At 41.3% G+C, this 72089-nt stretch overlaps 3 protein-coding genes and 2 long non-coding RNA genes across 13 annotated transcripts in view; 2 read left to right on the top strand and 3 right to left on the bottom strand.

Moving 5' to 3' along the window:
* Positions 1-8995: 8995 nt before the first annotated feature.
* On the bottom strand, positions 8996-10511 carry LOC120556890. The gene is made up of 5 exons (XM_039796703.1): positions 10316-10511; positions 10018-10094; positions 9666-9846; positions 9300-9542; positions 8996-9186 (listed from the first exon to the last, which is right to left on the bottom strand). The coding sequence occupies exons 1-5, from the start codon at positions 10464-10466 to the stop codon at positions 9011-9013; spliced, it is 828 nt and encodes a 275-aa protein (XP_039652637.1). The 5' UTR covers positions 10467-10511; the 3' UTR covers positions 8996-9010.
* An 83-nt stretch (positions 10512-10594) lies between these two features.
* LOC120556889 lies at positions 10595-11765 on the bottom strand. Its single transcript, XR_005638908.1, has 3 exons — positions 11577-11765; positions 10975-11182; positions 10595-10853 (listed from the first exon to the last, which is right to left on the bottom strand). It is a non-coding gene; the product is annotated as an uncharacterized LOC120556889 (long non-coding RNA).
* Positions 11766-23498: 11733 nt separating this feature from the next.
* On the top strand, positions 23499-25092 carry LOC120558167. Its single transcript, XR_005639062.1, has 2 exons — positions 23499-23591; positions 24531-25092. It is a non-coding gene; the product is annotated as an uncharacterized LOC120558167 (long non-coding RNA).
* A 1954-nt stretch (positions 25093-27046) lies between these two features.
* On the top strand, positions 27047-43138 carry khk (ketohexokinase). Of its 8 annotated transcripts, none has more exons than XM_039796850.1 (9): positions 27047-27249; positions 28175-28291; positions 30427-30561; positions 30859-30993; positions 37180-37252; positions 37465-37611; positions 39306-39394; positions 39611-39768; positions 42124-43138. In XM_039796850.1, the coding sequence occupies exons 1-9, from the start codon at positions 27119-27121 to the stop codon at positions 42222-42224; spliced, it is 1086 nt and encodes a 361-aa protein (XP_039652784.1). In that variant the 5' UTR covers positions 27047-27118; the 3' UTR covers positions 42225-43138. The 8 variants fall into 8 exon arrangements, with proteins under 8 accessions (XP_039652784.1, XP_039652785.1, XP_039652791.1 ...); XM_039796851.1 differs by having other exon boundaries at positions 27047-27284; positions 30504-30561; XM_039796855.1 differs by having other exon boundaries at positions 27220-27319.
* Positions 43139-48473: 5335 nt separating this feature from the next.
* Positions 48474-72089, bottom strand: part of LOC120556948 (phospholipid transfer protein) — a 31450-nt gene continuing 7834 nt past the window's right edge. For both annotated transcript variants that reach the window (XM_039796848.1, XM_039796849.1), the window contains exons 5-15: positions 71901-72056; positions 71657-71720; positions 71402-71557; positions 69719-69895; positions 63326-63385; positions 63085-63249; positions 62872-62939; positions 62525-62567; positions 62310-62373; positions 49590-49666; positions 48474-48801 (exon numbers count right to left, since the gene is read on the bottom strand). In XM_039796848.1, coding sequence (XP_039652782.1) covers positions 48700-48801; positions 49590-49666; positions 62310-62373; positions 62525-62567; positions 62872-62939; positions 63085-63249; positions 63326-63385; positions 69719-69895; positions 71402-71557; positions 71657-71720; positions 71901-72056 — 1132 coding nt within the window. In that variant the 3' untranslated portion in view covers positions 48474-48699. The remainder of the gene's footprint in view (positions 48802-49589; positions 49667-62309; positions 62374-62524; positions 62568-62871; positions 62940-63084; positions 63250-63325; positions 63386-69718; positions 69896-71401; positions 71558-71656; positions 71721-71900; positions 72057-72089) is intronic.

The following is a 72089-nucleotide window of genomic DNA, read 5'->3' as shown; positions in this document are numbered from 1 at the left end:
GGTTAGATCTGGTGGGGCTTACCTCTACGCACAGTCTCGGTTCTGGAACCGTACTCCTGGATAGGGGTTGGACTCTTTTCTTCTCCGGAGTTGCTCAGGGTGTGCGGTGCCGGGCGGGTGTGGGGATACTAACAAGCCCCCGGCTGAGCGCCGCTACGTTGGAGTTTACCCCGGTGGACGAGAGGGTCGCCTCCCTACGCCTGCGGGTTGTGGGGGGGAAAACTCTGACTGTTGATTGTGCATATGCACCAAACAAGAGTTCGGAGTATTCGGCCTTCCTGGAGACCTTGAGTGGAGTCCTGCATGGGGCGCCAGTGGGGGACTCCATTGTTCTGCTGGGGGACTTCAACGCACACGTGGGCAATGATGGAGACACCTGGAGAGGCGTGATTGGGAGGAACGGCCTCCCTGATCTAAACCAGAGTGGTTGTTTGTTGTTGGACTTCTGTGCTAGTCATGGATTGTCTATTACGAACACCATGTTCGAACTCAGGGATGCTCATAAGTGTACCTGGTACCAGAGCACCCTAGGCCGAAGGTCAATGATCGATTTTATAATTGTTTCATCTGATCTGAGGCCGTATGTTTTGGACACTCGGGTGAAGAGAGGGGCAGAGCTGTCAACCGATCACCATCTGGTGGTGAGTTGGGTCAGGGGGTGGGGGAAGACTCTGGACAGACCTAGTAAGCCCAAACGTGTAGTGCGGGTAAATTGGGAACGTCTGGAGGAGGCCCCTGTCCAACGGACTTTCAACTCGCACCTTTTCGTGCATCCCTGTGGAGGCTGGGAGCATTGAACCAGAGTGGACAATGTTCAAAGTTTCCATTGCTGAAGCTGCGCGGGCGAGAGCTGTGGTCTTAGGGTCTTAGGTGCCTCAAGGGGCGGTAACCCACGAACACCGTGGTGGACACCGGTGGTCAGGGAAGCCGTCCGACTGAAGAAGGAGTCTTTCCGGGATATGTTATCCCAGAGGACTCCGGAGGCAGTTGCAGGGTACCGAAGGGCCCGAAGGGCTGCAGCCTCTGCCGTGAAAGAGGCAAAGCAGCGGGTGTGGGAGAAGTTTGGAGAAGACATGGAGAAGGACTTTCGTCGGCAGCAAAGTGCTTCTGGAAAACTGTTCGCCACCTCAGGAGGGGGAAGCGGGAACCATCAAGCTGTGTACAGTAAGGATGGGACACTGTTGACCTCAACTGAGGAGGTAATAGGGCGGTGGAAGGAGCATTTTGAGGAACTCCTGAATCCGACTAATCCGCCCTCTATGTTAGAGGCAGGGCTGGGGGATGACGGGGATTGTAATCAATTTAAGCAGTCAAATCAAATCCACTGTGCATCTCCCCAAAGATGAGATCCGGTCCAGTAAACTCGTAGGGGCTGTGTACACCGTCTCTTTGGCGAAGTCATTTAAAATTGCCAGATGACTTGCGTCGTGGTCGTTTGCAAGGGGGGGGGTGGTTCCCCTTAGGGGGGAGGGTGTGGGGTTCCCTTCTCTTTCTGGTGTCTACTCAGGAAAGGGGGGGTTGACTGTGGTGGCCCTGGTTTGGGGGTGCGTTCCACCAATGGTGTGTTCAATAAAGCTCGGTGTCAATCAGCTCTTGTAAAGTTACAATTCGTGTGTAATGTTCTGGACAAGAGGTCGGATAGTTACGTCGGAGGTGTGGGGGAAGGGGGGGGGGGGGGGGGGGGGGGGGGGAGGGGGGGGGGGGGGGGGGGGGGGGGGGGGGGAGAGGGGGGGGGGTTTACTTGAGGTAAGATCTTCAGGTTATTGGTTTCCGGTTTCAGGTGAGGGTTTATAAATTTTGTATTTGGACAGTGATATCAGGGGGAATTTTTTTGTGTGTGGTGTTTGTGGTGAAGGGGTGGATAGTTTATGGTAGCTTTTCTTCTCAGCGCGAAAGTCCGATAAGGAATGAGGTCAGTATAGGGTTTTTTATGGGTTTTGTTAGCGTGAGAGGGCTGGAGGCTGGGTTGGGTGGGTCTGAAGTGGATTTTCAATGAGGGTGGTGAGAATCGGCAGAGGTGTTATTAAGTCCGATCAGTAGTTCGTTCCTGGATTGGTCAGAAGGTCCGGGTTAGTCATCAAATTTTGGTTTACCGATTGTCCAGATGCTGTGACATGGTCAGATATGCGGTTTCGTGGAGGGGGGGGAAGGGGGGTGGTTAGGATCTGAACAGGTCATGGGTGGTGTTGGTGGGGTTTTGTTTGTGGTTGTTGTTGGGGGTTTGGTTGTGGGCCTATTTCCACTGGTCATCTGGTTGGTGTGTGTGGTGTGGTGTTGTGTTTGTGTGTAATGTATTGTTGGGGGTGGGTAGGGGGGGGGGGGGGGGTGGTGGGGGGGGGGGGGGGGGGGGGGGGGGGGGGGTTGGGGGGGGGGGGTGGGGGGGGGGGGTGGGGGGGGGGGGGGGGGGGGGGGGGGGGGGGGGGGGGGGGGTGGGGGGGGGGGGGGGGGGAGTGGTGGGTAAGCTAAATGAGGGTTTGGGTGGGTAAGGGAGATGCGGGATGAGGAGAGAGGAGAGAGAAAGTGAAAATGAGGATGTGGTAGTTTGTGTAATGGACAAGTGGAGTGTAATGGGAAAAATTTGAGTTGGTAGGTGTGGTGGGTTTTGTGTCCAATCACACTAGAATAGGAGTAAAATGTAGAAGGGCAGAAAAATCTTGGTTTTTGGGGAGTGGGATTTTAAGGTTGAGTGAGTGAGAAGGATGGAGGGTGGGGGGGTGGGGGGGGGGGGGGGGGTTGTGGGGGGGGGGGGGGGGGGGGTGGGGGAGAGGGAGAAATGGAAGGAGGGGAAGGGGTTGAAGGGAAAGAGGAGGGATGAGAGGGAGAGATGGAGGTGGAAGGGATAGGGGATAGAGGGAGGAGGAGAGATGAGGAGGAGGAGGAGAGGAGCAGGAGGAGAGGGAGAGAGAGGAGAGATGAAGAGGGAGAGGGGAGGAAGAAAGGAGAAAGGGAAGAGGAGGAGATGAGGGAGAGACGAAGATGAGGAGATAAGAAGGGGGAATGATAAGGAGAGTAAAGATCGCCCAGTAACACCACCATTGAAAAAGCACACCTAACACAAACACAGCAACACTCCATGACACATAAGCCATGCAACACTAGCAAGCACCTTAACCAAGCACTAACAAAAACCAGACAACCAAACGCAAACACAGCACACGAGACAAACACACTCCATGCATTTAAAAACAAGACACTCCACATAGCATACACTAGCATTAAAAAACATTAGAAAGAAAAAAAAATAAAAAGCATGTTCAAAGAAGATAAAGATTGTCAAAAAGATAAAAGAGATAAAGTCGAAGAAGAGGAAGATAAAGTAATCCATAAGGGGGGGGGGGGGGGGGGGGGGGGGGTGGGGGGGGGTGGGAAAGATACACAGCATTGACAGACACATGAATGCTTATTAAAGAGGAGGAGAGAGACATGGTGGAGGGAAGTTGAGTGGAGGAGAGGGAGGGGAGGAGATGAGGGAGAGGGAGATGAGAGGGAGGGGAGAGAAGAGTGAGAGATGGAGGAGGAGGAAGAGAGGGAGAGTTGAGGAGGAGGGAGAGATGAGGAGGAGGAGAGGGAGAGATGAGTAGAGGGAGAGATGAGGAGGAGTAGAGGGAGAGATGACGAGGAGGGAGAGATGACGAGGAGAGGGAGAGATATGACAAGAGGGAGAGATGAAGAGAAGTAGAGATGAGATGATGAGGAGAGAGAGAGAGATGATGATGAGGAGAGAGAGAGAGAGATGACAAGGAGCAGTTGATGTCATTAATAACCAGAAATATGAGCAGCATTACTGAGCAGCTGAGGTCTTCCTACCTGATGAGGGGATTAAAGGAGGACATCCTGTTGTCTGGTGAACTTCTTCTATCAGACAGGTTTAGTGTTCATCTTCTTCTGGAACTCCTCCTGTGGGATTCAACGACAAACACACACATTCAGATAGATAGATAGATATGTATAAAAAACTGCACACACACACACACACACACACACACATGCTAGGGCTGAACGATATTGTGTTTTAGCATCGACATCGCGATGTGCGCATGCGCGATAGTCACATCGCCGGAAAATTTGATGTGAAGAAGGGTAGCACCTATGGGTAGCACAGTAAACACGAGCCTGTAGTATGGCTTGTTGCTGGGTGACATGCACGTTCCGCGTGCCTGCACAGCGATTGGTTTGCTGCGATTGGTTCGCTGTGCCGCTGCTCTCCGCTCACAGCCAACATTCTCTGGCAGTCCTGTAGCTAAAAATGAGCGACGAAGAGGATCCCCCGCAAAAAAAAGGATGATTTCGTACCAAAAAGAAAGTCAAAATCAGCTATTTGGGCCTATTTTGGCAACAAAAAGGAGGATGTTAACCAAAAACAGGTACTTTGTCTGGAGACGAATACATAGTCAAATCTAGATGTCAACCAAAACAAAAAACTAATTTGCGATTCCTTTGCCAGTGTGACACCTTACCAGAAAGGCTCTCAATGACAAAGAAATAACAGATGCAATAATGTTTCATATCGCTAAAGATATGTTGCCATTAAACACAGTCGACAAAGAGGGATTTAAGAACATGATCTGAACGCTTGACAATCTGTATGTTATACCATCCCGCACATATTTTTCCCAAGTTGCGACAAAAGAGCTGTATGAAAAATGCTAATCCAAGATTGAGGCAGAGCTGTCACACGAGGAATACTATGCAGCTACAACAGACTTGTGGTCCAGCAGGACAACGGAGCCCTACATAAGTCTGACAGCAAGTCGCTGTTTGCAGACGGCATTTTTCCCAGAGAGTCATACAGCCGAGAATATCGCGGAGGCCCTGAGAGAAACGTTGACCGCTTGGGGCTTAGATGAGACATGTCAAGTCTGTTTAACAACAGATAATACAGCGAACATGGTGAAAGCTGCCGCTCTGAACAAGTGGACCAGACTGCAGTGCTTTGGCCACAGACTGCATCTTGCAGTTGGTGAGTAATAAACATGATCCCTATCCTAAATATACATTTTTACTCAGCTGTTTTACTTAATAAACTGTCTGAACCTGACAAAAAATTGAAAATGAATGTGTTGCATGTGTGTAGAGCTTTAAAACATAAGAAAAAAAAATACAGAAACTAAACATTTAATTTTAAACAACCTGTTATTTAATCAGTGCCAAAATATAGCACATTTATTGTTTAAAATAAAACCATGTGCTTCAATAATTAAAGTTCGCACCGTTTTGTTTGTTTTCTCCCCTTAGAAATCTCAGTGAAAAAGGATGGCCGCATTGATCGTGCTGTAGGAGTCTGCAAGAAGCTGGTGAGCCACTTCTCTCACAGCTGGAAGCCCAGAGATGCCCTGGCAAAAGTCCAGAAGGAACTCAATCTACCATCACATTGTCTCATCTCAGAATGCCAAACAAGATGGGGTTCCAGACAGATGATGATCAGCAGGATATTAGAGCAGCAGCAGGCTTTAACTCAGGTCCTGTCTGCAGACAAGAAGCTGCGGCATCTGATTCCAACCTGGCAAGATATAGATGTCCTGGAATCTGTAAGCAAGTCACTGGGCCCAATGCTGGATTTCACTGATGCACTTTCAGGGGATGAATACGTCAGTGTCTCCTTTGTAAAGCCAGTTCTTCAGCTCTTCAACACCACTACTGGAAATGCAAGAGGAAGACACAGACCTGACCAAAAACATAAAGAAGAAGATGGTGGACTACCTCAACGAGAAATATGAAGATGATGATACTCAGAAGCTGCTAGATATATGACCCTAAAGGATGCTGTTGAAGCAGAGTTAAACATATACATGCTAACACCTCCAACAGACAAAGAGGAGGATCCACTTGCATGGTGGAAAGTACACAAACTAAGCTTTCCTCGACCTCGCCAGACTTGCCCGCAAATACCTGTGTATTCCTGCGACAAGCTCACCGTCAGAGAGACTTTTCAGTACTAGTGGCAACATCGTCAGTTGCCAACGAACCTGTCTCAGGCCTGCAAAGGTTGATAGACTTGTGTTCTTAGCTAAAAACCTTGAGTAAGCAAAGCATACAGGATGCATCCTGCTAAGGAATACTCAGTTTAGGAGATTTAATACAAATTGTATTAAAAGTTTTATTTCATTTTGTTTATTTTCAGTTTGTTTTAGCCATGATGATGACCAACACAGTTTTACTTTGGCACTTTTGCTAAGAAAAGTTGACTTAAAAATAAAAGAATGTGAACCAAAATGCATACAAGTTGTTTTATAAAAAATATATTTATTTTAAGTTATATTTTTATAAACCAATCAGGGGGTTGGCGTAAAGCTGCTGTTTTATTTAAAAATGTGTTCTGCTTTTCTGTTTACAGAAATCTGTTCTAATTTTGGAATAAAATATTAAGTGACCTTTTTGTCACTTGTAATGAAGCTTGGTTTTTAGTGAAATTATTAATATCATTGAATGGTAATTATTGACTGTAGCCTGGATTGATGGCTCGCAATATCGCAATATATATCGTTGGGAAAAAAATATCACAATGTAATTTTTTTCCAATATCGTCCAGCCCTAACACACACAGAGACACACACACACACACACACACAGACAGACAGACACACACACACACATACAAAGACAGACACAGATACACATGCACACAGAGACACGCACACAGAGATACAAACACACAGAGAGACACACACACACACACACAAACAGAGACAGACACACATACACACACAGAGAGACTAAGACACAAAACACAGAGAAACACACAGAGACACAGTGAAAGACACACACACACACACACACACACACACACTAGGGTTGGGTACCGATGCCGATAAAGTGGTTTCAAGTGTGGTTACAGCTTTTCAAAACTTCACGCAGACACCTTTCACGAAGTCGTGACTTCAGCGGTCGCGGTGCTGTTGACATTACACTTCCTCTGATACGAGCAGGCACAACAGTGGTTTCTGTGCCCTGGGGACTGACTGACAGGCTGAGGTTGAAAGGCAAGGCAACTTTATTTCTACAGCAGCTTTCAGCAACAAGGCAATTCAAATGCCTTACATGAAACATTAAAGAGCAGTTAAAAAATGGTCATGATTAAAATAAAACAGATTAAAATATAATAATATGCAAATGCAACAATAAAAGTTACAGTGAGTAAGAAATGTATAATTATTCAATTTAATAGGTTGTGGGGACAGGTTCGGAGGAGAGAGGCAGGGGTTTTATTTTTGTTTATACCATGGTCTGGGTGAATACTCAATTCTGATTGGCTGCAGGGTGTCCATTAAAAAGTGATGTAGGACACCTACTAAAGGAGTTCTGGTGAAACTGACTGTTTACTGTTCTATATGAATGCGCTACATTAAATCAATAAGGAAATGTGGATTTATTATTTCCAACTCGTCCTCTGAACACCACAGGATGGCGCTAAAACACACAGGCTGCAAGAAGTAAGTTATACTGGCCCTCTGGACTGACTCAGTTTCACAGCGAATAACGAGAGAGAGAGAGAGAGACAGAGAAAGAAAGGAGAGAGAGAGAGAGAGAGAGAGAGAGAGAGGGGCATATAATAATGACATGAACTATAATAATAATGGGTGTCAGCAGGACCTCCAAAATCCTAATAAAGATGCTAGGTAACAGACATTCATGGAACAGATGAACAGCAACCACAATAGCAACTTAACATAACAACTAATGCAACAATAGAAATATTTATATTTAAAGCAGTGGGTATAATATAATGATATGAACTGTAGTAGAAATAGTCTAATAATAACAGTTGCAGCAAGCGCAACGATGATCAAAGAAAACCTGTGAAAGCAGAGAGAGAAAAAACAGATACTGTAGGACGTCACATCAAACCATCACGATTAATTATCACGATTATTTGTTGATTTTAGACAAAACAAATTTTATTATATAATTATAACCCTAACCCTTTACATCCATATTGTGCTACATTCCTACTAATACATCCATATTGTGCTACATTCCTCCTTTATTGAAGGATACTGTGAAGGAGTATGCCATTTCAGCTGTTGTGCGACCGCTTTCCACACATGCATGTTTGCCGTGAAAGATACAGGCAACGCAATTTTCTGTTCACGTTAACGGCGCATGTGGTGCCTGGTATCTACCAGACAAAATAGCTACGCGGATTTCTGTGGCTCATTACACTGCCACTTACATGTCTGCGTTGCGCTCTGATGCTCCGAAACCCACGTTAGAGGCAACATAAACATCGCTGAATGTCACGCTAGTAAACACTAATGACACATTATACAGCAGGTAGCGTTAGCCTACCGTTAGCCACAGTAGTAACTGGATTAAACACAGCTAAAATGCTGACTGCTAAACAGTGTAGTGTGTCTGTATTTCACTGTAGGATTCCAACAGCGGGACGTCCAACAGTCTGCTGCTAAAGCTATGAGCTAAAAGACACAAACTAGCACCGGTCACTGCTGTTGTCTGAAAAACAACACAGCCGGGACAAAACGTTGCGTTTACTGGTAAACTGGTAAACATTGTGACCAGCTTATGATGACCGACTGTTACCTGTTGTGGAATTTTCCTCACGTTACTCTGTCCTCTGTGACTGTCTACATCTAGAAACTAAGCTGCGCGGTGCAGGCAGGGAACAGCTCTGATTGGCTCATGGAGACATGTGATCAGACAGTGGTTTATGGAGCGCTAGATTGGCTTTGCAAAAACTGTTCTATGAAGGGAATGACGCATTTTAAATATCGCTCGATCACGCAAATTTGATCGTGGGAAGCCAAAATCGTGATCGTGATTAAAATTCGATTAATTGTGCAGCCCTAAATGGGTGTGTATTTTATTACTTCAATACATTGTACAAAGAAATAGAAGTCTACACACTTTGCTAAGCTACCTGAGGAAATGGCCCAGATCAAAACTTTTTGTATTTTAATAATCTGGTCAGACAGTAGGCCAGCAAAACTACTCTAACAGGGGTGGTTCTGTCATAATGACGCCTGGCTTTGCATAATCACTTGCATAATGTGCATTACCTGCAAAGCATCCCAATGAATGGGTACACCACACTCTTTGGTGCAAAGCGGATGACAACGCTGTGGAAGGCCTCAAGAGAGGATGTTTGGTGGTGAGGGCTTAGCTTCTCCACACCCTTGATGAACCTCTTGTTTGTAAGGACCTTCTCCAGTCTGTAGGAAGCCTTTGATCCTACGAAATTATTTTAAAACTGTTAAGAAAATGCCTTTGGATGCCAAATGTAATGGTTTTATATTACCATCATTCATATATTTCAAAGGAATAAAATAAGAATAAATGTATACCTGGCTTCAACCACCTCCTCTTATCTATGACATCACTGTGCTCACACTTTGGAAAAAGGGGGTCTTCATGTGTGTGTATGTTGTGGATGTGATTGATGACAGATGTCCACTTTGCCACCTTCTCTGGGCCTGTCTTGGATGATGATGCAGTCCAGTAGAGATGGTTCCTAATACTCTGTTGCCACTTTTTTACCACCTCACAATCCTTTTCCTTGGCAAGTTTGTCGATGTTCTTAGACATCCCTTGGATTAAACAATATAGTAAAAACTACTGAGTCATATTGAAATCCCATGTCAGAGCTAACAGTAAATTACAAATTCAGACAGAACAGTGTGTCAAAAGCATAATAGATTAATATGTCATACCCTTATCAATATGCCAGACGTCAAAGTACTGTGTGATGCCCTTTTCTCTCAGGTATTTTTTAATCTGGAGGTGGCGGTCTGTGACTATGCAGTCCAATGTGACACCACTTGCCTCCAGAAGAGCAAGGCTTCGCTTCAGACCTTCCTTCTCCATGTAGTAACTCCCTCCGACCTCATTGCTCTGTTGATAGAAATGAGATCGAGGGAAGAGGACACAATATGAAACAGCTGGAGCAAAAGTCCAATGTGCTGTCATAAAAGGTCATGTTAGATTACTATGTTGGGGAGGCTTTGCAATTGTATTTGCACTACTAAGTAGTGGTGGTTTAAATATCTTTGGTAATATACACACCTGCACAAGTTGGATATCGATGACTGTGCTGGTTTCAAGATTCATCACGGTATATCTTCCAAATTTGGCACAATGGCCTGCAACACAACGGTGCACACAAATTGCAGTAAAACAATGTAGTACAGTACACGTAATAAAGTAAAGCATTATTAAGGCAGTTTAAAAAGAAAACGGTGCAACTATATAACAGCTGTAGCACTACGGAGTGGCGCTCCGGTCCCACAATACAGGGTGATACAGTGAAAATGCAACCAGAAATTAGTTTTCAACTCAAAATGATGGCGTTTCTGCTACTGACCTGGAGAATCTGCCCGCATATCTCCTCCAATGATGACCTTGCTCTGCTGGCTTAAACGTTGAAGCTCAACCTGCTGGGCCCTTTTCCATTTCCAAACAATGGCAGGTTCAAGATAGGTTTTGGCATGTTTCCGGAAAGCTTGGTATCGCATGCTCTTCACACCAAACGCGTTGAAAACCTTTTTAAAAAATAATGAAAAAAATGTAAATTGCAAGTTGATATGCGTATAACAAAAAAATCATTTTGTACAAATTGGCACCTAAATACCTTGTTCATTTGGATGAAAGATGTCCCTGTAAAATATACAGCCGCAGAGAGATGAATGTTCCCTGCAGGTGTACTTCCAATGAACGGTTGACTCTTCCACTGTGTGTTGAACTCACAACGGTGGCATGTCTGATCAACAGCAAGGAAAGTCCCACGTATAGTTTTCCGGACATCACACATGGAGCTGCACACTGGACATAACTCAAACAACTCGAGGAGGCAGTTTTCGTATACAATATATTTAGGTACATCATATGGTGGTGAGGCTTGTCTGTGCAAGGGGAAAAAAAGAAGAAAAGAAGCACAACAGAAAAACATAAGAAATATTATTCACATCAGAATTGAGACACTTCAAAGATAAATAGCTATTGGAGCTTTCCTTGAGAACTTACGATACAGTCGATGACTCTGTTGTCATTGATACACTTTGAATGAAAGTGGAGTCATTAGGGTCAGTAGCCTCAATGGAGGCCTCCCATTCATCGTCGTCCTCCTCTAGTTCCAGTCGCGGCCTCTTTTTGGGTGGAAGGGACTTCAAGGGTGTTGAGGTGAGAAGTGGGGGAGACCACACATTCTCACAGACCACACTTGTCTGAGAAGCTATTTGGAAATTATGCATTTGTCAAACAATGTAGACTGTGGCTCATTTGAAATAGCAGTAATAACAAACATAAAATACTATCGTGATACATAAATACCTATCATGTAGTGCATAGGACAAGATATATGTATACAGTCTCTAAGATCAATGTTAAATGTCTGCCAACATTATGTACTATATGTCACTGATAAGGTTCCCATATTTGTTTTCTCTTTGATCCCCTCTTTCAACTGCAATGGGTATATATGGTCCATAGATATATAATTTGGGAATAACTATTACCAGTAATCATTCAAATGATTACTTTTGACTTATCAGCTTATAAACAAAAATGTAAACAAAAAAACAACTTTGCAGGTAAACTAACATTTACAAAAATTCAATTTCACAAACCTCTGCTTCTGACGTGAGTCTTAAGAGTGTCCTTGGATAGTTGGGTTCCAACAGATCTTTTAGGAAGGGGGTCAGTCTGGCAGCCAATACTCCGGGAGGTACTGGCCTGGGAAACGGGTCTAATGGCTCCCTAAGAATACATTCACATATATTAAGAAATGAAAAGGAGACAGCGTGATAATATTGCTAGTCATAAGACATTTCATTTTTCATTGTAGGCATACAACAAAAGGTGTAGTGACTCAGAGACCAGCAGCAATAAAACACAAGAAGGTAGCGTCCTCTATCTACTATAACATAAATGACAAATGGCACTTGGATGAGGCAAGTAACACCATACAGTGGCAGTGAAAACAGTGCAGTACAAGGTATTTAACAAGTTAGATGCAATACAGATATAGGTGTATATAATAAATAATAGGTAACTAGCTAGGTTAATCACATGTAGAGCTAATGACATATGCTGCTACATATATATACATATATATGTTTGTGTGTGTCTGTGTGTCTATCAGGGAAGACAGCAGGGCGAGAGAAAAGAAAATCAAAAGGGTTGGCAAGCAGGGGATGCATTTTTTATCATTTGACAGAATCGGTCATTTATATAAATAACGTAATCTTTTATTTATATTGTTTATAAAAGATTATCAGTGTACTTTCTTGCCATATTCGCTCGCCAGGAAAATACTGTATACGAGACGCTGCAAATAGCTAGCTGTGACGCAGCCAGCTAACCAACCATTAGGAAAAACGAAAAATTTGAATTAAAATCAGTTAGCTAGCTAGTTAGTAATCTACGTTATAAAATAGTTTTTACTCACCGTTTCAATGCTTGGGAGAGGGTGCCGAACAGTGGGAATGGATCCTTTCATCAACAGTAGTTTTGAAATGACTCCAGCATCATATAGCCCCTGATTCAATACGAACTGCGGTGAGAAATGTGCAGTACATAGCCGAAAAGCCTGACTCGGCACAGGTTGAGGAAAGTCTCAAAAATAAAATCCATCCACTTGTCAGCGACATCTTTGTCTTTTGGAAGGCAGTGCAGTGATGTATTTGATGCTCGGCACCCTGGAATGATGCATTTCTCATGGCCGGTTTTCAGGGATGACTTAACTCCAGACATGACTCCCGCTTCTTCTCGTATTCTTCTCAGCGGCATGAAGCGAACGTTAGAAAAGGGGGCGGGGCTAGCTCGATTTTGGAACACGACACCCATTGGTTACCCGGTTTCTACGTAGCAAATACATCAAATTCTAACTGGCCCGTTTAGCTGGGAGGTGGTCTAGTTTTGTGGGGGGTGGAGAAATGGCGGCAGTGAGCGATTTCACATTTTCACAGCTTTTAATTTACACCCCCGAGCCTGTATGACACACAGAATCCCCCAAAAACCCATTTTCACCATATGGGACAGTCGTACTTTCAAATCTGATCATGGGTTCCAAATTTAAATTTTTTTTCCGATTGCTAAACAACAGTGGGCACAACTGGAGTCACATGTGCAAAACTCAAACTACATTCTGCGCTATGTTGAATTTGTTAGAATTCACTAAATGACGTGTTCTTAGATTTCTGAGGACGAATAAGAATCTGGGGTTCGGATTGAAAGTTAAGCAAGATGGTTTAATAAAAACAACATGAAAACGACAGTCAAAACACAATTAAACATAAAACATAAAACACTACCAGCATCAGACTGCAAACATGCTTCCCCTGTCGGGACACAAGTTAGCAGCCATGCGACATGACAAACAATACACTGTAAACAGCGGACCTCAACTTGCTTCCCTTGCGGGTCACAGATTGAAGTCCTGAGATCGTCTCAGGAGCCCCCATTTATCCTGTCCCTCAGGATAAAGACACACCTGAATTTAGGTTTACTCCAGGTCACAGACAATAGTCGTTTCACATGGTAGTGCCGATTCGGTTCAAGTTTACATTTCCTTTGTTCTAATCACGTCTGGGGATGGCTCCCCTAAGGGAGACAAAAGTTACCTTTCCTGTGGGGACAATGAGTCTCCTACATTATGCTAAATAACAGCCATGACCTAATCAATTCTTTAGAAGCTACAAACGGTGTGAGCCAGACCAATGTTAATTAGTGTAGTTATTTGATTAGATCTAGCAAGTACATTGTGTTTAAACTTTTTAACTTCAACAGCTACCAACAGCTACCTGAGCTAAACAGTTCATATCACCTGCTAAACTCATTCAAAGCAACACAACTCTTAACACACATCTCAAACAGTATGCACAGGCCTCACTGAGATAACACACACTGTCACTCAGAACACACTGAGGATAAAAACACTAGCATCACACACCAATACACAAATTACAAACTTTCTCATCTTTACAGTTTGAACAATTTGAGTGACTTGACACTACTCAACAGTTTATTTAAGGAAAAAATATAGAGTGTATAACATACCAATTTTTACATAAGGTAAACAAGAAGGAATGAAAATCAGCAGTTTTCTTCAATAAAGTATTTTGTCTCTAATAATTTATGGAATTACTGGGGAAAAAAAACTAAAGGTACATAACAGTACCAGAGAATAGTGTGACTAATCCTGCCTCTCTCCAGCATCATGTGGCAAGTTCTCTTCATCACATTGGATGTCTGCATCATCTCTAAATACTAATGAATGTGATGTTTCTATGGCTTTCACCTCCATTACTTTCTGAAAAACAGTAAGAATGTAGTTTTACTATTGTAAAGATATAGGGTTTTTCACTTTTTTATAGCTGTGTACATAACCTCAGAAATCTTACCTGGACATATTGGTATCTTTGCTCTTTTACCTGTTTCTCTCAAACAGTACAGTGTATAATTGTTTCATTCTTATTTGGTGTTTGTATACAAAAAAAGGCTTTCTGAGCTTTCTCTGTATAAATACCGTATATGTTCACTAACTAGTCTAAAATAAGACACTTGCTTAGGCTTTCAGCTACAATTGCAATCAGCAGTGTTTGATAGGCACCAGACTGAAATCTATTCTGTTTTGAATGTGTGGTTAACAGTTGTGACAGCAGTGTGTTAGCATTTGAACAAAGTGCTGTAAATCTACAGTGTTGTGCACGTTGTGGTTAAAGTCATGGGATAAGTGTGTAGAGTTTTGAAAACTGTGTTCAAGCAATGAAAAACGAACTAGAGTTTGGTCCACATGAACTGCTGCTGTGGAGACTGGAGTTAGAGTTTTGCACATGTGACTCCAGTTGTGCCCACTGTCGTTTAGCAATCGAAAAAACCTGTAATATACAAACGAACTTCGAATATGATTTTTGGGCAAAAGTCAAAGCCCTACTCAGAACACACTGAGGGTAAAAACACTAGCGTCAAACACCAATACAGAAATTACAAACTTTTTCATCTTTACAGTTTGAACAATTTGAGTGACTTGACACTACTCAACAGTTTATTTAAGGAAAAAATATAGATTGTATAACATACCAGTTTTTACATAAGGTAAAGAAGAAGGAATGAAAATCAGCAGTTTTCTTCAATATAGTATTTTATCTCTAATAATTTATGGAATTACTGGGGAAAAAAACTAAAGGTACATAACAGTACCAACGAATAGTGTGACTAATCCTGCCTCTCTCCAGCATCATGTGGCAAGTTCTCTTCATCACATTGGATGTCTTCATCATCTCTAAATACAAATGAATGTGGTGTTTCTATTGCTTTCACCTCCATTACTTTCTGAAAAACAGTAAGAATGCAGTTTTACTATTGTAAAGATATAGTGTTTTTCACTTTTTTTTATAGCTGTGTACATAACCTGAGACATACCTGGACATATTGGTATCTTTGCTCTTTTACCTGTTTCTCTCAAACAGTACAGTGTAGAATTGTTTCATTCTTATTTGGTGTTTGTATACAAAAAAAGGCTTTCTGAGCTTTCTCTGTATAAATACCATATATGTTCACTAACTAGTCTAAAATAAGACACTTGCTTAGGCTTTCAGCTACAATTGCAATCAGCAGTGTTTGATAGGCACCAGACTGAAATCTATTCTGTTTTGAATGTGTGGTTAACAGTTGTGACAGCAGTGTGTTAGCATTTGAACAAAGTGCTGTAAATCTACAGTGTTGTGCACGTTGTGGTTAAAGTCATGGGATAAGTGTGTAGAGTTTTGAAAACTGTGTTCAAGCAATGAAAAACGAACTAGAGTCTGGTCCACATGAACTGCTGCTGTGGAGACTGGAGTTAGAGTTTTGCACATGTGACTCCAGTTGTGCCCACTGTCGTTTAGCAATCGAAAAAAAACTGTAACATGTGCAAGTTTGGGTTTCCGTAGCAGCCAGGCGCTTGTTGTGTTGCAGCCATGGAGCACAGTAAGCGGTGCTCTAGTGTGGCTTTATTTTACATTACAAAGCCCCGTCAAACTGCAACCCACCTTTGAATCAAAATAAAACGTTCCTCTTATTTGTGAAATAAGCATGTGACCCGTTTCAACTCCACCCCTCAAAGAATCGGAATCAAGAATCAATAAGAACCGGAATCGAAAGGAAGAATCTGAATTGGAATTGGAATCAGAATCGTTAAAATCTAAACAATGCCCAACCCTAACAAAGACACACACATACAGAGACACACACACACAGAGACACACACTGCACACATACACACACAGAGACACAGACACACACACACAGACACACAAACAGACAGAAACACAGACACAGACACTGCACACACACAAACCTAGACAGAAATATCAGAGACACATACAAGCTAAGTTTCCATCCACTTGTCAATCGAATTATCTGAAGTTCGGTAAAAAAAATCATGCGAATAAAGCTGGTGAAAGTGTTTCCATCCAACGGCTCTAAAGCGAATAAAAACCTGTGCGTAATGACGTCACATGCTGTTTTGCGATTAAATTGGTATATCGAATTGATTTGAGACATTTTATGGTGTTTCCATTCATTTTTGCACTGAATCGCACAAGATTCAAGCGAACTTTTGCGAACAAAGTTTTGCTAGACAAAAGTAGTTGTTAATATTAGAAGCCAAGCTATAGCCTAAGCTCCGATGGGCCTTTGGCTGAGGATATGATCCAGCTCATCAAAAAGGTGGAACTTGCCTTTTATTTCCCCTCCGGCACCGCTGCGAGACAACTCTCTTTTTTGAGCCGTGTATCGCTGTTTGAGCGCCTTCCATTTACTCCGCAGGACGTCCCACGGCTTGTCGTAAGGGACATTAAAAAGCTTAACGTGAAAAAGCTTAACATGGTTTAATATCTAAACAACGATCAATCATCACCAGATGTATCGTGGTCATATCTTGTCATGAACACTTAAGCCTGTCAAAAAAACTAAATCGAAATCCAACGATTATAGAAGTTATCTCACGTTAATGTTTTCGTCCATAATATTTGGACATTGGGTTAGATTTGACCGTTTTAAGTCGTTATGATGAGCAATATAGAAGAGGATGTTTTGATGATGATGGATCTTTGTTTAGATACATTAAACCACGTTAAGCTTTTTCACATTAGGACTTATAAAGCCAATGAGAACCTTGGAGAGTCAACCCCCTGCCGCTCTGCTGCCCTGAAGCAGAAACGCTTTATGTCAGATAACGTCCATAATAATTGGACATTGGATTCGAATTTTTGACAGTTTTCCGTGGTTATGATGGGTAATATGAGAGAGAAATTTGGTGATGATTGATCATTGTTTAGGTACATTAAACCACGTTAAGCTTTTTCACGTTAAGCGTTTTAGAAAGCCCCTGTCGTAACCTTTGTTGATCATTTCCTTCGCGAGCTCCTGATAAATGATGGCGTTTCTTAGATTTTTGCTATCTAAAATAGCCGTTATATTTTTCTGGTAAATTAAATTAAAAAAGTATCTCGTCTCCTCGTTTGTCCGCTTACATCTGTTTTTGTTGACACCTGTCATGTGTGCAAACAGAGCGGAAATACTGGGCGGAAATGAACTGAAACTTCTTCTTCTTCGTTTTATTGCGGGTTGCAACCATAAAATGACCTAAAACTTAATCGCAATTCATTATTTATTCGGCAAATAACGTTTCCATCAGCGTTTATCGCATAAGCCGTATATCGATCAAGAGAAAATCCGATGAGACCGAACCTATTTTCTTTGAGTCGATATTCATGAAATTCAGTCGGATTTTACTGTTTCCATGACGACATTTTTCATTCGATATCACTTAATTCAGATAAAAACGGGTCGATGGAAACATAGCTTCTGAGATCAATATGTTAACCAACTTCAGTCTTGATCATAACTACTAACAATTCAGGTTCAGAGTTTTTCCTCTTTTTTTTAATTCCAGTTTATTTGCAAAATGTCACTTTTTATGAAACAAAACAACCACAAAAAATAAATTCTATCATCTGTACAAAATTCTTGAATTCTTTTTCTGTTGTTCACACTGGTCATAACTGAGCACCCCAACTTCCCTTCTGTTTAATAAGATAAACTTGTGTCACAGAGAATAGTTTATATCTGATATATCGGTTTATTACCTTCTGTTTACTAAGATAACAGTTTATATCTGATATACAGTTTATTACATCATGTTTACTAAGATAAGAGTTTATATCGGATATATCAGTTTATTACCTCATGTTTGCCAAGATAACAGTTTATATCGGATATATCAGTTTATTACCTTATCTTTACTAAGAAACTTGTGTCACAGATAACACTAACTACAGATAACTTGTGTTGTTATACATGTTATACATGTTATACATGTGTTTAGGGTGATAGCTGGTTTTATGGAGAAGTGCATGGCAGTCGGTGTCTTTAAAATAAACTTTGGTGGCTAGTGATTTCGTCTGGTCGCTGGAGCTGCGGAAGAAGACCCGTGTGTCGAGGAACTCCACTGTGATAGGTTGTAGGGTATGAGTTTTATTTTAGGGCGATGTCAGTTGAGGATGTCCAGAAAAGTCAAAAAGGTCTGTTCGGTGTTGTCCCACAGGCCGAAGATGTCGTTATGGAATACGGTTTACTCCCAATGGGCCAGGTAGATGTCAGCGTATGACGGTGAATACTTCTGGCCCATTGCACAGCCGCAAAGCTGGAGATAGTGTTTATTGTTAAAAGTGAAGTCATTTCTGGTGAGTGTGATCTGGAGTAACTGTCAAATGTACACTGTGAAAAAGACCGTGGAATTTACATAAAAACTATGTAAAATCCCTACAGAAAGTATTGTAAACCCCAAAACATATATTGTTTGTTTAAATCACAGTGAACTTTTGTAAACTATTAAACAGAATGTTTTTGTTATATTTACAACTATATGTGATTATAATCAAATGTGTCAGTTAAAACTACAAATATTACCATAAAAAACAGAGAAATACTGTAATACTCATGACAAAACAAATTTGTTAATTTGACTTGCAAATATTGTAAAAACTATAGTTTTAGTCAGTTGTTTTTAAAAATACAAAAAAATATATGTAACTCACTTTACAAGTTTATGCTGTACTTTTAACGATGCAAATTGAGGTAATAAAAATGTTTTCACAAAAAATGTCATTGTGAACTTGATAGGTTGCCTATCTATTTATATATAAAAATATAGGCTACAATTATAATATTGTTTTTATATTTAGGCTATTTGCAGCATATTGTAGATATGTGTATAAGAAATTAAAATTATTGATATATGCAAAGTAATACTTCTGTTCAGTCCTAATCCTTGTATGCAGGGTTCGAAGTGATTTAGGACTCTTGGGGGGTCCCCTAAAATGTAATTATAAAAAATACTGACTACCTTGCTACACTATATACTGCAGGCAAAATTATATTGACATAATTTGAAGGTGGGATAATGGTCTTGGGATGTTTGGGCTAGTCCCAGTATTGTAGTGGTGTCTGGAGAAGTGGATTGGCTATAATCTAACAGGTAACCCTCTAATTCTGGAGCAACAAAGTTAAAGCACCTTATATAAATCCCTGACATGACAAAGTGGATAACAGGTCATTCTTTCCTTGAGCAAGGAAGTTAACTAAGTTACCTAAATCCACCAGGTGTACTCATTATGGCAGCACCATGCACCTTCAAAGGGTTTTATCAAATACAAATGGCATTTCTCATCCCTTATGTTAATGGGATTTGTAAAACAACTAGCCACTGGATTGAATAATAATGATGTCTATAAAGACTGTACCTACATTAGATGGTTTACTTTGTTTTAAAGTAGTCAATCTATAACCTGAACTAAAATCTTTAGGGACACGTTTAAATAAAAAAAAATAGTAAGATATTCTAACATGACTGAAAGCCATTAAAATGACAATAATCCAATAGTAACCACATTATTCAAAATCAACATGTTAAGTGACCAGGCACATATTTTATTCATTTGTTAACAACTTCATCAGGTTAGTGTTAACTGGGGTTGGAGAGAAGACCTACAGAACAGTAGCTCTCCAGGAGCAGGACTGGGCGGGCACCCCTGCTCTAGACCTTTAAAGGAGTATTGTCTAACATCAACACATAATGGACCACAGTGGTCTGTCTTCTCTCTTATTCTTTGCTTCCTTTCCTGCCTTATTTGCAGTAGATGGGCAGTGCCCTTCTTTAAGCCAGGACAGCACAAAAGGCTTAGGGTCGAACATCTCCAATGGGGGTGCATTAATGTCGACGAACAAGACAGCTGACAGACTTCTGACCCTCAGGCGATTTCTTGTCTTACTGGCTGTATCGTTCATGGCAGAAAACCCTCGTTCACACTCTGCTGAAGTTGCTAGATATGTTTGGCTTGCAACTATCAATCTTCTTAAGGTCTTCCCATTTTGATCCTCTTGCAGTTTCCAGGAACGGAAATCTTCAACAGCCTCTCTGGCTGGTTCACCCAGATCCTTTGCAAGTTCATATATCTCGTCCTCCCCATACAAGATCAGTTCATCTCTTGTTTTGGGCCAGTTGTGAGGGTCTAATGGTTTTAATGACTTTGTGAGTTCAGAATCTGGAAGACGACTTGACAGGTTGTCGATCACTGCCTGAAAGAACTGAAGCTGATTGACCTTCTCTGTGCTTTCCTTCAGGGCTACTCCCTTAAAGGTTCCCTCCATCAAAGATTCTTTTGCTTCTCATTGACATTCCCCCTTGTGTCTTCATGGCATCCAAAACCTCCATTGTCAGTCTAATGTCCCGGCTGGCATCTGTTAGGGAGGTACTCCTCTTCTGAAATGTATGTATAAAAGAGATAGTTAGATTTCTGTGGCATGAAGTATCAATCTAACCATAAATGCACGCTACAATTCTATAGCTTTTAGGGGTGTAACAATACCCTCATGTCACGATTCGATACATATCACGATACTGAACTCACGATAAGATATTATTGCGATACTCCCAAGACATATGATAAAAGGTTAACAGAAAATGTACTGTTGGGCTGTGCTTGGCTGCGCTGGTCTGTGCTTGGCTGGGCTGCACTGAGCTGGGCTGGGCTGGGCTGTGCTGTACTTGGCTGTGCTGAGCTCTGCTGTACTTGGCTGGACGGGGGATTGCTTGACTGGCCTAAGCTGAGCTTGATTTGGCTGGGCTGGGCTGGGCTGCTGTGAGCTGGCCTTTTTAACTGTATTCTATAGTGCAAAATATTGTTTTAATTAATATTATTATGGTAAAACATTTGGCTATATTAAATTAATTTTAATGAAGACACCTGTGGACAATTGACCAATATATCTACAATTTCACCCAACAACAGCCATGGTATAACAAAGGCACAATTTACCCTTGAAAAAAGTCGGTGATCTTTCTTTTTCCTCTTTCTCTCTCCATGATGCAGGATTCTAAATTAAGAAAAATAATATTAGCTTCCTAAATAGCTTACCAAGCGCTCATGTACACTCATTCATGCTCAAATTGCATTCACTTTAATCAACTCACAGACTTGAATTAAGTCCTCGCTATCTTTCGTAATCACTGACTGGACAATTAGGTTGTTATGCTAGCTTTGAATAACTAGTCTAACTGCTATATGTCTGCTGTTAGCTGGCAGATTATTTGGCTTCATACCTAGCTATGCTTCATACACATACAGCTAGCAAGAAACGTTGACAAACGCACTCTTCTAATCATTACGTTACACTGGGTATCTAAGTTAGTTAATGCAACTTTAATAAGCAATTATTATGGAGATATAAACATAATTGAAGCACTTACAGGATTTTCATTAGGGATTTCACTCTTTGTGAGGCTTCGTTTTTGCCGCGTTCAACAATAACATACTGCACTGTGTCTGCGCCATAGACTGTACTGTATGCGCCGGAGGACCACAACAACAATCTGTGATGCTATTAGCTGCCCTGATTGCTGCCCAATCGCGCTAGGAAATAAATTAATTATTGTTATAAATATAAAACGTCACTAAAGATCTATAATTTTCACAATCATTTTTAATGTTAAAAATATTTGTCGGGGACCCCCCAAAATCTAAAAATAAATTCTTATAGGGGGTCCCTAATGACTTATGGGGGGTCCGGGACCCCCCCAGACCCCTCTCATTTCGAACCCTGCTTGTATGCCTTGTGTTTTTTTTTACTCTTTAAATTTGAATGTAATACTTAGCCTACTGGTTTTCTACATATGCCTATTAATAAAATAATATTATTAATTTGAGAATTGTGTCATTATCACAGGCTAAACAATCAAACAGTGCATTCACTAACATTGCATGATTTATTTGTAGTTTATTGTATTTATAGAGTGTGTGTATAAGGAATTAACATTATTAACCATAATCCTTGTATGCTTTATGTTTCTTTTAGTCTTTACATTTTAATGTAATACTTAGACTACTGGTTTTCTATTTATATTTCTAAAAATATATAATAATTTGAGCATTGTATCACAGGCTAAACAACCTGACTGTTGCGAGCAGCCGCCAGCTGTTGATCCGTGCAGGACTTCACCGTGAGCGGACTGTTTAGAGACCATGTGACCGGCAGCCGGTAACGTTAACTGGTCCCTATACGCAAACAATGTCATATCATAAATGATAGGGAACCCAGCAACGGCGATTATGAGATTTTCCTCCATTTTCATAGAACTAATGTCTTGGTAGGAACGAAAGTTTACATCGTATGTTTCTCCGGGATCAGCCAGCGCGAAGGACGTCTATATTCCGATTGGTTGCTGCCTTTTGCCGCTGCTTGCCGCTGAACCGCGTCATAGCTCATTACCATAAAGTTGACCAAAGTTCAACTTTCTGATTGACGCTCTGGACGCTCAAAACGCCCAAAACGCGAAGCCGGAATGACTTCCGGTATCTTTAGAAGCTCAAGTTGGCGGCGGTGTGTACGTACGGTAACAGTGCCTCCTAACCACAGACTTGTACGCTCATTGTGCACCGAGTCCGCCTAATTTTGAATTTCATAGTGTGCAGCTGAAGCTTGTCTCTAATTGGATAATGACGTGAGGGCGGAAGGAGCGGGAGAAGCAGCTCCTTGTTCACGGCTGCGGCTGACGTAATTAACGAGTGAGCCAGAACGGCGCTTGCTGCAGAGAATACATGAGCGGAGCAGAAATCTTCGGACCGTTTTGTCATTTTAAAAGTTTTTAGGACAAATCTACGATTTTAACACAAGTATTTTTGGAACGTCTGTTGCTGTTCAATCAGAAAATTGAAAGTTTGCACGGTAAGTTTCACATTTAGCCTACTATTTTTTCCAAGACCAAACGAAAATGTGTGCTAAAAGCACATGGTGTAAGCTAGCACCAATCATAGATTGTTAATATTAATGGACAGAGCATGTGTGACGTCACCCATTTGATTGTGGAGATCAGCAATCCGTCGTTGAGTTTGTGTTTATGGGCGCAGCCATCGTGGTTGCGGATGTGACGTTTTTAGACTAGAGGGAGAAGTAAGGGAGGAGCCATAGACTGTTGGGCGGTATCTGGCTATGTATCTGACAGATTTTTTTTTTTTTGAGTTGGCAACGCTGCTTACACTCACACGTTCACTGGCAATCTGGACGCAACTTCTGCTGAAAGCTAGCATACATAATTCAAGGTAAGATTGAGTTTCGCTAGGTTTTAAATATATCTTTGTCCCATAGTTATATTACATATAAGAGGAGTCACATTGTAAAGTAAATGTATCTGACGTTACCATGTAAATTGTCTGTAACGTTAGCTAGCCACTTATGGTAAAACATGCTAACGTTAATTTTCTGCAAATTGAAGTTTAAGGCAAGGCAAGGCAAGGCAGCTTTATTTGTATAGCACATTTCAGCAACAGGGCAATTCAAAGTGCTTTACATAAAACATTAAAGAGCAGTTAGAAAACAATTTTAAACAATTTTAAAACCTTAATAAACAAATTAAAACAAGAATAAAATTGATAGTGCAGTATAAGAATAAAAGTTACAGTGCAGTATAAGAAATTAAAGTTAATAAAATAGATTATTTAAGGAAAAGCAACATCAAAAAGATAGGTCTTTAGCTTAGATTTCAAAGAACTGAGAGTTGCAGCAGACCTGCATGTTTCTGGGAGTTTGTTCCAGATATGTGGAGCATAAAAACTGAACGCTGCTTCCCCCTGTTTAGTTCTGCTACGTTTTCCTAATTTAAACGTAGTGTCAGCGAAATGCAAAACGGCGATTGTCAATGCTTATCATTATCTAACGCTAACTATTAGCAAATGTCTAACCAAGTTTCTTAGAACGTTTGGCTAACTGTAATAACAATAAAGCACCGATAATGACTTGCTACCGTTTGCGCCATCAGTCTATGGTTGGTGCATTTAGCCTTTACATGCTTTTAAAAGCTAACGTTAGCAGAAATAAGCTCATCTAACTAAGTTAAAGTTACACTAAAGAACAATACACTGTTGTTGATTCATCTGTATTCTCCTAGATAATTAATGAAGTAAAGTTACATGCTAGTGTGCATATATATTTAACTATGAGGGGCTCAAATGGAAATTGATGACTCTTTTTCTTTCTTTCAGAAATAGGAATGAAGGAGGACCTGCAGCACCTCCACCTGCAGTATCCAGGCATGAAGTTCATCTTCTCTGGCATCACCCAGAGACACAGGTGGAAGGCTTGCAGGTTTTTTTTTCTTTTTCCACTTTGCATTACAGACAACCAACAGACTGTCACACTATGCTCACTGTAATTGTAAAGGCAGCTTTTATTTCTTTACCCAGGCATTTGGACTTGACTGAACAGTGCAGCACAAGTGCTTTAAGCTTTATATGTTAAGCTATATTTTTATATTGTGGTGATTGTGGTCAACCATTTCTACTGTAATTAACAATGTGGCACTAGTGATTCAACTACCTCTTTTTATTATGCAGACTTCACTTGTGACAGTGAAGTGTGCCTTTACCTTGACCCACAGCAGTGATTTATGTGTGGAATTTACACTGGATTGTAAAAGGTGAACTACATTATTTAATTCATCAATTTAAACATAATGTTAAAAATATTGCCAGTGCTGTTTGTGGTTTATGTAGTTTTTGAAGTTAATGCCCATTTCAATGTGAAATAAAGGTCTTTCTAAAGCTACATTTGTTGTTTTTCTGAAGTAACTATAGGAACATACAGTATTGTAGTCATTGGTAATTTGATAGAATTTGTAATTGATTAAAATTGTATATTTTGGCTTTAATCAACATAAATGATTTCTTAAATGTTACCATACTTACTTGAATGTTGACAAAGAAGGATCAGCAAAATGTAGTTTGTGCTTTTCTTGTGTCTTTTAGATTAATTTATAGGAATATATTTAATTTTGAAATACAGTAGTCAAGTATTTAGTAGGTAATTGAAAATGCACTAGGTGTTGTTTAATATGGGGTTATTGTAAATTCATTATAACAAAAGTATGATCACAAATTGCAAAGAAAAAAATAAACAACTTTTTCAATGTAATAATTAAATCAATGTACCTTATATTTACTGCACTGCCATTTTTAAAGTATGAAAACTAAAAACTATACAAGGACATGCAATATCAATATCTAATTCTAACAGTTTAATCCTATACATAAAATATCTAAATTATATGCCTAATATATTTATAAAGTGCTAACTGTTAGGTTTGAATGGTGAACAGAACCCAAATGCAGACAGAACGCAGAGCCAGGAGCGTGAATTAACAGGTTTTATTTAAAGTACTCAAGTATCGAGTCCAGGTTTCTGAGGGGGAAAAGCATGTCCAAGTTTCCAGGATGGAGAACGGGTCCGGAGGTTTCTGGGATGGAGCGGGTCCGTCAGAGGAAGACAGTAGGCCGGCTAGTGGTGGGGGGGGTCCAGTGATGGTGGGTGTCTGGTCCGGTGGATGGCAGGAGTGAAGCGGTAGCAGGAGTCAGGTTCCAATGGCAGCTGAGGCACAAGAGAAAGGATCAGGACAGGCAAATACACAAATGACTCAACAGATAGCAAGGTTTGTCATGAGCAAGACTAACTGTGGTCGTCTGGACTACGATGTGTAATGTTAGCTTGCGGGTTAGGCATGCGCATCGATTAGCAATAACACCACATATGGTTAAAAATAGATTGCCGGCGAGACCGTTGTGCATACCTACTGTATACGACTGTAACGTTAAATATATATTTGAATCCGTTTATACGGTCTGCATAATGTTAGCCCGCTAGCTTTGTTAGCAAGGTGCAATCTAGCTAGCTAACTGATATTAATTGGGATGCTAACGTTGGCTAACGAAAAACAGTATTTAAAAAAAAATGTAACGTTACTTACCGGAAAAACTGAACTGCCGACTCCTTTGAGTGTCTTGTCGTCCAACCGAACGCTGAATAAGACATTATTAGGCGACCAAAGTGTCACAGTCACTACGAAGAAAGCGTGGTCAACCCCTAAAATGAAGTTTACGTGCCTCGGATAAGCTTTGCTAAACCTCTGTCATGATTGACAGGCCGTGAACTGTCAGTCACATCATAGCCACGCCCTAAAACACCCCCTGCTTTATCGCCGATTTTAAAATCAACGAGACCATAATTAAAAAAATTAACATCATTCTGTGTTGCAGAAGACTTAAAACTAGCGATTGAGACCATAAACTATTCATGAAGATGTTACTGAGGTAATAAAACAAGTGAGAAGTGGGTCATTTCGCCATAAACTTCTACAGAAACCGACCTCCTTTTGCAACCGCAGGTGTCACCCCCTGCTGGAATTCAGATAGAATGCAGGTTTAGGGCACTTCCGCATTTGCAGCACTTTGCCGAACCGGATGAGCTGTCCACTAATATATACAGTCTATGGTTTTACCTTTTGAGGTGACAATTAATTTGCTTGAGTTACTGTTTTTTGTTTGATACTTAAGAAGTTTTGCTTGAAATTAAAGTCACAAAACTAATCCCATAGGTACGTACCTTAAGTCTTATAAAAACACTGTTTTGTTTGTGTTTTTTATGATTGTAGAATTTTCTGTTTCATTTGCTAAGAGCAGCGACTGTCTCTGAGGCTCTTATTTTATTAACTCTGCTGACAGGAAGTGGTGTGCCTTATTGTTGTCACTTGACTTGATAATGAGTTGTTTGTGTGTCAAAGTCCAGAGTGCAGCTGTGTATGTGTGAGACACAGACTGAACAGTTTCTGTGGATCAACATGGAGGAAAAGAAGATTTTGTGTGTCGGTCTGGTGTGTCTCGACATCATCAACGTGGTCGACAAATACCCAGAAGAAGACACAGACAGCAGGTTAGCACACAGGCTAGTGCTAACACAGACAGCAGGTTAGCACACAGGCTAGTGCTAACACATACAGCAGGTTAGCACACAGGCTGATGCTAACACATACAGCAGGTTAGCACACAGGCTAGTGCTAACACAGACAGTAGGTTAGCACACAGGCTGATGCTAACACAGACAGCAGGTTAGCACACAGGCTGATGCTAACACAGACAGCAGGTTAGCACACAGGCTTGTGCTAACACAGACAGTAGGTTAGCACACAGGCTGATGCTAACACATACAGTAGGTTAGCACACAGGCTGATGCTAACACAGACAGCAGGTTAGCACACAGGCTGATGCTAACACATACAGCAGGTTAGCACACAGGCTGATGCTAACACAGACAGCAGGTTAGCACACAGGCTGATGCTAACACAGACAGCAGGTCAGAGGTGATCAGATGTTTGTGATGATTATCTTCCAGTAAATAATTGATAAAACCTTCTAAAGAAGTAATGTAGTACTCAAAGGTGGATCCTCTTCAAGGTTTAAACCTTTACTGATTATCTCGAACTCACTACTAGTACTTGTTGACAGTTTCCCCGTTTAATGACTGTTGTCTTTTTTTCTGTTTCATGTTCAGTTACAGACAATGTTTAGATTTTCTCAAGGTGAATCTATGATTTGTGATTTAGTGATTTATTTCTTTGAATGTGAGTGCAGAGATCTTAATGATTGAAGCACTGATCATAAATGCGGCCATGATAGTAAATATCCTCCTCCATAATGATATCCCAGCATGCACCTCTGCATTATCTCTGACACTGATCCTTGATATTGACTGAATGAGGGAATAAAACGTATCTTCTCATCGCTCCACACAGATGTGATATTTTTGTTTCTTCGGTGATATTGATAGATTGTGCCGTGATGTCATTACTCTCCTGCAGGTGTTTGTCGCAGCGTTGGCAGCGAGGAGGAAACGCTTCCAACTCCTGCACGGTGCTGTCGCTGCTCGGAGCCTCGTGCGCCTTCATGGGCTCACTGTCTGCTGGACCTGTGGCCGAGTGAGTACTGATCAATACGTACATCAGTAATATAATTAATATCAATAATAAATGGCTGAGGTCATCATTTAGATATGACACTCATCCATCTTATATATATATATATATATATATATATATATATATGTATGTATGTATGTATGTATGTATGTATATATATATATATGTATGTATATGTATATATATATATATATATATGTATGTATGTATGTATGTATGTATGTATGTATGTATGTATATATGTATATATATATGTATGTATGTATGTATGTATGTATACAGTGTGTATGTATATATGTGTATGTATATCCATATATATTTACTCAACATACAGTTCACACAGGTCTGTACTGAACCTTAAGGACAAATGACATTCACATCTTTGTTGTTTTGTGTGTATACACACACACACACACACACACACACACACACACACACACGTCTACAGGACATCCTGTATGTTCGGTTCTGTTTAAAACAACAGATAAAGTGAAGGTGACACTTCAGGTGTCTGATTACAGGATCAATCATTGATCGTATCCACGGAAACGGCTGAAGGTTGGACGTCTCACTGATCAAATTTAGATTTATAAACTTCTGAAACTCTACAAGTCCTTGTTTCCTCATCTCCTCCCTCCATATATGGATGATGGGGGTGGTGAGACACATGCCTTTGGTGTGGGATCTGGGTTTGAGGGCGTTTTCACACCTGTAGTTCGTTTGCTTTGGTCTTAATCAGTTGGTGAGTTTGTAAACTTGGAGCAATTTGCCTTCGGTTTGGTTTGGTTTCACACCTGGAAAAATCCAAGCGTACCAAAATGCATCATTACAAATCAAGCAAGAACGTCCAGCGCTCTTATTGATCGGATGTGTCTGTGGGAGGGAGCAAGAAAGTAAATACAGAAAGAAGGTCCTGTGTTCTGGTCTAGTGGTCAAACCAGCTCATTTCATTAAAATGATCAGACATTGTTAGGCGAGAGATGTTACTACGTCTGCTTTGGTCACTGAGACTTCGCTCTGCTCTGCCGGTGTCTGTCTCCAACTTTAGCGGCAGCTGGTTTGACCACGGAGATACGAGTGACGAACACCGAGCTTGACTGCAGACTATTTCTGTGATAGATACACAAGCTGCTACAGTTTACTGCTCTGCTGCATCTCAGACTGCTGGACACACCTGACTACAGGAGACACTATCTCAGACTGCTGGACACACCTGACTACAGGAGACACTAGCTCAGACTGCTGAACACACCTGACTACAGGAGACACTAGCTCAGACTGCTGAACACACCTGACTACAGGAGACACTAGCTCAGACTGCTGAACACACCTGACTACAGGAGACACTAGCTCAGACTGCTGAACACACCTGACTACAGGAGACACTAGCTCAGACTGCTGGACACACCTGACTACAGGAGACACTAGCTCAGACTGCTGGACACACCTGACTACAGGAGACACTAGCTCAGACTGCTGGACACACCTGACTACAGGAGACACTAGCTCAGACTGCTGGACACACCTGACTACAGGAGACACTAGCTCAGACTGCTGAACACACCTGACTACAGGAGACACTAGCTCAGACTGCTGAACACACCTGACTACAGGAGACACTAGCTCAGACTGGAGGAGTACGTATAGTTGGTGCGGTTCTAGTACAGATCACATTCTCACCACAAACGAGCCACTCCAGAGTTGGATTGAAAGCATACCGAGACCACCTCTTCAAGCAGGTCTCGGTCCGCTTTTGGTGCACACCCAAGTGCGAATGCTGCGTTCTCACCTGTCCTGACGAACCAGCAGGACAAACGAACTCTAGTTCGATTCAACCGAATTAAACAAGGCAGGTGTGAAACCGCCCTCATTCCCACTGCAATACATCAGCCAATACACATAACTCCTAGTTGCTCCAGAGGCGTACAGCCTCTGACATATATAACAATTGTATGTTGCTTTGGATTAAAGCCTCCGCTGAATGACATGTAATGTGTGAACATAAATATAAACAGTATGTATTTATAATAAATATATTATATAGAGATGTGACATATCCTCACCTCATCAGTGTAACGTACGGTTAAGACACACTTTCCTGTCTGTAGTTTTATTTGACAGTTTCCTGTGTGTAGTTTTATTTTGGAGGATTTTCAGAAGTTCCATATCGATGTGTCTCTGGTGTCTGAGCACGCTCAGTGTGTTCTTCCAGCCTCTGTGGTCGTCAGCAACATCAGCACAGGAAGCCGCACCATCTTGCACATGAACAGGTGTGTGTGTGTGTGTGTGTGTGTGTGTGTGTGTGTGTGTGTGTGTGTGTGTGTGTGTGTGTGTGTGTGTGTGTGTGTGTGTGTGTGTGTGTGTGTGTGTGTGTGTGTGTGTGTGTGTGTGTGTGTGTGTGTGTACGTGTGTTGTCATTAACTGCCTCTATTTCAGAAACATCACCTTCGTCGTCACAGAGCAGCTCCTTCCTCTTCCTCGAGAGACGAGTCAATGGTCTGTCGGTGCTTTTATTGTGAAAGACGGAGTTGATTTGAAGCAGTTTCCTGTGTCTCTTTGTCTGTCAGTTTCATCATGGCTGACTTCTCGCAGCGTGCGATTGATGTCTCGGCGGTGGTTTGGCAGACCGGGGGTCAAACTCCGTGTGCGTGTTGTGTTGTTTGTCCGTCCAGCGGATCTCGAACCGTCGTTCTCTCTGACACGTAAGACAACCTGACGACCGGCGCACAGCTTTCACTAAACACCTCTTTATCAATGTGACCTTGTTACCATAGAGACCGGCTGACATCACTCCTATACGTTTAATAAACCTTCACTTAACAAGGTCATTTTCATTGACATTAAAATTTTCTTTCTATGGCAGCAATACAGAATCGAGCTAGGGAAGCAATTACAAAGTCCAATTGACCGTTCGCAAAAGCCACGCCCCCTAGTTATTGTTACTACGCCCGTCAAACACTTGAGAACCAGACACATAGCCATGGCGGACCAAATTATGCCTGTTTCTTGTAAAGTAACTAGCGTTACAGAAGGCTGTAGTCATGCGCTTAAGTCCCGTGGGAATTCAGTTGTAGCAGGAAAAGGTAAACAGCAGTGTGCAGATCGGAGTATAGTGTGTGAAAAGTGAAGAGCGGAGGTGTTCACAAGGGAAGAAGCTTGGAGTAACTATGGAGCTAGAGCTAGCCTTCAGTGGCGCTGTTACTGTACGGGAAAGAGGCATGATTTGGCCCGTTGGTTTCCATGTAGTTACATAGTCACTGATATGATCATAACCACTACAGTGCTCAAATACCTATTTTTGAGGAGGGAATAAACTTCAAAATTTCGCCGCGAAAGCATGAACTGTCCTCTGGAGGACATCGCCGTGAAAGCATGAACTGTCCTCTGGAGGACATCCACCAGACCAGCGGCCGCCTGTGGATTGTTGTCGGCCACGGCAGGCGAAGGAGGAAGTAGAAGGATGCTCGGTCGGGGCTGCTAGCCTGGCTAAGGAAACTACCACACAATTCACCACTGCAGAGACTCATATTCACCAACGCCAGATGGATCGCACACAAAATGGATATATATATATATATATATATATATATATGTATGTATGTATGTATGTATATGTATGTATGTATGTATGTATGTATGTTGTATGTATGTATGTATGTATATATATATATATATATATATATATATATATATATATATATATATGCTACAAATACACATGGAACTGCTGCGTGATGATTATTACCAGAGCCTGGCTGAACACACTCACTCATCCCAGACGGCAGCTAGCAGCTAAGAGGTATAGGTGAATTTAAACAATGGCTAAGTTGCTAAACGCAGCTTGTTGTCATGTAAGGGCCCTGTTCATGTTGCACATTTTAATTGCATTTTGTGTCTGTTAAGAGGCACAAAGGCACTCTTTATCTTATGCCCCCAAAACTGCCGTTTGTGGCTGCCGCTGAGTGGGAGCTTAGCTTTAGCAGCTCCGTGTTGCTAGCACCGATTCGGCTAGTCTTTTTTGCTATCGACAGTACTCCTATACATATATCGGTCAAGATTAACGTAAAAATTGCCCGGAGTTCTCGTTTAATCAGTGTTCAAAAAGGACAACGTTGAGGTTGTTTGGGGTACGTTTGTACCATAGGCGCATCGTTTCACGATCTTGCTGAAATCGCAATGTTTGACGGGGGTCCTTCTCCTTAGTTCCAGTTGCTGAGCTAGGATTGGACGAGGACCGTTCGAGGGTGGGGTTTTGCGAACGGTCAATTAGCCTTCAAACCCTTCACTAAAGTTTGAAATGCTCTAAATGGGACTGACCTATGTAGCTGTAAAACTGTCTGAAAGTGGTTCTGCAGTGAACATAAAGGCCTGTTTGCCCGTTTTGAAAACCTGACAGTAAGAGGGAAACCACAGTTACTATTTTTTTAAATATACCCAATAATATAATCAATCAGTCAGCAATAGTGCTACATTTATACCTTCTAAACCTCATTGAAAAATGTCTACATGAATAAATGTAGACTCACACAGATAACCTTGTTCACTAACAACCTGAGCAGTAACTGGTTGAATACCGTTCTACTGCAGGTTTATCGAAAACAATACGTTTCTAATTATGTAGGATCCTGTGTCATCACTTGTCTGTTGTGGCAAACATATTTGTAGCTAACATTCATGTAGTTAATGTGAATGTACCTAATGTTAATGTATCTAATGTTGATGTGTTTCTATACTTTAACATGTCAACTGAATAAATTATAAATATGCTGGTGGGTTCAGTGTTCATTACCATTTAAAGTAAATATAGCTATTTTAATAGATGCTGTAAACACTTCAAAGGGCCGAACATAACACTTAACTTTAAAAGGTGTTCTCATTTTATTGCCATCCAATCAATAAAGATAATTTGTTTTAAGACGGTACTGACTGTACTCAAACTAATCTGACTTTGACATTTTACATCAAACTAAATATTAGAGTGGCTGTTTTAAATCAGTTTGTTTAAAGTTCATCTTGCTTTTTGTCTTCATCAGACTCAACGTTGCAGCATCAGTTAGAGTTGTACAAATTTTAAATGAGCTTCTGCATCATTTACAATCCCCAGAACAATTAAACCCGACAACACACATCACTGTGAACTCAGAGACATCAGCAATTATGGTGAGCCTGGTTTGGTCGCAATAGACCTTTTTCATGGCAGACATGTTGACATGTCATTGTAGGAAAAGCAAAGGTGTATTCAAAACCATTAATGATGGCTGCATTACACAGGCTGCAGGCCCTGGTATTGTGCATGCTGACTCACTGAAATATCTTACTGGGACACTTGATGGAACTGAGCCATCATTAAGGTTATCAATTTCAGCTGTGCTTTTCCTACTATGACAAGTCAACATGTCTTCTGGGGAAAAGGCCTATAGAAACTGAAAGAGCCCTTTACTCTAATAAGCAATTCCCCCCTCTGAATCTGATGTAAGCTCCACCCATCTGATGTAAGCTCCACCCATCTGATGTAAGCTCCACCCATCTGATGTAAGCCCCAACCATCTAATGTAAGCTCCATCCATCTGATATAAGCCCCACCCATCTGGTGTAAACCCCACCCATCTGATTAAAGCCCCACCCATCTGATGTACGCCCTGCCCACCTGATATAAACTCCACCCACCTGATGTAAACTCCACCCATCTGGTGGCGCAGGTAGATAAGACAAACGTACTGAGGTGTTTAGTGAACGCTGTTTGATCCGCCTGAAGGAAGCATGAACTCCTGATCCTGGTGTAATGAACCACTGCAGAGTGAGCTGAAACATTCTCATTTGCTACTCATCATATGGACGCCTGGTCTGGACTCCTCTGGAACCATTTTTTTAAAGAGCAGGCTCAGACTTTGTTAGGTTTATGCAACAAAACTACTTGGATAGGTTTAGGAACAGATGGTGGTTTGGGTTATGTTGTAAGTCATGTTGACTTTTAATTTCTTACAGGACAGGAACAGCGGTCACCTGCGTGAAAATCCTATGATATTTTGACCCACTCGTCCCCCTGACCTCTTCCTTACGCAGACTATGATGCTCTTTTTATGACGTCATCTTTCAGCGGCGTGGTGCAGAAGTTGATCAGAGTGTCTAATTTTGTCGTGGATATGTTTACTTAGATACTCAAAAAGCCTGGTGCATCTAATACAGAGGCGTACCTTTAGCGTTTGTATTAGATAGTGAGGGCAGCTGACCAAACTCGTATTATACGTATAGTTATTATTACATATAGTTGCGAGTGAGAACGGGTTGGAACCTGTATGGATCCACCAATCAGATGGGGCTGAGGTCAGCTGACTTGTAGCTTTGTCTTTGTGAAGAAAGGAAGTCACTAAAACTGAAGAAAAACTGAAAATTAGAAACGGTTTGCGAAGAGACGATAGGTTACACTAATGAAAGTACTGTTAAAAAGCATCTAGCCTACATCGTTAGTCCTCTCCCTTACTTTATACATTTAAAAAATCAACATACTTTGAGATGGATATCGATGTCATGGCCGTCAGGATGTGGTTAGCTTAGCACAAAGACAAAAAAGAGAGTGGGACAGATAGCCTGGCTCTGTCCAAAGTATAAAAATACCTATCAACACCTTTTAAAGCTTGCTGATATCTTTTATTATTCGTACCCTCTCTATGCTGGGCTTCATCCCAAACATCGGTTTAGTCAGTTTGAGCCTCTGCAGTGGTTTTGGATTAATTCATTAACACTGATTCATTTAATATCTCTGATTCACACTGAAATATGATGAAATATGTTCTATAATCAAACTGTTTCTAATCTGCTGTCCGTAAGGTGTTTTCTTCCAGAATGATCAAATTAAATGTGTTACCACCTTGGCCCTTTCACAGAAACTGGAGAAGATTAAAGACAAAATAAAAACCTTAAGGGCCCTATTTTAACGATCTGAAACGCAAGTATGAAATGCAAAACGCAAGTAGCTTTGTGGGCGGATCTCGGCGCTGTTGCTATTATAACGGCGGGATAAATGAGTCTTGCGCCCGACGCAAATCTAAAATGGGTTGGTCTGAAGTAGCTAGGTGTGGTTTGGGCGTAACGTGAAAATAACCAATCGGAGCGTCATCTCACATTCCCTTTAAGAGCAGGCGCTTGTTCCATGGCAGATTGCTATTATAACGGCGAATAAACGCACCACCTGCACCTGTTGTGCCCCTTCCTCCTCCCCCCACTCCATCTCCGTCCACCCACTCCACCAGGAGCGCATCGAGTGTCCAATCCCACCGTAGTTCAACATCACGTCTCCTTAAGTCCTCTAATATTTCCTCATTTATGTCATCAACACATCCATGATTCATGGAAATGTGTAAAACACAACAAGTCACGAAGAATGCTGCGACTTTTTGAGGACTGTACTGTAAAGTGCCTCCTGATCTATCCAAACACATGAAGCGCATTTTCAGTCATATTTTTCTTTGTAATTATGTATGGTTTGCAACAATGGGAACTGCTGTAGATGAGAGAAGTGTATGCGCGTTGTGCACACGCTACATTATGGCCAAGCATGCGCCCTTAAAATAGCATCTGAATAACGCGCTACTGACTTTAGACTAGCGTCACTGACTTTAGACTAGCACCATAGACTAGCACCACTGACTTTAGACTAGCACCACTGACTTTAGACTAGCACCATAGACTAGCACCACTGACTTTAGACTAGCACCACTGACTTTAGACTAGCACCATAGACTAGCACAACTGACTTTAGACTAGCGCCACTGACTTTAGACTAGCGCCACTGACTTTAGACTAGCACCATAGACTAGCACCACTGACTTTAGACTAGCACCACTGACTTTAGACTAGCACCATAGACTAGCACCACTGACTTTAGACTAGCACCATAGACTAGCACCACTGACTTTAGACTAGCACCACTGACTTTAGACTAGCACCACTGACTTTAGACTAGCACCATAGACTAGCACCACTGACTTTAGACTAGCACCACTGACTTTAGACCAGGTTTTTCCTGGTCAATGGCAGAACTGTTTTCTGAAACTGCAAAATAGCACCAGGGAACGTTTGCGCCACAACACACCAACTCTTTCCGCTGAACCGCCCCCGGGATCGCAAATTCATTCCCTAATTTACTGACGTGCGTCTGTGGAGGGAAAAGTCCGCTGTGCGTCGGGTGCAAAATAGGAATGATACATGCGTCGGTGTACAAAGGCAATTGCGCTGGGTGCAAGATAGGGCCCTTAATGTCTTCTGTAAATAGTGAAAGTTAATTTTTTCTGTTGATGACATTGGAAGTGAACTCTTCACATTGAAACTAAAATAACATTTAACTGTTTCATGGCGACTGTCGGACTTTAGAGATTATGACTTATTTTTAGTCTGAACTGATGATCAAACGTGTATACCAAAACCTCCAGATCCATAAACAGACTCAAAGGTCAGTCTGATACAAAGTTAATCGGCCTGATGGATCAGCAATAAACTAAACTTCTTCAGAGAAGAAAGTGACACAAAATGAAATAGGACATCCAACGATTCTGTTAAAAGTAAAAAAACAGGACATCCTGTTTCTGCCAGACATTTATCACATGACATGAATTCCATATTTCAATGTTTAAACGTCTTCACTTCCACAAAGTCCTGACAGACTCAAGAATCAATCACGTTTAATTAGAAATCGTTAAAATTTTTAAATTCTGAAAATGGTAAACTGATTGTTGAAGTTTTTATTAAAATGATCCTAAGGTAACAGTCCTCAGCCTGAGGAAAGTCTAATATAGCCTGCTCATGTCATAGTGATATCATAAAGCTAAGACTTTTATAACTTTGAGTCTGAGTGACGGACTGATGAAGTGACCTCACTTCCTGTCCATCAGGAACCTTCCTGATGTCACAGTGGAGGATTTCTCCAAAGTCGACCTCCGTCAGTTCAGCTGGATCCACTGGGAGGTGAGCTGAACTAAACCAGACTAACCCAGACTAACCCTTCCGTGAACATTCTTTGTTTTAAAACCGAGTAAACGTTGACCCAGATTAATTAACAAACTTGCATTACTTTATTTTCAACATAAAAGAACACATAGAATAATAAAGTAACAGAATAATAAAGTTTAGCAGTGTTACCTGGTGTTTCAGTCTGTAAATGTGTTTAACTCGTGCAGGGCAGAAATGCAGAGGAGCAGGTGAAGATGATCCAGCAGGTCATGATGTACAACAGCACGTTGCCACAGCAACAGAGAATCACCGTCTCCGTGGAGATAGAGAAGACCAGAGAGCCGCTGTATCAGCTCTTTCCTCACGGTGACGTGGTGCGAGTCTTTCAGACGCTGAGTCATCTGTCCATCCAACAGATTCTCACTCCCATCGCGTAAAATACGGACGCTTGGTCAGGTGCCTTTGGCGTTGTTATTGACGCTAAAAGTCTCCTTTAGCGTCAGATCTAAATATGCTTTATCTAAACGCACTTGGTCGGGACTGTTGTCGTCACTTTTGATGCTGTTAGGTTAAGGAAAAGGTCGTGGGTGGGCTTTTAAAAAGGTATGTTTCCATGACACGCGGGACAACAACGAGACAGTTGGGTTTAGGAAAAGAAGAACGGGACAGTTGGGTTTAGGAAAAGAACGTGACAGAACGGGACAGTTGGGGACAGGAAAATAAGAACGGGACAGCTGGGTTTAGGAAAATAAGAACGGGACAGTTGGGTTTAGTAAAAGAAGAACGGGACGATTGGGTTTAGGAAAAGAAGAACGGGACAGTTGGGTTTAGGAAAAGAACGGGACAGAACGGGACAGTTGGGTTTAGGAAAAGAACGGGACAGAACGGGACAGTTGAGTTTAGGTAAAGAAGAACGGGACAGTTGGGTTTAGGTAAAGAAGAACGGGACAGTTGGGTTTAGTAAAATAAGAACGGGACAGTTGGGTTTAGGAAAAGAAGAACGGGACAGTTGAGTTTAGTAAAATAAGAACGGGACAGTTGGGTTTAGGTAAATAAGAACGGGACAGTTGGGTTTAGGTAAAGAAGAACCGGACAGTTGGGTTTAGGAAAAGAAGAACGGGACAGTTGGGTTTAGGTAAAGAAGAACGGGACAGTTGGGTTTAGGTAAAGAAGAACGGGACAGTTGAGTTTAGGAAAATAAGAACGGGACAGTTGGGTTTAGGAAAATAAGAACGGGACAGTTGGGTTTAGGAAAAAAGAACGGGACAGTTGGGTTTAGGAAAAGAAGAACGGGACAGTTGGGTTTAGGAAAAGAAGAACGGGACAGTTGGGTTTAGTAAAATAAGAACGGTACAGTTGGGTTTAGGAAAATAAGAACGGGACAGTTGGGTTTAGGATATGAAGAACGGGACAGTTGGGTTTAGGAAAATAAGAACGGGACAGTTGGGTTTAGGAAAATAAGAACGGGACGGTTGGGTTTAGGTAAAGAAGAACGGGACGGTTGGGTTTAGGTAAAGAAGAACGGGACAGTTGGGTTCAGGAAAATAAGAACGGGACAGTTGGGTTCAGGAAAATAAGAACGGGACAGTTGGGTTTAGGAAAAGAAGAACGGGACAGTTGGGTTTAGGAAAAGAAGAACGGGACAGTTGGGTTTAGTAAAATAAGAACGGTACAGTTGGGTTTAGTAAAATAAGAACGGTACAGTTGGGTTTAGGTAAAGAAGAACGGGACTGTTGGGTTTAGGTAAAGAAGAATGGGACAGTTGGGTTTAGGAAAAGAAGAACGGGACAGTTGGGTTTAGGAAAAGAAGAACGGGACAGTTGGGTTTAGGAAAAGAAGAACGGGACGGTTGGGTTTAGGAAAAGAAGAACGGGACAGTTGGGTTTAGGTAAAGAAGAACGGGACAGTTGGGTTTAGGAAAATAAGAACGGGACAGTTGGGTTTAGGAAAAGAAGAACGGGACGTTTGGGTTCAGGAAGGGTTAAATCTAGGGTTACATCTTGTCATGAGTCTTTGGTCTGAACTGGACTAGTTTTCCCATCTTCAGGTTTTTTCATGTCTTCTTCAGGTGTTTGTCAGTAAAGACGTGGCTCGTCACTTCGGCTTCCTGTCGGCTGAAGCTGCTCTGAAAGGACTCTACAGTCGGGTCAAACCGGGGTGAGTGGAGGTCAAAGGTCAGCAGGTACAACATATGAGAGCAGGAAGTTTATTCTCTCTCTCTCTCTCTCTCTTTCTATGTTTCTCTATCTTTCTCTCTCTTTCTCTCTGTCCTGTCTCTGCCGCTTTCTCTCTCTCTGACATGTCTCTCTTTCTGATCTGTTTGTCTATCTGACCTGTCTCTCTTTCTCTGTCTCTGACCTGTCTGTCTCTTAGGGCTGTCCTGGTCTGTGCCTGGGCAGAAAAAGGAGCAGATGCTTTGGGTCCTGACGGTTTGCTCTTACATTCAGATGCTTTTCCTCCTAAAACTCTCGTCGACACTCTCGGAGCAGGAGACACTTTCAACTCTGCCGTCATCTTCACCCTGTCCAATGGTGAGACATTTCACTGTCCTACGCTGAAACATTTCACTGTCCAACACTGAGACATTTCACTGTCCAACACTGAAACATTTCACTGTCCAACACTAAAACATTTCACTGTCCAACACTGAGACATTTCACTGTCCTACTCTGAAACATTTCACTGTCCAACACTGAAACATTTCACTGTCCAACACTGAGACATTTCACTGTCCTACGCTGAGACATTTCACTGTCTCACACATGAAACATTTCACTGTTCATACCCACTGAGACATTTCACTGTCCTACTCTGAGAACATTTCACTGTCCAACACTGAAACATTTCACTGTCCAACACTGAGACATTTCACTGTCCAACGCTGAGACATTTCACTGTCCTACGCTGAAACATTTCACTGTCCTACGCTGAAACATTTCACTGTCCAACACTGAGACATTTCACTGTCCAACACTGAGACATTTCACTGTCAACACTGAAACATTTCACTGTCCAACACTGAAACATTTCACTATCTCACGTGAAATTTCCTGCCACCGCAAACATTTCACTGTCCAACACTGAAACATTTCACTGTCCAACACGGAATATTTCACTGTCCCCAACACTGAGTACATTTCACTGTCCCATCGCTGAAACATTTCACTTTCCAACACTGAGAACAATTTCACAGTGTCCAACACTGGGACATTTCACTGTCGTCACGCTGGAAACATTTCACTGTCCAACACGGAGACATTTCACTGTCCAACACTGAGACATTTCACTGTCCAAACACTGAAACATTTCACTGTCCAACACTGAAACATTTCACTGTCCCACTGAGACATTTTCATTTCTGTCCAACACTGAGACATTTCACTGTCCAAGACTGAGACATTTTCTGTCTCTCACGCCGAAACGAAACATTTCACTGTCCAACACTGAAACATTTCACTTTCAAACACAGACATTTCACTGTCCAACGCTGAAACATTTCACTGTCCATCACTGAGACATTTCACTGTCCAACACTGAGACATTTCACTGTCCAACACTGAGACATTTCACTGTCCAACACTGAGACATTTCACTGTCCTACGCTGAAACATTTCACTGTCCAACACTGAGACATTTCACTGTCCAAGACTGAAACATTTCACTGTCCAAGACTGAAACATTTCACTGTCCTACGCTGAAACATTTCACTGTCCAACACTGAGACATTTCACTGTCCAACACTGAGACATTTCACTTTCGTCAACACTGAGACATTTCACTGTCCAAGACTGGAAAACATTTCACTGTCCTCACTGAAACATTTCACTGTCCTCCACACGCTTCAAATTGTCCGACACACTGAGACATTTCACTGTCCAACACTGAGACATTTCACTGTCCTACGCTGAAACATTTCACTGTCCAACACTGAGACATTTCACTGTCCAACACTGAGACATTTCACTGTCCTACGTTGAAACATTTCACTGTCCAACACTGACACATTTCACTGTCCAACACTGACACATTTCACTGTCCAACACTGAAACATTTCACTGTCCAACACTGAGACATTTCACTGTCCAAGACTGAAACATTTCACTGTCCTACGCTGAAACATTTCACTTTCCTACGCTGAAACATTTCACTGTCCAACACTGAGACATTTCACTGTCCAACACTGAGACATTTCACTGTCCAAGACTGAAACATTTCACTGTCCAACACTAAAACATTTCACTGTCCAACACTGAGACATTTCACTGTCCAACACAGAGACATTTCACTGTCCTACGCTGAAACATTTCACTGTCCTACGCTGAGACATTTCACTGTCCTACGCTGAAACATTTCACTGTCCAACACTGAGACATTTCACTGTCCAACACTGAGACATTTCACTGTCCTACGCTGAAACATTTCACTGTCCAACACTAAAACATTTCACTGTCCAACACTGAAACATTTCACTGTCCAACACTGAGACATTTCACTGTCCTACGCTGAAACATTTCACTGTCCAACATGAGACCTTTCATTTGCCAGCATATTGAATGGGATTTTAGTCTTTTAGTTTTCAAAGATTTAGATATTTTGGGCATTTTGACTGTATTATGTAGAGCTGCAATAAAGCATCAATCGATGAAATACTAAGGTTTATGATTTTTTTTTTATTAATACAGACATCAAATATTATCAGTCCCATGTTAAAAAAGGGCCACTTACATGACTTTTATTTTGAAAGAATAAAGTAGACCCTTTACTTCCAGGTCAAAGTGAAGGCGTCTCAGATCTGATGTTGACCTACAGACTGAACTCACATCTGATTTATTATGTTTTGTGTTACTTCTACATATTACTGAAATAAATCAATTTGTCACCCATAGGTGGAAGTTTGCAGGAGGCTCTGACTTTTGGCTGCAGAGTCGCCGGCAGGAAGTGTGGTTTCCACGGTTACGACGGCATTGCTGGAAAGTTTGACGACTGAGTAAAGACTTAAAGACAGAGACGTATTCAGAGAACTGTGGTTACAGTATGTAAAGATGTTGGGTTTTATAAACACATTTTTATTTTTAATGATATGAAAAAGAACTGATGGTTTATTTAGCAATCCATTTATAATTATAATAAACATTATTTATATAGGACCTTTGAAACAGGGAGTGTAGCTTAAAGTGCTTTACAGCAAAGGGAGAAACCAAGGAAGCAAATAGCATAGAATATGTGAAAAATAAAAAAGACAAGGGAAAGTATAGTACGAATAAAACATGTAAACTATGATAATAAAACAAACAAAGATTGACCGTTATTTACATTTTCAATTGTTTATAATGTCATGGAGTTTGCATCTCTCACAGCTCTTCTGGCTGGAAGATTATGAAAGATGTTAGTTGTGGGGGCGACTTCTAGCTCCCCCAGTAAGAGTGTTCGCCAAGATTTATTTTCAAGATAGACAGAGAAGAGGCTATTTTCTTTAATAATTCAATAACTTATAATTTTGTGAAATGTTTTAACATTGTACCTGATCTTTTGGTGTCTTTGGGTTTGGTTTGGCATGGAAATAAAGACAAATCAATCAATCTTACAGCCGTTGGGAGAAAGTTTCATAGGTTTGGTGCATCTGAGCTGCCAGTTGTTTAATTTGTGTGATAATTTGCATTTAAAAAAACGGTGGAAGAGGATCTAAGAGGCTGTGAAAGATTATAAAACAACAAAAATTAAGTGTTGTAGGGTTATAGTTATTTAATGAAAAGTAAACCTAACTATTAACAAGCTGCTAACAAATAGTTTGAATTAACTGGGAACTGTGATGCAGTGAGTCTAAATGAAGTGAAATGTTAAAATAAGTTAATTGCTGTATTTTTTACCTGATGAGAATAAAATGGCACACTGATCAATAAATGATGTAATTCTGATTTAATCTGACTGACTGAGGTCAAACCTGATGCTTTTCATCGATTGATTCATTCAGTGATCTAAGAATCCGTTAATGATGATGTTTAAACTCACGTCAGACCAAAGATTCGTGACGAGTGTAAACTTTAGTCTCCCTGCAGGTCTCCGGTCTGCAGCATTCTTATAGCTGCCCAAACCACCAATCAGACAAGATGGTGTATCATCTCCATAGAAACCACCCTCTGTACTTCCGATCTATCTTCAGACTGTCAGGGTTTTTTGTAGATGGATATATTGAGTATCAAGAAACTTACTCCACAGCGCTGGGGGGATAAAGCTGGGCATTACTCTTGTTTTACACGAGATTAAAGTTACATTATTTATTTTTTACTGATTTACACTGGTTTACACTGTAACATAAACGTATGATCTTGTAGAATATGTAAGGGTTAATGCACGACGAGGTGTCCATTGTCAGGTATTAATGGACGACGGCGAGGCGTGAAGTCCATTACTACCTGACAATGGACACCTCGAAGGGCATTAACCCGCTTACACCATGGTCACTTGCCAAATAACATATTTTTAAAACATTAGTTTATATTTTAATTAGTTTTACAATCGAAATCTAAAGTTTATCCAAACAATAACTCTGTTTCCCTGGTTACGCCTGACGGTTTGACTAATACCTGGAACAATCATTCCCATCCATCAGGTTCTTATGCAATGCAAACGTTGTTCTCTCCACCAGGAATTAGGAAGAACCTTAGATACGACTTGCCTCCCTTAGCAACCGGAGATATTTATATAGTCCGCTCAGCTGGTAGAACCCTTCAGTTTAGCTACGAGCCAGAAAGCTAACGCTATGCTAGCAAGATCCAAAGTCAATAACATTGTGTACAGTTGGAAATCAGTAAAAATAATTTGACAGTATGTTGAACAACAAGACAAGTTAGCTATCCAGCCATGTCACTGTCCCCAAAACAATATAACGACTTTTACGAAGAATTTGATCTGCGATGTGTAACGTTCCTGTCGGCTGCAGCGGCGCAGCCTGAAGCAGCGAGCTGAACAGTGAACGGGATGTGAGATAACGTTATTCGCTGTGAAACTGAGTCAGTCCAGAGGGCCAGTAGAACTCATAGACATAATATAGTATATATAATATATATTATGTCTATGGTATAACTTACTTCTTGCAGCCTGTGTGTGTTAGCGCCATCCTGTGGTGTTCAGAGGACGAGCTGGAAATAATAAATCCACATTTCCTTTTTGATTTAATGTAGCGCATTCATATAGAACAGTAAACAGTCAGTTTCACCGAACTCCTTTAGTAGGTGTCCTCTATCACTTTTTAATGGACACCCTGCAGCCAATCAGAATCGAGTATTCACCCAGAACATGGTATAATATGCATTGTATGTCAATATAAAGGAGTTACAACATTAAACATCTACAGCAGTAAAATGCATATTAATGCAGTAGGAATATTGTACCATATTATAGAACCCGAACAGAAAAACACTGATCGGGAAACCTTTACTGCAACATATACACTTTCACTTACTTAAACAACATGGTGCTGATAATACTTTTACTTCAGTTAGGTTCTGAATGCAGGACTTTTACATAGGGGAGTATTTTCACAGAGGGTATTATTACTTTTACTTCAGTAAAGGATTTGAACACTTGTTCCACCTCTGATGGTTTCACTCTAACTCACAGATCTACAGGTGGTTCAAATAAAAAAACAAACAGACTTTCAGCAAGTGAACATGGATGTAAAGAAGAATGTAAAATATTTAAACATTCCGCTCTGTGAATGTTTTATGATTTTTATGTTTGTTAGAGCTTGGAGATTCAAACAGATATACTAAGAAACAACTCCACAGACAGATTTAATTCCAACTTTCACACAAAACAACAAAGATGTGAATGTCATTTGTCCTCAAGGTTCAGTACAGACCTGTGTGAACTGTATGTTGAGTAAATATATATGGATATACATACATTTATATATATATATATATATATACAGTGCCTTGCAAAGTATTCGGCCCCTTTGAACTTTTCGACCTGTTGCCACATTTCAGGCCTCAAACATAAAGATATAAAACTGTAATTTTTTGTGAAGAATCAACAACAAGTGGGACACAATCATGAAGTGGAACGAAATTTATTGGATATTTCAAACCTTTTAAACAAATAAGAAACTGAAATATTGGGCGTGCAAAATTATTCAGCCCCCTTAAGTAAATACTTTGTAGCGCCACCTTTTGCTGCGATTACAGCTGTAAGTCGCTTGGGGTATGTCTCTATCAGTTTTGCACATCGAGAGCGACATTTTTGCCCATTCCTCCTTGCAAAACAGCTCGAGCTCAGTGAGGTTGGATGGAGAGCGTTTGTGAACAGCAGTTTTCAGTTCTTTCCACAGATTCTCGATTGGATTCAGGTCTGGACTTTGACTTGGCCATTCTAACACCTGGATATGTTTATTTGTGAACCATTCCATTGTAAATTTTGCTTTATGTTTTGGATCATTGTCTTGTTGGAGGACAAATCTCCGTCCCAGTCTCAGGTCTTTTGCAGACTCCATCAGGTTTTCTTCCAGAATGGTCCTGTATTTGGCTCCATCCATCTTCCCATCAATTTTAACCATCTTCCCTGTCCCTGCTGAAGAAAAGCAGGCCCAAACCATGATGCTGCCACCACCATGTTTGACAGTGGGGATGGTGTGTTCAGGGTGATGAGCTGTGTTGCTTTTACGCCAAACATAACGTTTTGCATTGTTGCCAGAAAGTTCGATTTTGGTTTCATCTGACCACAGCACCTTCTTCCACATGTTTGGTGTGTCTCCCAGGTGGCTTTTGGCAAACTTTAAACGACACTTTTTATGGATATCTTTAAGAAATGGCTTTCTTCTTGCCACTCTTCCATAAAGGCCAGATTTGTGCAGTATACGACTGATTGTTGTCCTATGGACAGAGTCTCCCACCTCAGCTGTAGATCTCTGCAGTTCATCCAGAGTGATCATGGGCCTCTTGGCTGCATCTCTGATCAGTCTTCTCATTGTATGAGCTGAAAGTTTAGAGGGACGGCCGGGTCTTCGTAGATTTGTAGTGGTCTGATACTCCTTCCATTTCAATATTATCGCTTGCACAGTGCTCCTTGGGATGTTTAAAGCTTGGGAAATCTTTTTGTATCCAAATCCGGCTTTAAACTTCTCCACAACAGTATCTCGGACCTGCCTGGTGTGTTCCTTGTTCTTCATGATGCTCTGCGCTTTACACGGACCTCTGAGACTATCACAGAGCAGGTGCATTTATACGGAGACTTGATTACACACAGCTGGATTCTATTTATCATCATTAGTCATTTAGGTCAACATTGGATCATTCAGAGATCCTCACTGAACTTCTGAGAGAGTTTGCTGCACTGAAAGTAAAGGGGGCTGAATAATTTTGCACCCCCCTTTTTCAGTTTTTATTTGTTAAAAAAGTTTGAAATAGCCAATGAATTTCGTTCCACTTCATAATTGGGACCCACTTGTTGTTGATTCTTCACAAAAATTACAGTTTTATATCTTTATGTTTGAGGCCTGAAATGTGGCCAAAGGTCGAAACGTTCAAGGGGCCGAATACTTTCGCGAAGGCACTGTATATATATATAACCCAAACCCTATATTTATTTCTATGTATGTATGTGTATATATTAGATTCAACTTTATTGTCATTGTACAGACTTAGAACATCAGAGGTCATGGGACTGTCCCAGTTTAACACCGGGAGTAAACTGTGTTATTTTTATTTTTGGAGCAGCATCTGAGGCCCGTTCCAGAAAGCAGGTTTAGTGAAAACTCTGAGTTAGTTGACCCTGAGATGAGGGAAACTCTGGGTTTTCCGTTCCAGAAAGAGAGGTAACTTAACCTCAGAGTCAGTTACTATGACTGTAACTGAGTCTGTGAACCTAACCTGGTCGGGAGCAGCTTTTCTTCAAGAAACTCAAGGTTTCTTCTCTCATTCAGTCTGTATCATAAAAGAACATATTGGTTTATGTTAGGCAGACTATAAAATGTCCTTTTGTCAGGGATCCCGTTGATGAAAAAGCTGAATTAATTCACAGAGAGTTCACGTCGGGAGATGATAGAGTCCCGACTATAGATGTATTTTCATTTCCACATAACCGATTTGAGAGGTATTTTTTATCAGTCCATTAGATATGTAGATACCTTATCCGTCCTCATATCACTAACATCAGCCATCGTTGACAGGCTTTAACATCCAAGCAGATTCTTTGTGTCGCATCACATTTTTTGCAAACAGCAGTTTTCTTTATAACAGTGTAGCGGATCACACTGTAATAGTAAAGCCACTGTATGCAGAGCCATCAGAAAAGTGTGACTCGCTCTGAAACGTTTTTGTAGTGTTCCCTGGACACAAACCAGTGAGAGCTATTAAAAATAAATAAATGATTATACATTATAGTTCTGGTAATGATCATGGTGCTGCAGCCTCAGAATGGGAATAGTATAGTTTACTTTTTCGCCCGCAGGATTGCACCTAAATGAAATTATAGGTGTAATACAATTCCAGTTTTCACCAGTAATATCATAAGTTAACTGTGATTAAATATGAAATTAATACACTGTTAAAGCGTACGCATTGACTCCAGCAGCAATTTTCTCCCACACCAATTCTCTCTCTTTTGCAGCAGCAGCCGCTGTCTTGCTTTTTTAACGAAATGCTGAAAATGTTCAAACTCGCTGTTTGTGCGCATGAGTATTTCCGCCGACCCGTTTGTTTGTGGTTGTTACCATGGTGAATCGTAGAATCATGGCTCCATTCATACTGCCTTTTGTGCACGCGCGTAACCCTGAGTGAGCATACTCCGAGTTGATTGAACCAACTCAAATCAGCTGTTCTGGAACTGAAAACTTAGAGTTTCCATCTCAGGGTAAATCAACTCAGAGATCATGGTTAGACTCAGAGTTTGTTAAACCTCCTTCCTGGAACGGACCCCAGGTCACTGAAGGACTTACCTAAACTGACCACGCCCACAGAGGGGGCATCCGTTATATTACAAGTGCTGTAGCCATAGAAATATAATGGATAGAAAGGCCATTCCCATTAAAATCAACATAGAATGATCAGTTCTATGTTGCTCGCCGTCTCACCAGTGACTCACACAACCCTACGCTGTGTGTCGCTGCAGTTGGAGATGGTTAAAGGATGCTCAATGAGCTCTCTATCTATTTTATTTCTATGGCTGTAACACATTGTTGTCATGGATACAGTCACTACCTATATGCTGTTTTTATTCAGTGTTTAATGATTTAGTGATGTTTTTTACAGTCTTATATTTGTGTCTATATACTGTAGGGACAATAAACTAAGTAATGTATATATACACACATACATGTATAGAGGCTGTGTTGTATCCGATTGTTTCCAGTGATCATTCTCTCAGTGCTTTGCTGAAGTGTGTGTATATATTCACATGTTGTAATATATGTTCACACAGTGTATTATATATTCACTTTGTGTGTGTCCATATAAATATTTAAATGTTTAGACGGTGTTGGTTTCTGCCTCTGTCTGATTGTTGCCTCCTGTGATCATTTCTCTCAGTCCTTTGCTGAAGTGAAGATTTGCTCCGATCACAATGAAACCCTGCAGAGATGAACACAACTGTTGTGAACACCAGGGGGCAGTGATGACAGCATTGTAAAGTGCTAACTCAGTCTCACTCCTAGCGGGTCAAAAACCGTTTGGTCAGGGGAGTTAGTTACTGACGCAAAATGTCTCATTTAGTCTCAGTCAGACTCGGGGCTTTAAGTCATTACAATACCATCCTTGGAGATATATGACGCTCCGGATCAGGATCCTTGCTGTCAATTTTAAAATGTACGTTTAAGTGACACGCTGGACAAGAAGGGGACATGAACCCCAGTCTCCTGGGTGAAAGTCCTTTGTTGTTTGACCCAGCCTCTGTGTTTCAGACTACTCTCTACTGTTGTCTCTCTACATACTACTCTCTACTGTTGTCTCTCTACATACTACTCTCTACTGTTGTCTCTCGACATACTACTCTCTACCGTTGTCTCTCCTGCTGTCTCTCTACAAACTACTCTCTACCGTTGTCTCTCTACGTACTACTTTACTCTTGTCTCTCTACATACTACTCTCTACTGTTTTATCTCTACATACTACTCTCTACCGTTGTCTCTCTACATACTACTGTCTACTGTTGTCTCTCTTGATCCTACATCATCTTACTTACTTCTGACGCTAAAGCAGCCTTTTTGCGTTGGTATCTGACGCTGAAAGACACTGACCAAGATTCAGTATGTGACGAGTTGGGAGTGAGAAAGACTTGACAGGGTGAAACTAATACACTCTAATGACCAATCAGAAAACAGCGTCATGTATAAACATATACAGGTCAATGTCTAACTTACGTTGTGATATTCAACCACCTCCTCAATGAAATCCATTCCATCAGCCAGAGGAATCCGAACTCCTTTCTTTGTCCAGTCTGAACACACACACACACACACACACACACACACACACACACAGAGAGAGAGAGAGAGAGAGAGAGAGAGAGAGAGAGAGAGAGAGTCAGTCAGTAAAACATCATTACAGTCAGAGACAGTTTAGAAGCAAGACGCCCAGCTCAGAAAACTTCTTGTCCCAGAGTAACTTCCTGTCTATGTCCTGCATATTTAGGAAACCAGCGGCAGGTCCTGAGTGTTTTGGTTTCAAATGGGAGAAATGAACGTGAACACAGATTTAGAACGATTCTTTCACCCTGTAGTCACCAAAGTAAGTATTGTAGCCATTCTTCACAAGCCACATACTGTATCTCCAGAACATTCTGACACTAAAATGCTATTTTTTAGACGGACACACCAGGAGAAAACTTTGTTCCAGACCTGTTTCTGTCTCAGGATCAAACTCTCTCCAGATAGAATAGAATACTCTGTATGGTCATTGTACATGCAATTGAATGCAGTCCTCTCAGTGCAAAACATCAGTAAAAAGTGCAAAGCAGGAAAATAAATATGTAAATACATTAAAAAAGTCTTTAAAGTCACTATAAAAATATATAAAGAGGTAGGTTATGGACCTTTTTCACAGCAGACATTTTGACGTGTCATAGTAGGAAAAGCACAGCTGAAATTGATAACCTTATGGCTCAGTTCCATCAAGTGTCCCAGTAAGATTTTTCAGTGAGTCAGCATGCACAATACCAGGGCCTCTCCTAAGTGGAATGCAGCCATCATTAATGGTTTTGAATATACCTGTGCTTTTCCTTCTATGACATGTCAACATGTCTATTTGTTTAAAAAGGAAAGTTAAAACACAGGAATACCACACAAACAAGACATTCGCTGAATGATTCATCCTTAAACTCAAAACTCAAGTGGCGTTTAGTTCAATTATGGCTCTTGGATAAAAACTGTTTTTCAGATTGTCTGTTCGTGTTTTAAATGTCTTAAAACATCTGTCCGAGGGCAGCAGTTCAAACAGAGAGTGTCCGGTGTGAGATGGATCTTTAAGTATACTCTCAGTTTATTTGAGGCAGCAAGAGCTATACAAATTATCAAGGAGGGAAGAGGGCAGTCAATGATCTTCTGGATGGCAGTGACGACCCTCTGGAGCGCCTTCCTCTCTGGTAACCCTAAGTGCACGTGCAGAAACCGGAAGTCTGAGACCCTTTCCAAACGGTCTGTGTTGATGGTAAGGGGCTGAATGTCCGTTTTATTTTTCCTATAGTCAATTATTAGTTCCTTAGTTATGGTGGTGTTAAAGACCAGGTTGCTGTCCGTGCACCACACTGACAGGTGCTCCACTTCATCCCAATAGGCAGACTCATCTCCCCCAGAGATGAGCCCCACTACGGTGGTGTCATCCGCAAAATTAATAATGTTGTTGCTGGTCGGTGGTTGCAGTCATGGGTGTACAGGGTGTAGAGTAGAGGGCTCAGCACGCAGTCCTGTGGCGAGCTAGTGCTGAGGCTGAGGTTTGAGGAGATGTGAGGGTCTACTTTCACCCTCTGGGTGCAATCCGAAAGGAAGTCTTTGATCCAGAGGCAAAATGTTTGAGAAAGTCCTAGGTTTGTCAGTTTGTCCACCAGTCTGTGAGGTAGGATGGTATTAAATGCAGAACTGAAATCAACAAAGAGCAGCCTGGCATAGCTCCCCTGCTGCTCTAGATGGCTCAGGGCAGTGTGAAGAGTTGTGGCTATGGCATCCTCTGTAGACCTTGTTGCTCTGTAAGAAAACTAGTGTGTGTTGAACATGGGTGGGAGGCTTGAGATGATGTTAGTCCGGACGAGATTCTCAAAGAACTTCATGACGATAGGTGTAAGTTCCACTGGACGGTAGTCATTCAGGCTGATGATGCTGGTCTTTTTTGGAAGAGGAACCATGGCAAAGGACTTCCGGCTGGGTGGGACAGTGTACTCTGACAGGGACTGGTTGAAGATCTTGGTGAAGAACCAGCTAGCTGGTCTGCGCAATCCCTCAGCACATGTCCAGAGACACCATTGGGTCCCGCAGCTTTCCTTCAGGTTCACTGCCCTCAGTGTATGCCTAACCCCATACTCCTCCACAGTGAGGATGTGGCTGCTGTGGGCTGGTGGATGTGATGTTGTTGTCTCCGGCGGCTCCACCTCGAAGAGGACAAAGAAGTGGTTCAACCCCTTTGCCAGCGTAGTGTCACCAATCACAGCTGAGATGTTGCTAGATTTGTAGCTGGTGATTTGCTGAATCCCCCATTGTTGCTGAAGAAGTAGTCCTCAATCCTCTTATAAGCCACATTGACCTTTCTGATGCCTCATTTCAGGTTGGCTCTGGCAGCACTATATTGAACCCCATCACCAGACCTGAAAGCAGTGTTTCTGTCTCTGAGCAGGAGCTGGACTACTTTTGTCATCCAGTGCTTCTGGTTGGGTTAGGGTTAGGATAGACCTGGGTAAACTTGTCCACAGTGACAGTGTCTGTGCAATACCTAATGTAGCACAGGACAGTTGTTGTGTACTCATATAGGTTCTGATGCTCAAAAATGTCCCAGTTTGTTCTCTTGAAGAAGTCCTGCAGCTGATGAGAGGCACCTTCAGGCCATGTTTTAACAGTCCTAGTCCACTTTTCCTGAAGGAGGGGGGTTTATGCCGGGATCAAGAGCAGTGATGTGATCCAATTCAATTCAATTTTATTTATAGTATCAAATCATAACAACAGTTATCTCAAGACACTTTACAGATAGAGTAGGTCTAGATGACACTCTATAATCTACAAAGACCCAACAATTCCAGTAATTCATTATTTAGGTGCCACCCTAATCCAAGGAAAACTGCGGGGCAAAAAAACATAAAGACTCTGGGGAATAAGCTCCCCAGAGCTAAATTAGTAACAAGCATTTTTGGGACATGGATGCACACAGATGGAAAGAGAGAGAGAGAGAGAGGAGCTCTGTTGCGGTTATGGACATTTCGGTTGCCTGTTTGTATATTTCTGTGGCTGTTTTCTGTTTTGTATATTTATTCTGTATTTTTCGGTTCCCTGTCTTGTAGATTTATCCTGTTTTGTGTATTCTGCGGACTGTGTTTTTTGTTGTGTATATTTCTGTGCCCTGTTTGAAAAACTGCCTCTCATTACTGTTCATCACATCCCCAACCGGCCCGTCAGACACCGCCTACCAAGAGCCTGGGTCTGTCCCAGGTTTCTTCCCAAGAGGGAGTTTTTCCTCGCCACTGTCGCACTGCTTGCTCTTGAGGGACTTATTGTAATTGTTGGGGCTTTGTAAATTCTAGAGTGTGGTCTAGACCTACTCTATCTGTAAAGTGTCTCGAGATAACCTGTGTTATGATTTGATACTATAAATAAAATTGAATTGAATTGAATTACCTCATTACCCAGTGTATTTAGCCCTTGTGTTTCCCTTGTCTCTTGTCAGACCGTTTTGAGTCCGTTCCCTGTTACTTTGTGTCCTTGTGCTGTCAGTTTGTTCCTGTTGTTCCCGTATCCTGTCTGTGTGTTGTAGCCTGGGCCTTTGTTTTTGGATTCCTCCCTGCTTTAGTTTTGTAAGTTTTCCCTTAGAGCTTTTGGTTGTCTCTGTGCTGCTGTTTTTGGTTATTAATAAATCCCTGAGCTCCAACCATCTCCTGCCTGCCTGCCTCGTCTCTGCGTTTGGGCCCACTATTCCCTGCCTCCTCGTAACAAGCTCAGTGATATATGGTCAGACTGGCTCAGGTGTGGTAGCGGTTTCACCCTAAAACCCTGTTTGATATAGGAGTAGACCTTGTCTAGTGTATTTGCTCCCCTAGTAGCACACCTTACACTCTTAGAAGGGTTGTGTTACACATTTTACACATTTTGTGCAAATATCAACATAAAATGTGTAAAAAAGCATAAAAATATCTTAACACACTGCATGTGTTGGACAATTTAACACAATTGATGTGTTATTTTCAGTCCAACAACAGCCTCACCAAAAACAAGTATCACAGTAAATGTGTTGGTCCTGTTTTTTAAATTAAATTGTAGGCCTGTTTTATGTTACTCAATTAAATTGTAGGCCTATATCTACTATAAAAGCCAAATGAAATGTCCAGTTATTGGACTTTTTCTTACCCTCATCATAATCTTCATCAAATCACCAAATCTAATATTTCAAGATTTATTGGGCCAACATGCGTATAGTTTACAAAATTTGAAAAGAGGTGTATCCTAATGTAGCCTAATTAATCTGATATATCTCAATTGTGAGTATGGTATTAGCATAGAAACTAGGCCTATAGAAATTATGGGCATTGATAACCACACAAAACATAGTTATAATTTAGACATAAACTAGCAAATAAAATCCTAAAAGTAGAAAATGAAATAAATGAAAATACACAACAATTAAAATGCAGATAATGACAAAGCCACAACATGAATCTAATCCTGCCCAGCAACGTGACGTATTAGTGCACCCAGAACAGAAAATAAAAAAAATAAAAACTTTCTTCGCGCCACGGAGACAAAGACAAAGGAGACAACGATGGAGGTCGCATCGCCTGGTTTGCCGTCAGACACTTCGGTATGTATCGGTATGTTACTAGTTCATCTTAATGTAATTTTTCATGTAATGAAAAATATGTCAACGTTATGAAATATATGAAGATTTTGGAGTAAGGACCATACAGTTGGTTAGGCAGAAGGTAATGCTAAATTTAGCTAGCTAACGTTAGCTAGAGAGCAAATGCTAATGCGACCATTCTTGTTAAGTTAGAATTGTTTTTCTTGGTAACTTAACTGTTAGCTAGCTATTTTATTGACATATCAAGTCAATCTGATCATATTTAATTGAGTGTTTATTCAAAGTGTTGTTGATATTAGTTGTTGGCTGGATTCTCCATTTCGCGCAAATCTCATAGTCAAGTAGCTAAGTTAACATTTATGCAAGGTTCAATTCCAGATTAGCTTTCTAGCGGGAGGGGCGGGAAACGGCCATCTTTAGCATTTCAGGCTTTCCTGATAGAGTTGTGTTGAGGATTCTTAAAGTCGCCTGTCTCTATAAAACACATCTGGTGTAACTTATTATGTAGGTTAGTTGCTGACAGTTAACTGGCTGGCTGTTGTTCCAAATATCTCGAGCTAGCTAATTATTAACGTTACGTTGGCTAAATACAATAACTTAAAGTAATGTTAACTAATATTCCTGCAGGCTTTAACCTTGGCTAACGTTAAACAGCACACCCCAGTCAAGTGTTGCTGTAGTTTTTGCTGAAATCACACGGGTCCAGAGCATGACGCTGCCGGGGACTCCTCACCCAAGCTAGAACGCTAACAACGTGTTAAGGTAAATTCGGCATGTATAACGTTATAATACACCAACTAAATTCTATTTTTAAGTAAATCAACAATAACCTTTACGTTATGTTCAGCATTAACTGTAACATAAAGTAACGTTACTTAAGTAACACCAAACGTCCATTGTGGTTTTGAAGTTTATTTTTGCTGTATTTATTATCAAAATTACACCACGTAAAATTCAGTTTGGGAGTGGGACAGCAAGTTACCAGCTCTATCGATAAAGTCGGCATGAAACGTGGTAACGTTAATATAATAACGTTAGGTTAGAAGTTAGCAGTTCAAAAGCGACTCATAACACAGCCATTAATGTGAACGTTAGCTAACGTCTGATAACATGAAGTTGCTGCAGTTGCTCTGCGGTTATTGGAAACCCCGTAACAAGTGGTGCACCTAACAGTTGAGTTGTTACTTTATTTCATAAGATAAGGTTAACGTCAACGTTACATATATCGGTAATTGACAGTAACGTTGCATTTGCTTCTATGAGCCATATGCCCGTTGTATGCTAGCTGTGTGTTATTTTAACAGTCTGCTGGAGCAGTCACTGTCACTAGAAGATATTCATGGCCCTTATAAGAAAGTGTGTGTGTGTGTGTGTGTGTGTGTGTGTGTGTGTGTGTGTGTGTGTTGCATGTTTTATTTCTGAGTGCTTAAGCTACAGTTAGCAGTGTTCTGATATAGCATATTGGGCAGCTGGGTAAGGTGTTGATGAATGACCAGTATGTACTAAAGTTAAGAATTAGGCTTCTTGAGTAAATGCTTGCCTCTAAGTTCTGTTGAAACTGTTTGTCAAGACCTTGAATATGACTGCAATAAAATGGATCTCTTGTTGCCTCTACTCAGCCTACCACTAACATGGAAGAACCCAGTCAGCCCCTTCAGAAGAAAGCCCCACAGATTCTTACAGAGTATGAGACTACAGGTATCCTGGCAGTGCCATCGAGGAAGCTCCTTGTGAAGACGTGCATAGGAGATTTGGTGGAGAGGTGTGGTTTGTAAGTATCTATTTTTAATTTTAACTGTATTTTAATATTTGTTTCTTGCTGTTTTTACCTTATATCTGGTCATTTGTTTGTGTTTTATTGTCTTTGCTCTTGTAAAGGCACTTTGTAACATTGTTTTGAAACGCGCTCTAAAAATTAGATTTTTATTATTGCACCATACCACGCTTTGGCATGAATATCTAACTTTAAAAATATTTTGCACTGAAACTAAAAACACCAGTATCAGCATGACTAGGGTTGGGCATCGTTTGGATTTTAACGATTCTGATTCCAATTCCGATTCTTCCTTTTGATTCCGGTTCTTATCGATTCTCAATTCCGATTCTTTGAGGGGTGGAGTTGAAACGGGTCACATGCCTATTTTCACAAATAAGAGCAAAGTTTTATTTTGATTCAAAGGTGGGTTGCAGTTTTACAGCTTTTTCAATGTAAAATAAAGCCACACTAGAGCGCCGCTTACTGTGCTCCATGGCTGCAACACAACAAGCACCTGGCTGCTACGGAAACCCAAACTTGCGCTTGTTAAATTGGGAAGTGATGATCGGATTTGAAACCAAATCCTCCAAACGATTCCAAAACGATGGAATCGTAATTTTTGAAACGATTCCGATTAGGAATCGGTTCTCAATGCCCAACCCTAAGCATGACCAGTCTCACTGAATGAGGAAGTGACAATGTTTTTGTCCTATTTTCCAGTTACCCTCTTAGTGCAGAGAAGCATCATCACCACCTTCCCATCCCTGAGTGTCAGAGCAGAAGGACAAGGGGAAGGATTTGTAAAGTAAGATTTGTAAGTAGTAGTTTAAGTACTAGTATTTTTATAATGTACATTCCGCACTCCTCTTCAATCTAATTTAGAATAAAACTCTGCTGGCAAGCTTCTAACAAACCAAATGCTGCACTCACATTTTTTTTGATTTTGGCATAATTATACTGATTCCCAGTTTCTTTTAGAATTGATTTTTTAAATATTAATTTTACCATAAGGCTCCAGAATACATTATTGAACTTACAGTGCTTCAAGAGGTCATCAGGGCAGTGCAGTATCCTTTGTGAGTGTTTAGTAGGTGAAGATAATTGCATACGTATTTTTTATGGTAACTTTAATCTCATGATTATTTTTTAAGGTTGGTCTTACTGCTCTACAACATATATCTTCCATAGCCTAAAACCACAGCCTTTGTTCTGTTTCAATTAAAATTTCCTAGCAAATGTTTAATCTGTTTGCTTGCGACCCACATACCACTAATGAGAACTGAAAAATTGTTGTTCACTGATATCTCCTTTCATTCTCAGGAGCATTACTATGATCCAGTCTCTCACTGTGGATTCCTAGAGACTAAACTGCGCAACCTTAGACGCAATCTCGAGCAAGAGCAGAGGCATTATAGGAAGCGAAAAGTGACCAATGACTGCACTGGACCCGAGAAGCCTGATACAACAGAGGATGGGCATGCCAGCAGCACAAATGAGTGAGCCACCTTGATTCAACGGTTGCGGCCCTCCGCTGAGAACCTTTCAGCGATCAAGTCAGGCATGGAGAAAACGTACACATGTCGCAGATCCTGGATTACTAAGGACTCCCCCACTGTTGCTGAAATATTCAACGAGTACCCACGGTTTTTGGACATGCCAAGTCTGGTAGGTTGCTTCCTTCCTTGGTGACTGGCTTATTTAGTCCCACTCCTCTCAAATGGGATGAACTCACAAAATGTTTGCATGGTTTATGTGCAGTAAATATAAAACAAAAAGAAACCATGTAATTCCACAGTACCTGCAAAGGGTGACATGCACACCTAACTGCTTCACAAAACAGCGCTGGGATGGGAGGTGCACGCAGCACACATCAACACAGTGAGACACAAATATGGTACTGGTCAAAGAAAGGTCAGTTTCAAGGGTTAACCTCAAGTTTTCTAACAAAACATCAGCTTTTTTCAATGACCCTACACTAACAAGATAGGCATTGGTCACTTCTATTTTCTTAGATATATTATCACAATGCTTATAGTGATACATCTGTTGAACCTGATGTTTAAAAGCCAATGTCTTTGACACATGTTTAAAGTTACAAACTGCATGTGCTAGTCTTTTAAATGGATTGTGCTTGGCTTCAAATCGCATGCACCAAAGTTTAGACAGAGTTCCAAACAAAATCATCATCCTCGGATAATGTATCATAAAATGATGTTTTGGAATGAGGTTTCTGTCATAAAGTAGTCTGAAGAGAGTATGGTGCTCTTTTATCAGCTCTTTTAGGTATACAGCAAGCCCATTTGTAACAACTGGTGCAAAGATGATGATGCATATTTCCCTAAGTATAATAAATAAATGCCAATGTTGACGTTTTCTGTCTACAAGACCTCCTAATAAAAAGGGCAAGACCAGTAAAAGGCACCACATTTGAGATGCCGTCTGTTTAACTGCATTCTCATTGGATCTGAAGTTCATTATGACTAGAGATGCACCGATTACAACTTTCTAGGCAGATAACGATTTCCGATTTTCTTTGAGTTAGACCAGCTGATACCGATTTTAGCCGATTCCAATTAAATTTTTTCTAACCACTTTACAGCACACACAAATATTTATTTTCTATCTTTTCTTTAATAGAACATGTGTTGACCAGATAATGGATCACTATAAAGTAGAACTATATAAATGACTCCTGGTGTGGGAGATTCACACACATCTAAAGAACAACGTTAGAACCATTTCCTTCTTTTCACATCTAATATCACACTAAAGAAATGTGATTCTGGTTTTTGGTGATGTCCCTCCACGCCCTACTGTTTCCTTGCAGGTGTTGCATATTGTAAACTTGTTATCTTCTGCTCACACGCTGAAGAATCCCCAAACAGCTGACATGTTGCAGGTTAACTCACCATGTTCCCTACATGTGCGAGAATAGCGCCGACACGCTTCACACCGCAGGCGGGTACGCGCCACACACGGTGGAGAAGTTGAGAGAAAGGAGAAAGAGAGCGTCTCTGTCCGTGTGTGCGTGCGTCCTTGAGAACTGTAACTCGTATAACTTGTGTTGTCAGTTAATTGTAGCGTTGACCTCCATGAAATCGGCATATGTCAGACTGACCTGCTGCTCGCCGGTCATGGCCGAGCACGTGAAAACCGGCCAATTCCGGTCACCGGCCGCTCTATCGGTGCATATCTACTTAGGACACTTGATTTGTTTTTTACATTTCCATATCCATACTGAAAACTTGAAATTGGTCATTCAGCTGTTCCAAAGTAATAAAGTTGTATTTGAAGAGCATCAGGGGACATATTAAACAACAGGAGTGAGGAGAACTGAGAGCCATCACAGTAATCACGCATCTTGTCATCAGTGCTCTTCTTATTCTGTAGAAACAGGTCCTGCATTATCTTATGTTTGAATAGAAATGTTAAAGTTTCAATGATGGATATGTACTGACATGTGTCTGCTGCCAAAATCTGTTTCATCTGACCATCCTTTCTTACGGTATCAGACCTGTGACCCAGGAAACTTTCTTTTGGTTTAACAAAGGAAAACTCCTCCATTAATGCTTGAACAGCCTCACTGTCATGTGGTACATCCAAACTACTCAACAAAGAAGCAGTTGACTGTTGCAAACTGTCTACAGGTCTCTAAAGCAACTCCTTTTGTACAGTTAACACTCCTTTCACATCTCAAAAAGTCAAATTTGACGACGCATACATCTGGGCCACAAAAGAGGCTGCACAGTCACCAAGATCAGACCGTTTCCTTGACTCTGATGCTACAGCATCAGTGGACATCTCCAAAACATCAGTTTCAACTAAATTGTTCAACGCTCCTCCTCCTCCTAAATGGGTTGAACTGAGACAGCGTTTATATTTTGTTAGAAAACTTGAGGTTAACGCTTGAAACTGACCTTTCTTTGACCAGTACCATATTTGTGTCTCACTGTGTTGATGTGTATGGCCAGGCTCATAGAACTGGTTCTGTACTGCCACTGAGAACAGACCATAGAGAACGTTTGTTCGGTGAAGTCATTCATATTTTGCCACAGGCATTAAATGAGTCGATTCTTATGTTTGTGAGGATCCTAAAAGTCAAGTACTTTGAAGACCATTTTTATGCCTATGCAGTGCAAAGAACAAAAGAATATGAACTGATTACATTGGCTGAAACTTCAGATTTTCAGTCTTTAGATATTATGACAAGCTTTGACAGCAGTGAGCTGTATTTGAACCCAAGGTACAAAATTGTATAGCTTGGATGTTATGTTCACTACACTGTAAATATGTTTCGCCCTTTGGTTGCAACTTTCCAATTGTTTAATGTTGAAAGCACTAAGATGACAACTGCTGCCTATTACCTATTATCTGTTTTACTATGTTTTTCCAATGCCTTGTATTCTGTCTCAACATGATATCAGAATATACATGGTAAATGTAAGTGCATTGTTTTTATGGTTGTGGAGTTAGTTAGGCACAAGCTATTTCATGATATGGATGAGAGTCCCTAAAACAAAATTGTCTTCACATGGGAATTAAGTAATTCAAATAAATGATTGGTTTAAGTGTAATGTATTACCTATTACAGAAACAGATTTAAGTACCGTATTTTCCGCACTATAAGGCGCACCGGATTATAAGGCGCACTTTAAATGAATGGCCTATTTTAGAACTTTTTTCATATATAGGGCGCACCGGATTATAAGGCGCATAGAATAGAAGATACTGCAGTCAAACGTTTGACTGGGGTTGCGTTATGCATCCACTAGATGGAGCTGTGCTAAAGGGAACGTCAACAAAACCGTCAGATAAAGTCAAACTTTATGAAGCATTCTGACAACTCCATTCACTCCCTCCTTATAACATTTAAATCTAAGTGGTCCGAGAAAAATGGCGATCGTCTCAACGTGGTCCCTGACATGTTGTCATCGGCTTGTCCGCTTCCAATCGAAAGGTTAGAAGCTAGGGAATACGATGACGCCCCACATCGATCATGTAGCAAGCTGGGCAGAGAAGCTAGCGACGATGACAAGTGCGGAAATGGAAAACGCGTTTTTCCTTTGTGATTCGGCCAGAAACTTCAACATTGTGAGGCGAACAGATCGTTTTGGAATATAAAGCTTGGATATTACATTTCCTTGGACTTTTGTGGATTTATGAAAATCAAGTTTTGGCCAAAATAACACTTTGTTGCTGAAAGGACAACGAAATCAGGTATGGATGCACTCTCGACAGCTGCGCAGATTATGGCTAAATTGTTTTATTGTTAATTGTTTACTTTGTAACAGTTGTGTAACTGCTATAAATCATCGTATGCTTTGTATGTGGGCTTAAATTAATCATTAGAGGCTAAGCTTTCAATTGGTGTGTCGCATGGCTGTATATTTTGAATATTTAATGCTTTAAAGTTATAAAAACGCGAATGAGTGGAAGTTTTATCGAGGTTACAGCGACGCAGTGTCCCGTCAACGGGGCAGTGATCCGAGAGGTTGATCCATATATAAGGCGCTCCGGATTATAAGGCGCACTGTCGTTTTTTGAGAAAATTAAAGGCTTTTAAGTGCGCCTTATAGTGCGGAAAATACGGTACATGATTTTTTAATGTGAAAGTCTAAATTGCACTCTGTAATAAACTTACATGAACAAATGTACGTGTTTCTTTCTTGATTGCACAAATGTAAATTATCTAAACAAAATGTTTTTAATCATAAATTTGTAATTCCACATTAATCCATCAAAACACAAGTAAACACATCTTTGTGTAAAAAATAAAACATCTTTGTGTTAAAATAACACATCTTTGTGTAAAAATAACACATCTTTGTGTTGAGCTTTTTAACACAATAGATGTGTTAAAAAAACTGTTGTGTCAAATCTGACACAAGATGTGTTGTCCCTGAGCTGATTCAGCACGTGTTAAAATATAACACATTATGTGTTGTTTTTAACACATCTTTTCTAAGAGTTTACATGCTGATAAAATTTAGGGAGCACTGCTTTTTCTGGAGACACAGAGAAACTTACGGCAGCTAACGTTCACCAACACCCTAACGATGTTACTGCAGAGAAATATGGCCTTTAGCTGTGTAATAATTTAAAATATTAATAGATTATACAAATAACTTTTCATCCATCCACACAATGTTCACTACACTTTCAAACAAGGCCACACCCATTTAGGAGAAATTAAGTGTGCACTGTTTCATACCATCAGGGCAGTGTGTAATGATCTTTAGTTAGAGAGAATCTGTAATCAGTGTCACATTGTGTTTCAGTAAAACATGCAATAACTATGTAGCAATGTTTTACAGTTGATTAATCAGATTCTTACTGTTAATTAAAGGAACCACAGACATCTGCAGCATCGCCTTTAGAGGAGCCTGCAGAGGAATCAACTGACAGACAGACAGAAAGGGAACAGGGAGACAGACAGGGAGAAAGACAGACAGGTTACTCTAATGTATCATGGTCGACGGTCTCTTACCGTTGTTGTCAGTCAGATTAAACTCTAAAGTTGTAACTAACTAAATGCTGAAAAACACTCACTGCTAGAGATTCCAGTGCTGATTGATTGGAGAAGATTTTAAACCTGAAAGAAAATAATAAAAAGAAATAATCACAAGTTCACACATTCCTTATGCATATTCCTTATGTGATTCAGATACTAAAAGACTGTAGAACAACATGTTTGGCAAACATTAAAGACTTCTGGAGGCAGCATCCACCCAGGAGGCTGAGAAGACACAGTGATCAGAGTCCTGCAGGAAGAATAAAGACTACATCCCAGTCAGATGGGTTAGGGTTAATATCAGACAGAGTCCTCTGGAGGATCATCAGAGTCCTCTGGAGGTGTGTGTGTGTGTGTGTGTGTGTGTGTGTGTGTTTGTGTTTACCTGCGGAGGTCAGCATGAACAGCCAGACGTTTTCCCTTGATAGAGACTTTAGCGTTAAACTTTGATTCCTGCAGGAGGACAGAAACATGAGCCAATAGTAGAAATATTATGAACCAAAAGTGTGTGTGTGTGTGTGTGTGTGTGTGTGTGTGTGTGTGTGTGTGTGTGTGTGTGTGTGTGTGTGTGTGTGTGTGCGTGCGTATGTGTGTGTACCATGGTCATGCTGCTCAGCTGGATCGGAGGCTGACCCGGAGGCAGCACCATCACCTTGACACTGGCTGTCATGCCGACGGTTGCTCCAGACGTCTTGATGGTGGTTTTTGGAGGCGATGTGACGGCGAGATGCAGAGAGAGCGGAGCGTCCACCAGAGCCGGGTACTGCACAGAACATGGGGTATTACATTTTAAAGTAAGTACTGCAGTTCTACTGTGTTTCTTTCTTGTTTCTTCTCACCAGCATCATGAGGGTTCCAAAGTAGGTGGTTCTCAACAACATCTCCAGATCTTTGGGCATCTGTAGCACAAGACAACACAAAGGGTCAGACTGTATCACTTCACTTCTCAGTAGTATCGTCTATATTTTATATTCTATATTTTTGCTATTTAAAAAAATGTATTCTCTGAAATAACTTTTTATTTGTTCTTTAATGATTTATGTTATTAAGTGCTTTAAAGTGGTGATAGAATGATTATATAGGGTATTTCACACTGTTCCTTATGGTCTCCTAATGGGGTATGTAACATTAGTTGGGCTGATTATTATATTTAATAATAATAATAATAATAATAATAATAATAATTTTATATTTTATTGGCCCTTATGCATCCCTGTGTTTTGGCCCTATTTGTAACAAGAGCTTTTCTTCCAAATATGGTATGGTCATGAATATTTAGATGAGCTGCGCGCTGCTTGGTTGAGCCTTATCCCCATACACACACACGTAGAGACGCGCGCTGATTGGTTGAGCGAATCGCCAATACACACACATTAGAGGTCGGGTGCTGATTGGTTGAGCGAATCCCCAATACACACACATTAAAAACGCGACAGAATCTCATTTTCCAGACCAGGGTACCCGCGTGGTCTTAAAAGCATTGAAAAAGTCTTAAATTTGATAATCTCAAATTAAGGCCTTAAAAGCCTTGAATTTGGTATACAAAGTCTTGGATTTCGTTACAAAGGTCTTATATTTTTCGCCTTTCCTAGGATTAAGTTCATACCGTAACAAAATTAACTGTTACTAATGTAGGCTAATTTAAAAACTGACCGGAGCCCGTCTCTGGACGCACCGGAGGACCGAGACACAAAGTAAACACGCCTCTCTGACTGGTACGGGGGGGGGGTTAGCGGTTAAACTGATTGGCGGATGTGCGGAATGTTTCGGGTGTGTCGAGCCTGGCTGGCCACTCAGCGCCTTCAGACAAAGCTCAAGGTAACAGGCTAACGGCTTATTAGCTAGCCAAACACCGAGCGGCTCCATTAATCTGCTAGAACAAACGGAGCGAGCAGCCGCCGCACTCTAAGATCTGTTGAGCCGTGCAGGACTTCACGGTGAGCGGACTGTTTAGAGACCATGTGACTACAGGTAACGTTACAGGTTCGCTGCTACTGTAGCGGAGCTGCAAGTAAACCAGGGCTCTCAAGTGTCACACATTGAGCGTGACAGTCACTCATTTGGTCTTTTGACACGCAATAGCCAATTAGCACTATTGTATCTGGGTAAGATTTAACACAACAACCAATGAGAAAAAAGCATGGAGCAGCGTACAGACACTTCCCTAAACGTTCACTCATTCAGAGACCCAAACGGGGTGTATTCATTCATGTATTTTTTTCGTGTATTAATTTAATATATTAATTCATTAAAATGAATTTATCATTGAGGTGAATCATTTTTATATGCACATTTAAGGAGGTTACTTCCTCAACAAAAGATGTCACTCTTGGTTGTCCGTAAAACTTAAGAGCCCTGAGTAAACGGTGAACTGAGCTGTGTGTTTTCAGTGTTAAACACAGCTGCAGGTATTCATACACGACTGTTGTTGGTGATACAGAGGTGGAAGACTTACACAGATCGTGTATTAAAGGTAGAAAAAACAGTGTTGAAGAGTTACAAATTACTTTTCAGTTACAAGTCCTGCATTCAGCATTGTCCTTAAATAATAGTAAAAAAAATATTATCAAAATATACTGTACTTAAAGTACCAAAAGTAAAAGTGCTCTTATGCAGTGTAATTATCTTATTTTATTGGATTATATTATAACCCAATAAATTGTATTAAATGACTGATACTTTAAATACAATGTGTTAGTTAATTCAAGTAGCCTACTTGTACATAATTATTTTCTAGGTTTTGAAATTTATACAGATTTGACATTTTCCCCTCATACATATCGGAATGGGTACAAAGTTGGCATTGAATTTCATTTGAAATGGTATTAAAAAGGTCTTAAAAAGCCATGAATTTAAGTTGGAGGATCCTGGGGGTACCCTGCAGACACTGCAAGGTTTCCTTACCAAATTCACTTCTGAGACTTTTTTATGTGATAAATCAACTCTATAAAGCTCAAATATGGGCCGTTTTACGAAAATGGATGGCTAATTGCAAATTTGGTAAAACTGTGTGTTGGAGTTCAGCTGCCTGTGTTGCTGCCTCGCCGCCCGGCCTGCCTTCCTCCACAGACCCGGGCCTGCTGTGAGCTTGATTGAGCTCCGGCAGTTACCCTTGTTACACCAGCAATCTCTTACCACATGTTACACACATGTCACGCCACTTAGCTATACAACATACCTAAATGTCTTATTAAGCTAACAACGGTGTCCAATTTCAAGTTAATGAATATTTGTGAACTGTAAGGGTTTCGTTAGCTGCGACTGTCCCTTCAATCCTATGTGTACAGATTGCGGCTAGTTAGCTTCATTTTTGGTCGTAATTTGAATATTTAGGGCCCGAGCACGAAAGTGCAAGGCCCCAACGGTGCCTTGCACTGAAAGTGCGAAGGAACCTATTGTTTTTCGTCAGATTATTATTATTTTTCCGAGTCCTTTGTTGCATTTTTGAGGGGGTTAGTATGCACGAAAACTCACAAAAATTTGCACACATGTCACAACTGGTGAAAATTGCAAAGTTCTGTGGTGATTGGGCTTGGGCGGCTCCCAGAGGGCTCCATAGCGCCCTCTAACGTGTGCCTTAAATTAGACAAAAGTAATAAGTTAATATACCAACTTTTGAGGGAACATAGATCTCATCTTGAAGTCTATGGTGCTATTTTTAGAAAAAATTACAAAATTCTAATATTTCCGAAATCTTGGTTTTTGTGAAAAAATCTTCATTTTACGAACACTTGTTTGAGGACTTTAGGATGCAAAAAAACTCTCAAACTTTTGCAGCCATGTGCAGAATATTAAACTCTTTCATCTGAATTCACATTTAGACTTGGGAGTGGTACGGTTGCTCTATAGCGCCCCCTAATTGGTTTTAGCCCTTGGGCACATTTTTGACGGCCTCAATATATACGAAAACTCACAAAAATTGGCGCCCACATAAACACCTGGGAGCTTTGCTAGACTCTACAGCGATTTGGCTCATACCTGTAAACGGGCTCCATAGCGCCCCCTAAGGCGTGGAAGGCCTCAACTTGGACGTAGTTGCTCTAATCTTCACCAGATTTAATAGCTATATTGCTCTAATCATTGCAGACATATTTCCCATTTACATTCATTAGCTCCGCCCAACCGGAAGGCGGCCATATTTAATTATGCATTTTTCAGGTGTTTTACATTCTTTCGAACTCGTCCTAGGCCGTGATTTCAATCTTCTTCAATCTTTGCAGGTAGTATCTGTTGACCGTCATGACGAAAAGTTATCCAGAGAATTTTGATAGTTGAAAAAATGCGCAAGTTATAGCACCTTCCTGTCTAAACAGGAAGTTGCGTTATCTTAGCAACAGTTATTCCGATTGGCCCGAAACTTGACAAGGTTGTTCCTCATAGCCGGTTTAGCATCTGTGCCAAACTTGGTGTAAATCGGCCATTAGATCGCGCTGTTTTAATTTTTTTTAATTAATCAGCAAAATATTGATATATGGGAAACCTACTCTGTCTAACTACTCCTGGGCCGTGAGTCCGATCGGCACGAAAACTTGCATATAGACTCGGAGGACCCTCGTGACAAAAAGTTATCAAAAGAATATTGATAGCTAAAACAATGCTCAAGTTATGGAGGACCAACTTCGTGTAGGTGGGTGTGGAAACAGGAACGGTTGTATTTTGCCAACGGCTATTCCGATGGACACAAAACTTAGAAGAGTTGTTCCTCATGTTCCAGTGAGGCTGTGGTTGGCGTGCTTTACGTTTTTTGCCGCTGCCCTAGGTCGTCAGTCTGCTGCGGTGTGGTAAGGGCACTTTTTCCATCTTTTGTGCCTTTCATTGTTCCGTGTCGCCGTGCATGTGGCACTAATGTGCATTCTTTTATAGAGCTCACCCTGTCTGGTTGTGTCCCTGTGTGGGTGGATGTATGCCTGGGCTGCTGGCGTTGGGTGTCTCGGTAAGCTGCATGCCTCCCTCTTTCGACCCATTTGGGCGTTATCAAGATCTGACATAGTCTTATTTGTTATAGTGTGGGCCGCTGTGTGTGTGCGCGGGGTGGGTGTCCTGTTTTAATGGTGTTTCACAACACAGGTGGACCAGGCTGCAGCCTTATACATGCTGCTGTGGGGCTATCGTGGTGCCACGATTAATTAAAGGGCCAGTATCCCCCCGGCGCATTCTTACCCCATTGAAACTGTTCTGGATAACGGCAAAACTGTTCTGGATAACGGCTTATTATGCATGTTTGATTGTTGATTTGAATTGTGTTTCTTGTTTATTTTTCTATTTCATCACTTACATTTTAACAGAAAGATTGCTATTTTAAAATGTTTAATTAAATAAAAATTGTATATTTTTATATTTACTTTATTGTCTCTGACCCCTGATTCTGATGAACAAATCTGTGTGCTTTAAAGGTCTTGGGCCTATCCCAAGTGGCGTTGTCGGATATTTTTAGTTTTCTTGAGTGTCATAGGGTACTCACATTGCCACACTTGCATATAGACTCGGAGGACCCTCATGACAAAAAGTTATCAAAAGATTTTTGATAGCTAAAACAATGCGCACGTTATGGAGGACCAAGTTCCTGTAGGTGGGTGTCGAAACAGGAACGGTTGTATTTTGGCAAAAGTTATTCCGATTTACATGAAACTTAGAATGTGTGGTCTACATGTGATGTTGCGTCTGCCAGTACCCCCCAATGCAAGAAGCAAGGGCCCGTCATCGCTGCTTGCAGCTTTAATTACAGTCTAAGAGGAGGCTAGCTAGCTAGCTCTCATTGATAGAGCTCCATCCAGCTGCAGGCTCTATCAATGAGACTCACGGACAAGCGGCGTTTATTTCCCCAATCGTTTGTTTAAATAACTCAACACATTATAATTACACACATTAAAAGAGTAACTGGAACCTGTGGTAAGAGATTGCTGGCGTAACAAGCTCGCTGACCGCGCTTTCACTCACATGCACCGGGCATTTAGCTAGCAGGAAGAGGGGAGTTGCAGGCCCTGGAGCTCTGTCAGGGCAGGGGCATTTGGTTGTCATTAGCCCAAAACGGTGACTTTGCGCGGGTATGGAGTGCCGTGGGCTGCCAGTCATGAGGGAGCTCAATCGAGCTCACAGCAGGCCGGGGTGTGTGAAGGAAGGCAGGCCGGGCAGCGAGGCAGCAACACAGGCAGCACCGGCGCTGAACTCCGACACACAGTCGGACAAAATTTGCAATTAGACATCAATTTTCGTAAAACGGCCCATATTTGACCTCTACATAGTTGATTTCTCACATAAAAAAGTCTCAGAAGTGAATTTAATGGTAAAATAGCATATGAACAATGTATACATTTTCTGAGATCTGCGTGACCTAGCTAGATTCAGAAGACTACCTGATCTCAGGTCAGTTGTGTAGCCTATGTAAATGTTGGGGCGTGACCGTTCTCTTAATACACCCATGGCTGTGACAAAGGTTCTGGTTTTTGAGATGCTTACGTAAGCAACTAGCTTTGTTGAGATTCGCCCGTTTTCAGCGGCAGTTTCAAAATATGAGATTTTCATAGTAAAGGGGTGTCAGTGGGACTTTGAGCTTCTATGTATGTCCTATTTACCCACCAAACTGTCGTTATTCAACTATGACAAGGTAAAATCAGTTTTGCATTCTATCACCCCTTTAAATTGCCTTGTTGAAGAAATATGCCACATAATAAACTTCCCTTGCCTTCTGTTTGCTTTGATGGATTCAGGGTCTGTGGTGGTTCTGGAGGATTCTAGGGTCTGTACGTTGTTCTGGAGGATTCTAGGGTCTGTACTTTGCTCTGGAGGATTCTAGGGTCTGTGGTGGTTCTGGAGGATTCTAGGGTCTGTAGTGCTTCTGGAGGATTCTAGGGTCTGTACTTTGTTCTGGAGGATTCTAGGGTCTGTACTTTGCTCTGGAGGATTCTAGGGTCTGTGGTGGTTCTGGAGGATTTTAGGGTCTGTGGTGGTTCTGGAGGATTCTAGGGTATGTGGTCGTTCTGGAGGATTCTATGGTATGTGAAGGTCATGGAGGATTCTAGGTTCTGTGGTGGTTCTGGAGGATTCTAGGGTCTGTAGTTGTTCTCGATGACTGACTGTTTTCAGTATCTGTATTGGTTTTTATGATGTGTGATAATGTTAATGTTGTGGTGGTCTGTGAGGGTTTTAGAGGTCTTTGCTAGTTTTAGAGGTCTGGGTTGGTTTTAGAGGTCTGTGTTGGTTTTAGAGGTTTGTCTTGGTTTTAGAGGTCTGACCTTCTCGTTGATGATGTCCATCTGGAAGATTCCTGCCCTGTAGTAAGCATACATTCCGCTGTCGAAGAAGAACTCAGACAGAGCGAGATAAACCATCCGGTCGTACTCTCTGATCACTGGGTTGACAGCATAATTCGCCAACTTGTCGTTTGGATTAGACAGGTCGAAGAACATCCCCTACAGACACATCACACTCGTTACTGTTCCCTACAGACACATCACACTCGTTACTGTTCCTTACAGACACATCACACTTGTTACTGTCCCCTACAGACACATCACACTCGTTACTGTTCCCTACAGACACATCACACTCGTTACTGTTCCCTACAGACACATCACACTCGTTACTGTCCCCTACAGACACATCACACTCGTTACTGTCCCCTACAGACACATCACACTCGTTACTGTTCCCTACAGACATATCACACTCGTTACTGTCCCCTACAGACACATCACACTCTCGTACTGTCCCCTATACACACATCACACTCGTTACTGTTCCCTACAGACACATCACACTCGTTACTGTCCCCTACAGACACATCACACTCGTTACTGTCCCCTACAGACACATCACACTCGTTACTGTTCCTTACAGACACATCACACTCGTTACTGTCCCCTACAGACACATCACACTCGTTACTGTTCCTTACAGACACATCACACTCGTTACTGTTCCCTACAGACACATCACACTCGTTACTGTCCCCTACAGACACATCACACTCGTTACTGTTCCTTACAGACACATCACACTCGTTACTGTCCCTACAGACACATCACACTCGTTACTGTCCCCTACAGACACATCACACTCGTTACTGTTCCCTACAGACACATCACACTCGTTACTGTCCCCTACAGACACATCACACTCGTTAATGTTCCCTACAGACACATCACACTCGTTACTGTCCCCTACAGACACATCACACTCGTTACTGTCCCCTACAGACACATCACACTCGTTACTGTTCCTTACAGACACATCACACTCGTTACTGTCCCCTACAGACACATCACACTCGTTACTGTTCCTTACAGACACATCACACTCGTTACTGTCCCCAACAGACACATCACACTCGTTACTGTTCCTTACAGACACATCACACTCGTTACTGTTCCCTACAGACACATCACACTCGTTATTGTCCCCTACAGACACATCACACTCGTTACTGTTCCCTACACACACATCACACTCGTTACTGTTCCTTACAGACACATCACACACGTTACTGTCCCCAACAGACACATCACACTCGTTACTGTCCCCTACAGACACATCACACTCGTTACTGTTCCTTACAGACACATCACACTCGTTACTGTTCCCTACAGACACATCACACTCGTTACTGTTCCCTACAGACACATCACACTCGTTACTGTCCCCTACAGACACATCACACTCGTTACTGTCCCCTACAGACACATCACACTCGTTACTGTCCCCAACAGACACAATACACTCCTTAGTGTCCCCAAGACACTCATTAGTATTCCCTACTGACACATCACACTCATTACTCTTTCCTACAGACACAACACACCTGTTAGGGTTCCCTACAGACAGAACACAGTATCTTACTTCATGAGCTGTTAAAATATCTCTAGTCAAAATATGTAATGTATAATATATAATAAAACATCTCGAGTATAGAGTCTGACCTTGAAGTGCATGTCGAGGCTCCGGGACGTCACTACCGGATCATCGATCAGAGAATAATCAATCCCAATAAACTGATCGACCTCTGTCCTCACAGGGATCGTGTCCAACATCGAGTTCACGTGAACCAGAGCGGAGTGGTTCAGAGCCGGACAGATCTGAGAGACAGACAGGGAGACAGAGAGACAGACAGGTTCATAGCGGACAGACAGACAGACAGACAGACAGACAGACAGACGCTCAGACAGGTGACTGACCTGCTGGTTGAGGAGGAAGCGCATGCCTGATGTCAGGAATTTGGACAGGAAGTCGTAAACTTTCCTGAATGAAAACAAACAAAAAGTTCATAATTGGCCGATACTGAGGTAACATCAGTGACGTATTGATCATTATTAATAATCATTAATTATATGCAGTAATCGTTAATCGTTATAGATCAGTAATCTTTAATTGTGGTTATGGTTAGTAATTAGAAGTCATAAATCTTTATTGTTGTTTTACCCGAGTGTTCCGCTGAATTTTGCCCTCATTTTGTCGATTTTGGCGTCACAGGTGACGTTGTTGATCTTCAGTCGTCCTTCATCGTCTCTGATTAGACTCAGAACCGTGTTGATGTTCACTCCTTCAGCCGATGCGTTGATGTTTCCCGTGTCGTAACTGAGGGACACAAACACTTCATCACACAGCTTC

This window comes from Perca fluviatilis, chromosome 4 (assembly GCF_010015445.1).
Source record: "Perca fluviatilis chromosome 4, GENO_Pfluv_1.0, whole genome shotgun sequence".
NCBI lineage: Eukaryota > Metazoa > Chordata > Actinopteri > Perciformes > Percidae > Perca > Perca fluviatilis.
Note: the sequence above shows the minus strand (reverse complement) of the source record. Positions and strands in the feature narration are given on the sequence as shown.

What these genes read in the sequence shown, in the direction of transcription:
- LOC120556890 (XM_039796703.1), bottom strand. Translation starts at nt 10,466, where the DNA reads ATGCGATACCAAGCTTTCCGGAAACATGCCAAAACCTATCTTGAACCT. An exon ending in TATGCGGGCAGATTCTCCAG is followed by an intron (nt 10,095 to 10,315) that starts GTCAGTAGCAGA and finishes GTTGTGTTGCAG; the next exon opens with GCCATTGTGCCAAATTTGGA. An exon ending in CGTCTGGCATATTGATAAGG is followed by an intron (nt 9,543 to 9,665) that starts GTATGACATATT and finishes GTTTAATCCAAG; the next exon opens with GGATGTCTAAGAACATCGAC.
- khk (XM_039796850.1), top strand. Translation starts at nt 27,119, where the DNA reads ATGTGTGAGACACAGACTGAACAGTTTCTGTGGATCAACATGGAGGAA. An exon ending in TACAGTCGGGTCAAACCGGG is followed by an intron (nt 39,395 to 39,610) that starts GTGAGTGGAGGT and finishes TCTGTCTCTTAG; the next exon opens with GGCTGTCCTGGTCTGTGCCT. An exon ending in CATCTTCACCCTGTCCAATG is followed by an intron (nt 39,769 to 42,123) that starts GTGAGACATTTC and finishes TGTCACCCATAG; the next exon opens with GTGGAAGTTTGCAGGAGGCT.